The sequence below is a fragment of the Mixophyes fleayi genome, chromosome 1, assembly GCF_038048845.1.
Source record: "Mixophyes fleayi isolate aMixFle1 chromosome 1, aMixFle1.hap1, whole genome shotgun sequence".
Classification (NCBI taxonomy): domain Eukaryota; kingdom Metazoa; phylum Chordata; class Amphibia; order Anura; family Limnodynastidae; genus Mixophyes; species Mixophyes fleayi.
Window position 1 is genome coordinate 155076210 of NC_134402.1, and position 72089 is coordinate 155148298.

The 72089-nt window shown below is 40.6% G+C and overlaps 1 protein-coding gene across 5 annotated transcripts; it reads right to left on the reverse strand.

Moving 5' to 3' along the window:
• Positions 1-7497: 7497 nt before the first annotated feature.
• On the reverse strand, positions 7498-56649 carry USO1 (USO1 vesicle transport factor). Of its 5 annotated transcripts, none has more exons than XM_075202031.1 (26): positions 56359-56649; positions 50382-50468; positions 49534-49598; positions 48878-48951; positions 46746-46757; positions 41385-41485; positions 38614-38716; positions 38295-38350; positions 37388-37508; positions 36378-36556; positions 35581-35721; positions 33402-33490; positions 32677-32831; positions 29004-29209; positions 26797-26817; positions 22591-22701; positions 21020-21138; positions 19734-19915; positions 17524-17645; positions 16792-16930; positions 16156-16319; positions 14206-14277; positions 13555-13653; positions 13134-13238; positions 12087-12302; positions 7498-8419 (listed from the first exon to the last, which is right to left on the reverse strand). In XM_075202031.1, exons 1-26 carry the CDS (start codon positions 56425-56427, stop codon positions 8330-8332), a joined length of 2898 nt encoding a protein of 965 aa, XP_075058132.1. In that variant the 5' UTR covers positions 56428-56649; the 3' UTR covers positions 7498-8329. The 5 variants fall into 5 exon arrangements, with proteins under 5 accessions (XP_075058132.1, XP_075058141.1, XP_075058150.1 ...); XM_075202040.1 differs by having other exon boundaries at positions 13561-13653; positions 56359-56648; XM_075202049.1 differs by lacking the exon at positions 46746-46757 and having other exon boundaries at positions 56359-56648.
• Between the last annotated feature and the right edge of the window lie 15440 nt (positions 56650-72089).

Consider the following 72089-nt stretch of genomic DNA (forward strand, 5'->3'; position numbering starts at 1 on the left):
AGATTTTTGTAACATTATTTTATTTCATATATATATCTCCCTTATGATTATGGGTTTTATATCGTCTTGATATAGTAACTTTTGTACAGAGAATTTTGTGTGGGTGTCATGGTATTAAATATTAAAAGTAGTGGAAAGGCATGGAGTAGGCGTGCCTTATAAATAAATGTATAAAAGGGTGTGTAGGTTTTTAACAAGGCTATCTAGGTAAAGGACATGAAGATAGCGTACACAAATAAGGCGCCACCCCCCATCTTTAACACAAACTGTGCTAAACTTCAATGAAAATTGGACTTCATACTGTTCTCGCATTTATTTGCAGATAGCTAAAGATTGTAAGCAACCAGATCGTCCTTCATTTTGGCCTTTAAGAATTATGTTTGGCATAGTGGACACATGGAGAAAAGAGAATTTTTATACTTACAAAAAATCCATCTGGGGGACACTGCTGCCATGGGGTTGTATGAGGGAACATGGAGTAGGCACTCAAATAGTTAACATAACTTCCTGCCGGCAGGCCATATCTACTCTGCAATCCCCTGCAACTTCAGTGTGTAATACAAAAGATTGAAGGAACGGAACTCAAACACCCGAAGAATAATCGCAGAAGGGAGGGAACGCAGTGTCCCCCAGATGGAATCAGAGGAAGGAATTTATCGCAAGTATCTTTTCTCATTCATCCTATCTGGGGGACACTGCTACCATGAGGTTGTAGGAGGGAACATGGAGTAGGCAACATTCTCTTTATTTGCTAATCCACACATATTTGATCAGATATGGGCCCCGTTGTTCTTTACACAGAGAAGTTCCCAGGTAAGCACTTCTAGAATAGTCTCTGCCCTCTGAGGTATGAAAAGAAGCTCCTCCATCGTAACCACAGAATCTGCCTCCTGTCTCCCATGTCAAGCTGAACCAGATCCCCAAACATGACAGCTAAGGAGCATTTTCAACCTGTGCTCTGCAATTAATCTATGTTAAGAAATGCTTATATTGTACCCTTTTTGTATTGTAAAGATTTGTTTATGTATCATTTCTTATATAAAATTTTATTGAGCAAAAAAAAATGGGCTTCATTTACAAAGAATTTTTTTGCAGATGATAATCAGAAAAGTGCTTAAGTAGATATCTGTCATTTGCAAGAGGATATTTCACAAAGGTTTCAAGATCTCCAAATTCATGAGCCAATGTTTCAATATATCTGAAACTCTGACAAACCAACAGAAAATTACCTGGAACTTATCTAGTTTAAGTTTCTTCAAATAGATTTCCAGAGCTGTAATGTGTGGGTTGAGAAGTTTGCCACTATGAGGGATGATATTTTTAAGACAAACATTACGGCTAGTACTTTGGAGAGAACTTCCATCAAAATTTTCAGCAATAAAGAAAGTTCTCTCTGTTACCTGCCTTTGGGATAAGAGGATTTATGTACTTACGTTAAATACGTTTCTCTGATTCCGTCTGGGGGACACTGCTTACCATGTGTTGTGGAGGGAGCTTGGGGAGTTGGCACATAACTAGTTAACTTTTAGTGCTGCCGACAGACCCCTCCCCTCTACAATCCCCCTGCCTCTTCCTGTCAGTTAATTAAAAAGCCCAAGGAGAAAAAAGGGCAGTCAAACAAGAGCACACAGAAGAAAAGCAGAAGGGAGGGATCGCAGTGTCCCCCAGATGGAATCAGAGAAACGGATTTAACGTAAAGTACATAAATCCTCTTTTCTCTTTCATCCAGTCTGGGGGACACTGCTTACCATGGGGACGTTCTAAAGCAGCCCCCTAAGGGTGGGACTACTCTGAAAATCCCGCTCGCAAAGCATTACGAGCGAAATTTGCATCCACGGATGCAAATACATTAAACTGGTAAAATTTTGTAAAGGTGTAGACAGAGGACCAGGTCTCTCTGGCACCGGATGGGTAGCCTTATGTAAGCTTGCCTAATAGTAGCCGTAATCCATCTTGCAATGGACTGTTTTGAGGCTGGCAAGCCTCTCTTATTAGCATCATAAAGAACAGAGAATCAGTACGTCTAATCTGAGAAGTTCTTTTGACATAAATGCGGAGAGCCCTAACCACATCTAACTTTTCCATAGACTGTTGATCCGAATGGGAAGTAGATGAGAAGACCGGAACTACAATTTCTTGGTTCAGATGGAAAACCGAAACTACTTTAGGAACGAAGAAGGGAGGGTTCTTAACACCGCTCTGTCCTTGTGGAAAACCAGATATGGTTCCCGACAAGACAGAGCTCCTAATTCTGAAAACCTACGTGCAGATGCAATAGCCAAAAGAGGGAGGACCTTCCAGGTCAACCATTTCAAATCTGCTACAAGTAAAGGCTCAAAGGGAGGCCCTTTAAACATATCCAGCACCAGATTGAGATCCCACGGTGCTGTAGGTGGAACATAGGAAGGCTGAATATGCAAGACTCCCTGGAGGAAAGTCCTAATATCTGGCAAATCCGCTAATTTCAGTTGAAAAAAGACTGAAAGTGCCGATACCTGAACTTTTAGGGAACCTAAACGAAGCCCTGCTTCCAGGCCATCTAAAGAAAAGCCAATAAACGAGGGAGATGAAAAGAGGACGTGTGACATGTCCTATTTTCACACCATCTGATATAGGTTTTCCAAATCCGGTGATAGATGCGAGCTGAGACTGGCTTTCTGGCTCGCATCAGTGTTCACCACACTGGAGGAAACAACCTCTAGCCCTCCAGAGGCTGGCATCAACAGCCATGCCGTTAACTGATCTGAGGTAATTCTGGTAACGGAAGGGACCCTGCAGAAGGAGGTCGACTCGAGAGGGAAGACGGAACCCCGGTCCTTCTGCCATAGAGAGTATGTCCGCGTACCAGACTCGGCGCGGCCATTAGGGAGCTATCAGAATTACTGGCAGACCTCCTTGTTTTACTCGTCTAAGCACACGAGGAAGCATGGGGATCGGAGGAAACAGGTATCCCAACCTGAAGTCCCATGACATCGTCATTACGTCCACTGCCACCGCTAAGGGGTCCCTTGCCCTTGCGCGAAATGTGTGAACCTTTCTGTTGTGTCTGGAGGCCATGAGATCTATATCCGGAAGACCCCACCTCTGAGCCAGAGACTGGAACACTTCTGGATGGAGTGACCACTCTCCTGGCATCATCTGATTTAGACTTAAGTGGTCGGCCTCCCAATTTCTTATTCCTGGAATGAATACTGCCGATATTGCTGGAACATATAGTTCTGCCCAAATCAAGATTTGAGTTGCAATCTTCATTGCCGCTACACTCCTGGTTCCACCCTGTCTGTTGACATATGCCACAGCCATGGCATTGTCGGACTGACGGGGTGGTCCAGGAGGAGGGACTGGGCCCCCCGAAGGGCTAAAAGAATAGCCTTCAATTCCAGCACGTTTATTGAAGGGTCGACTCCTGAACCGACCAAAAGCCCTGGAGCCAGAGCGAAGGACCTGCCCACCGTCATGTGAACCCGAATCAGCCACCACTGGAGTGATTGTCTCGTCCTCGGGGATAGAGAGATCCTCTGGAGATCTAAGCGAAGGTGGGATCCTGACCATTTTGTCAACAGATCCCACTGGAAACAATGAGAATGGGCTCGACCAAAGGGGATGGTCTCGAAGGAGGCCACCATCTTTCCCAGCAGCCGCATGCACAAGTGCATTGAGGGGCTGGGGGAAGACAAGACCTGAGTTGTTATGCTCTGAATTGAAGCAACCTTCTCGACAGGCAGGAACACCTTTTGCTGGCTGGTGTCCATGATGAGGCCTAGGAAAACCATGCGTTGACACGGAACCATCTGGGATTTCTTTAAATTGATCAGCCATCCGTGGCCTCGAGGACCACCAAGGTGAGGGACAAGTGATGACGTAAGCAATCTACTGAGGAGGATTTGATGAGCAGATCGTCCAAATAAGGCACGACCTGAACTCCCTGAAGGGGAAGACATGCTGCCATAACTGACATGACCTTCGTCAAAAACCTCGGCGCTGTTGAGAGGCCGAAGGGGAGGGCCCGAAACTGATAGTGGAAGGATCCCACCGAGAATCTTAGAAGAGACTGATGGTGAATCCATATGGGAATATGGAGGTATGCGTCCTTTATGTCTATGGACGCCATAAACTGATCCTTCTCTAAGCCGTTTATCACTGACCTCAGGGATTTCATACGAAATTTGTCCACCTTTAAGTGCACATTGAGGCCCTTTAAATTTAGGATGGGGCGAAAGGAGCCGTCCGGCTTCTTGACCAGAAACAGGTTTGAATAAAACCCCTGCCCTTTCTGGTAATCTGGAACCCTGCAGATAACTTTTTGAAAAAGAAGAGAGGCGACCCAATCCTGTATAGCCTGCCTTCTTGATGGATCTCGGGGTAGCGGAGTTTGGAAGAAACGATGTGGAGCGGGGCCCAACAGGTCTATCCTGTACCCCTCTGATATAATACCCCGAATCTAAGAATCTTGGGAGGACGCTGCCCACTGTTCCTGAAACAAAGACAGACGTCCCCCCACTGGCGCCCCCTGCAGAACAGAGTGGTCGTCATGACGCAGGCTTCTCCTGGGACATGGAGGCCTGGCGCCTAGCTGCAAACAAGGATCTCCCCCTGGCAGAGGAGCCTCGAGAATTGGGCTGTCTGCCTCTAAAGGACTGTCCTTTAGGAAAGGAGGTCCCCCGAAAAAACTGACGAAAAAGAGCTGACCCGAGGGTTCCGGCTCCTGCTAGGGAATACTGGCAAGGAAGTGCTTTTGCCCCGGTTGCCTGAGAGATCAGGGTATCCAATTCCAGGCCGAACAAACCTGCCGCTGAAAAAGGAATGGTTTTCACTGACTTTTTTGATTCCGCATCTCCTTCCCATGATTTCAGCCATAACTTCTTCTTGCTGAGATAGATGCAGCCTGAATAGAAGAGGATACAACCGCTGTATACTGGGCCGCCTTATACAGGTACCCCGATGCCTCCTTCAAATGCAAAGCCAGGGGAAGTAAATCAGAGTCCTGTAATGCCTCTGCCAGCTGGTCTGCCCATGCTTCCATGGCTCTAGCAACCCAAGCTGACGCAAATGTGGGCCTAGAGGAAGAACCCGCAGCTGCAAATATAGATTTTAGCTGGGATTCCACTCTGCGGTGATTGACATCCTGTAAGGATGCAGAACCTGGGGCTGGGAGTAAAGCGTGCTTGGCCAATCGGGCTATAGGAATATCCACTTTTGGAATGCTCTCCCAGCGAACCACATCCTCTTCCTGCAATGGATACAGGAAAGAGAACCTTTGGGAACAGAGAACCTTTTCTCCGGCTGTTTCCAGGCTCCTTCTGGAATATCTCTAAGTTCTACAGAAGGGGAAAAACGGCTAGCCCTTCTCTTGGCTTTCTTAAAAAGATTTCTGTCTCTGGGAGTCAGATCTTCCGGTTCTGGGAGATCCAACGCTTGTCTTACTGTTAAAACCAAATCGTTAATAAATTGGCTTTTAGAGCTTTCTTCCTGTCCCAACGGTAGAACCTGGTCAGGATCAGAATTAATATCCCCCTCTTCCACTGAAAACTCCTCAGAGTCTGAAAGGACCATAAGGGTATTATCAGATCTAGGCCGCTTCCTTCTAGCAGGTGGAATATTTGGGGATTCGAGTAACTGGTTCAGTTTATCCAGACCCTTTATAAAAGCTGCGGACCATGGCGGCTCTGTGGGAACAGGGGCTTGGTCCGTCTGTAATGAGGAAGGTCCTGGTATAGACGTTCCACTGGAACCAGAGGAAGCAGGGAGGCCCAATGGTGTATTTGGATTATTAGACACCGAAGTTGCCCCACTAGACCACAATTGATTGGATTGAGAAACAATCTGTGCTAAGGAGGAAACCGACTGTGTCAGGGAGGCCACCCAGGCTGGTTCCTCCGATGGAGGGGCTGAGACCTGTTGGGTTTGCGCAGGGGGGACCCCTGCTTCACAAACAGAGCGCCAACGGGTCCTTCTGCCCACAAGTTAATTTTACATGACATTTAGAACACGTAAAAAAATATTGATTTAGGGCCCTTTCCCTTATCTGGCATTTCTGAATAAAGGAAGGCACACCAACACACAGACTTAAATTGAAAAATTTTAGCTGAGTAGAGAGAGAGAGATATAATATGTATAGCGGAAAGTGTAACTACAAGGAATCAATTAATCTAGATAAAAAGTTGTACTTGTAATATTTTAAACACAAAATAATATTTAAGCAGGTAGGAGAACTCCTACTAGCCCTCTTGTACACAGCAATACAGCATATGTGTTTAAATAAATCAGATACTTAGCCATAGGCCAAACAGGGGAGAAGTCCAACAGCAGTATCCTGGTGCCTGCTCCCTCAGATCTGTTCTCTGTTCCCGGGCTTCTCCTTGGCGCCAGAAGACTGGGACAGACCATCTCTCTCTCAGGAAGGAGGGGGAGCTCTATGTGTTAACTCCCCCCACTTCAGTAGTGCTGCTTCTGCAGCGATTAAAAAATAAAAATTAATTTTCTGTAGCAGAGTAATGGAGACCTCCAGCGGATAATACCTGATGCCCCCTCCTATGCATGAGGGGGGATCCAGGTATAGCCCCCTTCTTCCTAGGATCTCCTTCCCGAAATCCAAAATGGCCGCCGTCAACTGACATATCCGATAACCGGCACTCTATGCCTGCATTGGCAGCGCCGGTTATCGGGGAGGCTCAGGAGTGACATCGGTCCGTGAGACCGCTTGTCACTCTCAATTTTAGACACCCTTTCCTCCATCTCCTTTCCTGTCCCTGTCAGTGAGAACCGCTGGCTCTCATCTGACAGGGGAGCGTCTGCGCTGCGAGTGTGTCCTCTATATTAGAACACACTCCAGCCTGCTACTGGGAAAAAATGAAGTAAAAATTAAAAGAATAAAATAAAAGTAATAAAATTACACTAAGCACTAAAAACACTGCCCAACTCCATGGGCACCTGAAAAAAAACTGACAGGAAGAGGAAGAGGCAGGGGGATTGTAGAGGGGAGGGGTCTGTCGGCAGCACTAAACGTTAACTAGTTAGGTGCCAACTGCCCAAGCTCCCTCCACAACCCATGGTAAGCAGTGTCCCCCAGACTGGATGAAAGAGAAAAGTTATTACTGTGAGCAGGTTTTTTCGAGACTAAAAAACCGGATAGTCCTGCTCACAGGCGATTACCAGTACAAAATTCTCAATGATGTCTTCGTCTCCAGACTACAAATTATCAACCTAACCTGAGCGCCAAAAAATGGGAGGACAGGGAAGCCACTAACAATTTTAGCACCCATCGATAACTTTTGAAAAAGTTTGTATATGTGGTAATGGTGGTAGCACTCTGTATATTGTTTTACTTGTCTTGTTCAGTGTCTGGCACGTGAATAGTAAAACTTTGCCTAGCCCTGTTCTACACCAATAGAAATACACTCTTAAATACAACACACCTGTACAAAGGTCTTGTGAGAATTGCTCTTATGTACAAAACTCCATTTCAATAAAGCAAAAAACAAATACGCAAGGCAAAAGGTAAGTAAATGCATTATTTTATTTGTAAAACATGAAATTAATGTAATTCATATTTTTCACTCTTTAAAATGTCAATATGTACTTTAATTTCTATGGCCCGACTTAAGCCAATAAATTATATAACTCTTTGTCTCACTTTAACAGTACAGTAAACCAGTGGCAATGGCAAGTTCTGAGTTTGAAAACATTTTAAACGTTGTTGTGTTTTATGCAACCCTAACTCCACTTTAAAAGTACATATGGCGGAATAAAAGAAATAAGAATATAGCAGAACAATAATGCCTCCCTTTTGCAACAGGCGAGGAAAGTAGCGGATTTAGGCGTGAAGGCACTAAACTTACATGTCTGCTACACTCACATTTAAACACTCTAAAATAACAAGGCACAGTAGCTGTATTTTACCGTCCTTGTTCCATAAACTTTTCAGTCTCGGAATGGAAAGATAGAGTTATCTTTGATCTTTTTCAATGTTCCTGAATTCAACTTGAAGTGACTGTAGCAGCAGGTTTCAGCAGACTGAACTACATGCACCAGCACCACAAGCACTGAGGATTGTTTGACACCGCAAAGCAATGTTTTGCACTGGACAAGCAAAAAGGGAGCACCACCCAGAATAAGGTGCGTCAATAACACTGTCAGAGCCAAAGGACCAAATTTCCAAACCACATTCCTGTTGACTGTATAGAATAATTATGGCACCAACTCTAGAACCTAAATAACTCCCTTATATTTGCAGTCACATTGCCTACAGGCAGAATTTGGGAAATTACTAAATTACCGATTATTCTTTTCTGTAAAAAATTATAACAGGATAGCTTTTTGTACAATGTCTCTACATGTCATCATCATCTCTGCTGTCCTCCTCATCCAGATTATCTTCATCGGCTGTGTCTCCGGACTCCAAATCATCTTCATCTTCCACCTGATGAAAAGGGACATAGCACATTAGCCCTGCTTCCATTCTTTTCCTTTAAGGTTATTTTAACCACATCTAAATTAAGACAAAATTTTTAAAGGCTGCACATGATGCTAAAATATTTTAGATTCTAAAACTTGTTGACACTTTGCTACCAATGCACCAAAGGACTGCAGAAAACTAAACGTTTTAGTAAAGCAAATACCAGTACCATGTTCCAGAATTTACTCCAAAAACCTAGCATATGCTTTTTCCCCCATATGAAAGCTCTTGTGTGACCAACAGGATTTCCCATCAGCGCTACATTAAGTTTAAATGAGGGTGTGAGGATATGCGCAAGGATTCTCAGGAGGTGACCTAAGATTTCATTTGCAACAAACTGGATCCCCCTTAGGAGTCTTTTTTTATACAATTGTTTCTACAGGTGGGACCTTACTTAGGATCAGGGCCGGACTGGCCATCTGGCACTTCTGGCAAATGCCAGAAGGGCCGATGGCTAGATGGGCCGATCAGCTGTCCGCATCTTCTTCTTTTTTTTTCCAGCAGTCACAGCGCTCACTCCGCTGGTGACTATTTCGATGTGGAACCACCCCTGCACGGCAGCCCAATGGACCTGCAGCCAGGACCAGTCACTCCCCGGCGTTCTTGTTAGGAGTCATATGGTTTGACTCATAACATATGCACCCCTCCCTGGCTTGGTTGGTTGGCTGTAATCACATGGTCTGAGTGGGGGGAGTGGCCAGCTGCAGCGTGGACTTCGGGTGTATGTGTATTAGCAAGCAGACAGCAGAGCAGTCAGTTGCACCTCACACACACACCATGCTAACTGTGCCCTGTGCTGTGAGCAGGAAAATAAGGTGAGGTTAGTGTACAAATAATATTTCATGTGTCAGCTCTGTGCCTCTGTATTATAATCTGCCATGGAGCAGTGTAAGAACATTAGTGAGCCTAGAGAAATATTGGATGGATGTTAGTAAAGATTAAACATGCATTGTCTGACTATTGGTAAGCAAGTAAATGAGCACTGTGTATGTATATTATTTATTAATGATCATGCAATGTGGGTAAAACTTAGTGATCAGATAAAGTGATCTATTTTTATGATAATTACCATTTTTTAATATCACCGCTTATCGCAGTTTCACTGCTATTTATGAACTTTATCTCTGGAAGACCAGCAGTGAAAATTGTCATTTTTCCGAGCAGCAGTATGTTAATATTATGTGTGTGTGTGTGTGTGTGTGTGTGTGTGTGTGTGTGTGTGTGTGTGGCGCGCAGTATGTTAATATAGTGTGTGTGTGTATGTGGCCGCAGTATGTTAATATAGTGTGTGTGTGTGTGTGTGGCCGCAGTATGTTAATATAGTGTGTGTGTGTGTGGCCGCAGTATGTTAATATAGTGTGTGTGTGTGGCCGCAGTATGTTAATATAGTGTGTGTGTGGCCGCAGTATGTTAATATAGTGTGTGTGTGGCCGCAGTATGTTAATATAGTGTGTGTGTGTGGCCGCTGTATGTTGATATAGTGTGTGTGTGTGTTTGTGTGGCCGCAGTATGTTAATATAGTGTGTGTGTGGCCGCAGTTTGATAATATAGTGTGTGTGTGCGGCCGCTGCATGTTAATATAGTGTGTGTGTGCGGCCGCTGTATGTTAATATAGTGTGTAAGGGAAGGGAAGATCTAAAAAAAAAAAATAAAAAAAAAAAATGTGGGACGTAAGCTATTTAATGGTGGAGTGTAGGTGGGGGCTAATTATTTAAGGTGCCTTTAATTTAATTTAATGCTGGGGTGGTTTGGGGCTATTAATTGAACATGGGGCTGATTTTGGGGAGGAGGGCTATTTATTAAATGTGAATATGAATTATTTAATGCCGGTGATGGTTTTGGAAAATGGGTATATTTATTAAAGGTAAATGCTATTTAGTTTATTGCTGGGACTGTTTGGAGGGGGGGGGGGGGGGGGAATTGGTTTTGATTAAATGGGTATACTGTTAATTTAATGTTTGGGCTGGTTGGAGGGAAATAGGTCTTCTTATTAAATGTGATTATTATTATTGTTGAGAATTGAGGGAGGCATAATTACAAAACGTGGGTGCTATTGATTTAACACTGGGGCTGGTTGGAGTTTTCTAAATCTCATGTACCCATTTTTTTTCCAAAATAGGGCATCCAACATTTCAGGATCAAGACGAGCAGGAACTGAGCTAAAGACACCAGCAGTCACAGGTGGTGAAAGTGACCAAGACAGGTAGGAGAGAGCAGGACAATCTGCCAACTGTTCTGAATCTGGTTGGACAGTCCTGAATTTGGGTGACTGTCTTGCTTAGTCAGGATTTGGTCCGACTGCAAGGACAGTTGGGAAGTATGTCCCGCTTCACAACGTACTGCTCGTGAAGGCAGAGCTGTGTGCATCTAACAGTAGGGCACACAGTATTGCCTGTGTATTTGTCTAAAATTTGTCTAAAATGATAACCATGTTACATAATAGGGGCCCTGCTGTCTTTAAAACCCTGGGCTCCCCCGAGCGTTAATCCAGCTCTGGTTAGCAGGAGGGAGCTGATAGCTGCTCCCAGTCCCCTGACAGAACACAAACTGCAGAGCAGCTCTAAGTCTCACAACATTTTGTAATCTCGTGAGACTAGGAGCTTCCCTGCTCACTCTACAGGAAGTTCCCACCCTGATGGACGTCAGCAGCACCAGATGCATAGATAAGGACAGTGGGCTGGGGGTGTCATAATGTGTCTGGGAGAGTGTAATGTGGCTGGGAGGGTGTGATAAATGTAATGTTTTATTATAATGTATGTATCAATGCCCCATGTTGACCACACCCCCAGCACAATGTGGTCACACCCATTTTGGCAACGTCGCACAGCGGCGGCACACAGTTTCTTTGCTACTCGTCTAAGGAGGGGAGTCCCAAAAGTTCACTGTAACCAGGCCCCAAATTTCTCTTCCTGTCCTGTACATACCATTATCTGATACTGGTAAGCCCTATGCTGCAAATAGAGAGTCAAGCTGCGTATAATAGATTTGTATCTCACGGGACACTGTATAACAATGACCTTTGCAAAAAGTACTGTAATATTATTATCATTTGGATCTGAGGTGGGCCTGTGTGCTTTAAATGCCAGGGCTGATTTTTAGTCCCAGTCCGGCCCTGCTTAGGATTATCAGTTTTTAACCTACCTACTAAAGCCCTCATGTCAAGTATCACATCTGAAGAAGTGTCTTAACTAACACACTATGTTGACGAGTGTTGGAAATATGCACTGGTGTATCCTTCCAAAATAAAAATGGATTTATAATTTTAAATCTAATCTAAGTATAATCTAGGTAGCTTGGTCAACAGCAAAAAAACAAACAAACAAAAAAAAAAAAAGTTTCCTCTTTAAACCTATAATGTTTTTAAAAAAAGAATGAGCAGTGCCTAAAGTTTCTGTACTTATTGGTACCAGATGATAGATGAGGTCAGAATCAAGCACCGTGCATCGATTAAACTACAGAGTTAAAGACAAGGCTCTTCAGGATGGTCAGAAGTGTCTCTAAGCAGGGTACATCAATGCTGTCCATGTGGCACAGTTGTGACCAGTTCAGGTATATGATACGAGATATATATATATATATATATAATAAAAATAGTGATACACCTTCCATGTTTCTGATTTAAATGACTTACATGTTGTCCAAGTTCTTTCAGTTTATTCTTCAGGTTCAGGATTTTCTGGTCTTGATCGGCCAGGAGTATCAAAAGATCATCCTGTTCCTTCTTGGACTCGGCCACCTCCTGCACTAGTTTCAGCTTGTCATCTTGTAAAATAGCTGTTGTACTGCGAGCTGCATCTAGCTCCTGTTTTAAAGTGAACTTCTCCTCAGAGATTGCTTTTTGTTCTTCCTACAATAAAAACAAAAGGTGGTTACAAAATGTAGTATTCGTCCCGCTGCATCTGCAAAACAACACAACTTTTACTTGTATCCAGAGGGGGGGCAGAGCGCCTGGATGCAGAAGGGGGGGGGGGGGGGCAGCGGGGCAGAGGGGGGGGGGCAGCGCGCCTGGATGCAGCGCGCCTGGATGCAGAGGGGGCAGCGCGCCTGGATGCAGAGGGGGCAGCGCGCCTCAATTTTTTGACCCAACTACTTCTAAAACAGGACTGCTCAGTAATTATTTTGGAGGGGTGCCTTGAAAAAATTTGGAGACTCTAAGGGTACCGCGAACTGCAAAAGTTTGGGAACCACTGGCCTAGTTGTTAAGCACATTATGAGCAAGCAGCAGCTGGCTGTGTTGTTGCCATTTCTGTTTGACACAAAATCATGGGGAATGCAGCTGCAAATGGAAGTCATCTTGGAAAGTGAGGTAGGTGAGCTAAGCACCTCCACAGTATCTGGTATGGTACTTTCCATATGCGTGCCCATAGCTAATAGTTTGTTTAATAAGCGAGCAGTGCCCTGGAGATAGCAAGCTGTGTTTATTTTTTTACTCTCTTTTAAATAAAGAATTTATATACCGTTTCTCTCAGGCCATATACCCAAATACGTTGGACTGGGCTACGTGTTACAGTGTGTGTCAAATTTGTTTATATCCCAGTGGATGTCCTTTTTCAAAGGTATGGTTTGCAAAATAAGGTGTAAAGAGCTATTTCTGTGCTAAGATTATATACCGGTGTTAGTAAGCAATTTCATTTATACATTTTTGGTTTAAATAATGAAATTAGTAAAACAGACAGACCTTTAAAGAGTTGAGCTCCTGCAGCAAGCTTGCCACTTTCTCTTCATAGGCATTATCTTTGGAAGCAGCTTGTACTGTATGGTCACCTGATGCGGTCACTGGAGTCTGGGGACGGTGGAGAAAGAAAGTATTCAGAGCCCCTGGTATCACAATGAAGAGGACCAAGCAAAGACATATGGAACAAGACAATGACCAAAATCAACTTGTTTTTGTCACCATTATACAGGTACATCCAGAATACTAGCACAAGTGTCTTATCGGTGTAACCGACTCTGTGCACGCTTACAAATGTACGCCTTTCTGACATTCTCTCAGTTTTATCACAAGATGTCATTGTAGAATAACATGTATATTTATAGGTCAAGTGAGATACAATGTACAGAAATATTGTCACCATGACAGATGCATAAAGAAAACATACACTGACTTCTAATTTTTGAAGTAGCTCCATTCTTTCTGCTTGTAGTCGGTTGATCTCTGCAGACTGAACATGTAGCTGGGATCTTAGTGTTTCCATCTCCTATGATTAAATAAGGAAGCACAAAAAATGTAAGTGTTAAAGTGAAAAGGAACTTAAACAATTAAGTTATCATAAATTCACAGATGGGTCATGTTTGTTTTTACATTGTGTAAACTGCCTACTAAAATCAGTCTCCTATCCCTCATTTGCAATCTCCACCCATAGCCAAAGGAAGATGCTAATTAATTTAATATGATGGAACATTATTCTAAAATAAGGCAGGACCAGCACAATGCCAATCTCATCTTGATTTTTTACTCTGAATGTTGATATGAAATTTGTGATTCAATAAAAAAAAAATACAGCAGCTGGAGTATATGCTTTTAAGTACATTTAGCATTGAAATTTGCTTTTAAAAGAATTTGATGTATATTGTATAAACCAATAAACCATGGTATTGTATAAACCATGGCAATTCTTTTAAACATGCTAAGGCACAGGTCAGCAACATAGTGCCTTATTTTCAAATAAACGTATCACATCCTTTTACATTTGAATAAATATGGAATATATAGGTGGCATGGTAATGTACAGATGACAAAGGAACAATACCTTTTGCAGCTCCACAGCTTGTTCAGACACTCCAGTCACTTGTTCTGACTGACCAGCTGCTTGACTGCACTTCTGGGAAAACAAAAACACCAAAACCTTACTTTAATGTGCTATATGTCACGAGCCGCGGCGGTACTCACAGCCGCGGCGGCTCGCTTCTGGCTCCCCCTGGCGTCCCGGCCATCACCTTGACGACTGGGACGTCATTTCCTATTCCTGCCCGGCCGTCACCAGGGCAACGGCCGGACGCCTCTACTATAGCGCTGCGTACCGGCGGTAGGCGGGCGCATGACAGGCAGCCTGTGGGCTGATTAATTAGAGGTCTGATTTACAGGCATTAGCCTGCATCTGTGTATTTCAGGGACAAGATCTGATTGGCCCTGCTCTGTATGAGCAATTAGCATGCAGCAGTGTATCCTACTCCTGATTGGTCTGTATTTGTATTTAAGGCAATGAGGTCTGCTGCCTCATTGCCGGTTATAGTCTCTGTATCCAGTCTGCTGTACCTGCTCTCTGCCCTGTTCCTGTCTATTGGACTTGCTGTTTACCCATGTATGACCCTTGGCTTAGATTTGGACTTTGCTTGTGAATCTCGTGACCCTGACCTCTGGCTTGAATACCGACCTCCCTGTCGGCTCGTGACCCTTGACCTCAGTTTGTATACTGGTACTGTTGTCTGCTGCCGGCCCCTGACCTCTGCTTGGATTCCACTCCGCTTGTTTGGGTTCTCCCCAGCCAGTACACACTTCACGACCCTCTGTCAGTCTGCAGCCCAGTCTGTCCCCACCATCAGGGGCTCCAGTGAACACCTGACTGGCAGAGTAGATTCCGGGTTGTGTTGTGCCGGCTGGAGGGGTTCCGAACACTATATATGTATTTTACAGAAATGTTCATGTATTGTTTTGCTGTTACAAGTAGACAGGGTTTTCAAATTACATAGACTGCTCATAAGATGCCATCATAAACATTGTACCAGCGTCTTATGCCAGGTGCTCTGGTTGAAGCATTTTATAATTAAGAGACGGTATTGTCTACTTGAAATACTTTTAATTTAGCTACACAAGGCCAAATATATAGAGGCTTTCAGGCATAACTGTGACCCGTTAATGCGGTAGGAAAATGACCACACACACACAGACTGATAGTGGTCATCTTCCACCCAGATTTACAGGCATGATTCAGTGCATTTCAATATCATTATTATAGGGCATTGGGCTACTTTTTGGGCCACACATGGTGACCCGATTGCTTGGTATTCATGTCAATAACACTACATGGTCAGCATTTAAAAAGTGGTTGAAATATTCAAAACTTGAAAATATTATCTAAGTTGGTATATTATCATTGATTGACTGTTCTGATAAAACATATATATTTTTTTATTGCCAAACCCCACCCCCTACTCTTACTAACTTGTGCTGCTAGACACAACAGGATTTACCACTCATGCCAATCAAACCCACAGGATGCCTTAAAGTGAGTTGGGGTTACATTTTGTTGCTCACATGAAATGCAGTAAGGCGCCTACATGGTGTACCCATACCTTATGGCAGCTGTTGCATTCCTCTATCAAGCCAATTAACTAAGTTTGCAGTTATGAAAACCACTAAGGGGTAGATTTATGAAACCGTCTGAAAAAAGGAAAAGTGGAGGTGTTGTCCATAGCAACCAATCAGATTCTACTTATCTAGTACATTCTAGAAAGGGATAGCTAGAATCACTTTTCCTGTTTAGAAGGTTTGATATATTTAACCCAAATACTTCCAGGAAATCATGTTTTGAATCTCAGTGTCAGCTCTTGTGACTTTGGAAATGACTGACTATATAAATGACTAGGTCGCCCAAACATTAGGGCTGAGAAGCTATTTATGCTATATGCATTATTAAAAATGATAATAAAATCAGAAATAATATTCTTCATCATTGAAACCAGATTACTATGAATCTTACCAAGTTTTCTACCAATACATTCTTCTCTGAAAGCTCTCCTTGTAGCAATTCCTGTTGTTTTTTCAATTCTTCTATTTCCTCTTTTAACCGACTGACCTCTTCAGACTGGAACCCGTTTATTTGTGCATTGTTATTATGAGCGTTGTGATGCTGGCTATCTTTTCCTATTATAAAACAAGCAGAAGATGGTGAATGGATCTGTAATAAAACAAGGGCTATCAGAGTAAAGGATACTTGGTTAAGTGGTATTGTACGGCAATTTTTCCAGAAAATACTCAAAAAATATAAGGGGATTTTTTTCATTTACATTTAAATCCTTCACCACTTCAGGGAAAACAACAAAGTATGATAAACCAACTTAACTGACATTATGGGCTTCCAAGGATGTAACATGCGGCAAAATAATCCCCTTTCATCTTGGAATGGTTCTACATGAGTCAAGAGGATTGTGGCTGTCCTAGATCCTCCAGAAAACTATTCAGAGATATAAGTTCTGAGTAGTTCATATCCCACCCAACTAGGAAAGAGACAAACTGCCTGAGGACAGTCTACTATCATCCTATTATACATAAATTACCATAGTGCCACTGAAGGAATACAAATTAATAAAAAAAAAATGTATAAAAACCATCATACCTAGTTGTACCTTGAGAAGATTGTACTGATCCTTGTGTTGTTGAATTTGGGCCAGCTGCTGGGAGACAGTAGTCTGGAATTGTTCATTTTTAGATTGCAAAGAACAAACGGTTTGCTTCAGATCTTCCAGTTGTATGTCCTACAAAATAAAATGCAGGTTACATAATTTATGGATCTTCATCAATGTGTACAAAAACAGTGCTACTCTAGAAGATATTAGACGGGGTACACCACACAAATAAAAAAATGAGGAAACAAGTTCTTTTTGCACAAAACAAAGTGCTATATTTGATGTTTGGGCTGGAGAAACCAGGCATTCTCCAATAAACATCATCATTTATTTATATAGCGCCACTGATTCCGCAGTGCTGTACAGAGAACTCACTCACATCAGTCCCTGCCCCATTGGAGCTTACAATCTAAATTCCCTAACATACACACATACAGAGAGAGACTAGGGTCAATTTTGATAGCAGCCAATTAACCTACCAGTATGTTTTTGGAGTGTGGGAGGAAACCGGAGCACCCAGAGGAAACCCACGCAAACACAGGGAGAACATACAGACGCCACACAGATAAAGCCTCTCATAATGCATTCAATTCAGTGATATTTAATTTAAAACAACATTTTTACAAGTAATACTTTTAGCTACTTTTGCACATCATTTCTGCCAAAGTGCATTTTGTAGTTCATGTTTTTCCATATTGCAGCCTTCACGTTTCTCATTTTACCTGTTCCCGGATGACAGTTTTGTAGTGAGATATAATGTTATCATGTTGCTCCAGAGACTTTTTAACTTCCTCCTCTTTCTTGTCTTCTTCACTGGACTTGTAGATGGCTTTTATAATGACCACTGTACATACAAAAGAGGAAAACAGTTTATTTCCATTCTTAGCAAATGCACACAGATACATTTTATATATACACATCAGCAGCAAGAATCAAGAACATTTATACACAAGTAATTCCCTAAAGTGCATCATTAGACACACCCACTCTGCGTTGCAGTGCTTCTTTTTTTTTTTTTTTTAATATTAATCTTTATCAAGTGTGCCAGTAATTCTGAAGTCTGCTGAATCGGTGTATGTATGTGGTGTGTGTCTGTAGGGTACAAACTTAAACATGACATATTTCTGCACACTTTAATGCACAATAACTATGTATTTGCTGCATTTAAAATAGTAATAATAATAAAAAATTATCAGTGAATCTGGCATGTGTAAAAGTTTGAGCCATTTAAGTCATTTAGCAGAAACTGCAGCATCCATATTTTCTTGTAACCAGCTAGCAGTCTATTCTTGCTTTATGAATTTTCTACTCTTTTTTTGCAGAAATCTTGTAGCTCTGAAATTTTCTTTGGACTTCTTACATGTACTGAATGTTTGAGATTTCAAAACATATCTTGAATAATCTAAGTCTGGGGATTGGGACGGACTTCCAAAACCTAAATCTTTTAGTCCTTATGATTGATTGATGTGTTTTGCATTGTTGCCTTGCTGAAATAGCCAAACTTTTTTTTCTGCTTTAATTGTTCACAAACTCTGGGACATTGGCTTCTAGGAGTTGGCAATGTTTAGTTGAATCCATTGTTCTCTCCACCTAGACAGTAATTCCTGTGCTACACACAACTGCAAAGCATAACAGATACCACCCCATGTCTAACAGCTGGCAAGGTGGTGTTCTACTGTATTTCTACAAATGTATTTCTTGTGGATGTGGCCAAAAAGTTAAGTTTCTGTATTATTAGTCCACAGCACTTTGGACCCAAAAGTCTTTGGAATATCCAAGTATTATTTTGCATACTTCAGACTATACATTTCACGATGAGGCTTTGTATGATTTGTGAGCTGCATCTTACTGTCCAGACCTGCAGAGTTATGTGGCTTCTTACAAATAAACAATGATAATGAGCTTAACCTTGCAGGTCCTTTGCAGAGATATGTGGGTTCTACTTTATGTATCTGACCAGTTTATCAGCAGTTCTGTTCTATCAGAGATTTTTCTGGGTCTAAGGATTGTAAGATTGTGAGCAAGGCCATTTTATTTCTTTGCCAGTTTCGTTTTAGAATTGTGTTTCCAAAAACACTGGCGCTATATAAATAAATGTTAATCATAGTAGAAAAAACAGCCCTCGTTTTCTATTTCTGAAAATGGAAGTTCTAAAATGAGAGTGTTTAGATTTCTTACAGATTTCCCTTGCGTTCTAACAATCCTTTATTTTCTCAGTGCTCAGTTGGCAGTTTAGAGGAGCCCATGGCTCTGGAGAGTATAAACCTTAACCGCACGTCATACTAAGAATTTTATTTTTTCCCAATTAAAATATGGAGATATTTCATGTTTAAGTTTGTACCCTGCAGAGGTTGTGTCAACTTATTTTCACTTATTTAGTGCAATTCGACACGCTACCTACAGTACAATAGTGTAATGCATTACAGTACTTTCTTACAGCTTATAATGGTCCTTGTTTCCATGGTAGTCCAATTAAAGCAGCAATCTCTAAAATATGTATTTTTTTTTCTACACAAATCACTGACAGGCTTTAAGAAGAAACTTGGTAAATATCATTTTTAACTGGTTTGTTTCTTTAGGTTGCCATTTTATTTATGATACTGCAGGTTCTACAGTGCCATGTGACTACCATGGCAACAACAGTCACATGAAAGATGATGTAGTGAGCAAAGAGGCAGGGTTCTGTTGGCACTGTAAGCTGCTCCCCCGTCTGCCATCACATGACCTGCTGAGAGTCTGAATCTGTGTGTTCCTGACAAACATATTTCTCTGACCTCCAGAGAGATTTAAATCGGAGATTATGATTTGTTGGAGGGCAACTAAGAAAAATGAAAACAGATGCATGCTTAAAAGGTAGTTTAACTCGCTATTTAAATAAAACCTTCTATGTGGGATTGCTGCTATAAATAATAATCAGCATGTAGGTGCTTACCCTCTAGTTCCTTAACTAATTTGGTGAACTCATGATCAAACATCATGTGATCAGGACTGGAAAAACTCGGCTGAGGTTTCTGGGCAGCCTTTGAATAGAATTCATGCTTGGTGATGAAACCCAATTTTTCGGTAAAGTTTTCTTTTCCAATTCTCTTCTCTATCAACTGCTTCAACTTCTCTCTGAAGAGACAATCACAATTAATTGTAATAACAGAAAGCAACCACTGTAACACCATTTGAGAACTGTGTAGAACCTTCGATAACTTATTTTGCCAAACATTACAATTTTCTCATTAACATCCGATGTTACAATCTCTCTAAAGGAAAGACCAGCCTTTAAACAAAGCAGCTACTGATATATGTCAACACACACAGACAGTCAGGCTATTCTGATTGGCATCTCCCGCATTATAGCAGTTATAACATTCGGACTGTCAGAGTGACCGTGATGGTATAATGTATGCAATTTGAGCATATAGGTTCCTTACAGAGCTGCCAAGCAGGGTAAAATAGCAGTCAGAAAATGCTTAGTGCCAAGATATCTACAGAAGAAAAAAAAAGAGAAGGCAAGAGATCCTATTGGGAAAAGTTTGTAGAACACGCTTCAGTAGCAAATGAAAATAACCTTTTTAAAGAAGATATGCTTTTATACTCCTGTATAAGCTTAGTTTTACAATGTCCTGTTGAACGTGGGTGGGGAGCAGGTTAACGCTCTCCCAGCTAATTTTAAAATGTCTGAGGTTAGTCTCTAGGATTATTAATTAAACCAAGTGCAAGCTCCTCTGACCTCCTCCTGGTCAATGAAATGATGTGGTAGAACCCTGTCAGACCCCTCTGCCCACTTCCATTTCTTCCCTCCTTTGCTTTACCCTGGTTTGTTTTTATTTGATATCATTCTGGCTGCTAAACAAAAAAAGTTTGAAAAGAAAAAAAAAAAAATCAATAAAAAGGAAACAAAAAAATATAATACACAGATGTGGATTCAGAATTTATGTGAAGCAGTTATTGGAATTATTTAGCTTTCAAACCTGAACACACTTATAAACAGTAGTTTGCATTTTCAGAAAAAGCAAAAACATGCTCTCTCTACTGAAAGAAACAGACATAAAATTGTCTTATATATCTGGACCAGGTTCACCCCCAATACCATTATGAGCATGCTGTATGGAAATGTGCAAGAGGAGACTCTATGCAAATATGAATATGTATATATATATATATATACAGCACTGATCAGCATATGCATCATAAACTTCTTGTAGGAGAAAAGGAGAACAAACTTACTTGGTATTGTTTTCAAGTGAGTTATCATTGTAGTAAATACAAATCCCCAGCAGCAAGGCACACAAGCCCTGAACAAGCTGCTCCTCTTCTCCGAGGTTCTCCGATATCTGTGCTGTGAGCTGAAATGGTCACTAAGGAAGAAACTAAACAATCCTGTGACCAAACGCTAAAGTGAAGATATGATTTCCAAAATCTACATGGGGACAATTTGTATACACATTGAAATACATTAATAAATAAAGTTTGTTTAGTTGATGTTCCACTGGTTACTACCATATGATGACCTATATCTGATTAATGAGGAGCGAAACCTCTGCAGTGGGTAGCCTCAGCTGTCACAGAAGGCATCATAACTCAGGACCAAATAAGACCTCCTTCAACCTAAAAATGCAAGGTGATCAGTCAGGGGAGCGGTCAGTCTCCCAATTTAGTGCACATGTCAGAGCTACAAATCACCCTGCAGCCAGGTGGGTAGCACAAAAATGCAGGTGACCAGAACTTCCGTGGCAAGCTGCCCAATGGGGATAATGTAGAAGGGACTGATAAGTCCTGGGGGACGGACGGGAATAAATAGATAATATATAGGCATTGAAAATAAAGATCACATTGGAAGGGAGGCAGTTAGAGAATTGCAAAGGGTGTTTGTATTCTGTATGTATAAAGTAGAAAGGAATGAAAAACAAAATAAATTTTAGAACAGTAATGTCTTAAAATATGCAAATACAGTCAAACCCCTTTTACAGTCCGATTTCACACTCTCCTGGATTTAAAAATAAAAGACAAAAATCCCCTAATATTGTAATGAAATCCCTGATTATACACCATCTTGTTCTGCATTCTACACACAAAAGTTACCCGATAGTTTTTTGTAATGGTACATTGCGGTACAGTAACATTTTTTATTTTATGTTGTGCATCACACCAAGTGTTCATAAGACCACAGCAGTTTATGTTTTAGTAATACATAAGCTACAGAACAAAAAACATATAGTGGGGAATTCAACTAGTCGCAAAATGTCTCACTGACGTTCCAGAGACACTTTGTAACGGAGATTTTTGTAAAAACTGCTCATTTTTCGGAGCAAGGAAAAATGAGCAGAGATGTTTACCGTACTTGCCAGCGATGTGCGTGGCGCCATGTCAGCACACCACATCGCCGGCAATTAAATTCCCCCCAAAAAGTAAAATCCTGGAGAAGTTTGTTCACTTACATTTAATTTAGTTCTCAAAGTATCACTTCACTTTACAGATATTATTTTTCAGAGTAAGTCCGCATGCAGACATTTTAGATGTAGGTAACAACCTATTTAACAAAACAACACAATGTGGTCAATTGTAAAGTGCATTGCATGATTTACCTTACTGTGTTTGAAAGTGGATTTTAATACATTAGCCTAATCTTACCCAAATTTTTACTGGTTCCTGAAACAAAGTAAATGGGGGTTTGACTGTATTTATATTTTTGAATATGAAACCTGCTGTCACATAGAAGTAACATAACTGCATGGTTAATGGCTCTATATTTACACATGTACAGTCCTCTGGACACATACAATAAAAAAAAAGGATACAAAAGGCACATTTGCTGCATTATGAAGGAAATGTGTGACAGCAATGGGACAGCTGGATAACCAAGTACACAGCAACATTAACAGTCCGACTCTGGTTTGTACCTTACTACCCTGCAGAAAATGGAGACAAATCAATGAACACATTAGAATTGACCTCGATGATGACCATATGATAATCCCGCACACAACTACAACTGGGGAGCATTCATAAATTCTGCAGTACAGCCAGCATTTGTCCGAGATTTGAAGGACCCACTAAGAAGTGTAATTATAGGGGACCATACCCAAAAATAAACCATATATACCAATCAGCCCCAACTCTAAAACCTCTGAAAACTGAAGTGAATAACATTGATTACCTCGTCACAATGGCACATGTCAAGGTGTGGGATATATTGGGCAGCAAGTGAACAATCAGTTCTTGAAGTTGATGTGTTAGAAGCAAGAAAAATGGGCAAGAGTAAGGATCCGAGTGGCTTTGACTAGGGTCACCAAATTAGGATGGCTAGATCAGGTCATCTCTAAAACAGCAGGCTTTGTAAGGTATTCCTGGTATGCAGTGGTTGGAACCTTCAAAAGTGGTCCAAGGAAGGACAACCGGTTAACTAATGAAAGGGTCATGAGCCCCAAAGGCTCAGTGACGCGCGTGGGGAATCGAAGATTAGTCCCTCTAGTCCAATCTCACAAAAGTTAATGCTGGCCATGATAGAAAGGTGTCAGAACACAGTGCATCACAATTTGACAGGTCTGCATCTACACAGACACATATGCAGCAGAATGTCCATGCTGACCCCTGTTCACAGCAAAAAGCGCCTACAATGGACACATGAAAGCCAGAACTGGACCATGATGCAATGCATGAAGGTAACCTGGTCTGACAAATCACATTTTCTTATACATTATGTGGACGGCTGGGTGCGTATGTGTCGTTTACCTGGAGAAGAGATGGCCCCAGGTTGCACAATGGAAAGAAGGCAAGTCGGCAGAGGCAGTGTAAAGCTCTGGGCAATGTTCTGTTGGGAAACCTTGGGTACTGGCATTCATGTGGATGTTACTTTGGCATGTCCAAGCGACCTAAACATTATTGCAGACCAAGTACACCCCCTTAATGGAAACGGTAATCCCTGATGTCAGTGGTCACTTTCAGCAGGATAATGTGCACTGCCCCACTGCAAAAATTGTTTAGCAATGGTTTGAGGAACATGACAAAGAGTTTAAGGTGTTGACTTGGCCTCCAAATTCCCCAGATCTCAATCTGTGGGATGTGCTGGAAAAACAAGTCATAGCCATAGAGGCCCAACCTCACATCTTACAGAACTTAGAGGACCTGCTGCTAATATCGTGGTGCCAGATACCACAGGACACCTTCAGAGGTCTTGTGGAGTCTATGCCTCGATGGTTCAGTTGTTTAGATAGCACGAGGGGGACCTACAAATTATTAAGTAGGTGGTTTTAATGTTGTGATTGATTGGCATATAAAATGTATGTTGTGTACCGAATACCCTTTAACATCCAGTATTAACATGCCTGTGGAATGGTTATGAGATATGAGTGACTTTTGCCAATGTTTTTTCCTCAAAGATACAAGACGGGCTCAGTGATGCTTTGGGGAATGCTGTACTTTCTGAAACATGCTCAAGTTTACAAATAGTCTATCAGGAAAATGAAAAAGGTGCTTTGTGTAACATCAAAATGCAGTGAAGGATAATGATGCCCAAATGATATTGCCAAACACTGGTTAATAGAAATCACATTCATAAAACCAGTGTTAAATATTTGTTAATAAATATACAGACTGAAGTCCACATCTTCACAAGAAAATCAATAAAAGTATTAGTTTACACACGTTGATTGGATTTACACTTCATAAACATTTTATTTTATACACCATGTACAAAGGCCCGGAGTTATCTGTTTAAAGTGTATCTGCATGAATTAATGTTTTCTAATTCAGTAAAACATCACACATTAGAGGAATAGGATTATCAGGAGTTCTTGGGGTTTAAGGCTTTTTGAATAAGGTATTTTTCTGTAATTTGGAGCCGCGGGCCCCATATATAAAACTTTCCCTTACCATATACCCAGCCTTTCCCCTCCTCATTTAATTGTTTAGCAGTAGCCCTCATTGACTGTGTGAGAAACAGTAGAAGAAACACTGAGTGATTATATCTTGTGGTCAACATTAGTATTGAAAAGCAACAATTACTTACATTTTCAATGTGTATTTGACTGAGAACCTTATTATATTCAATCTTTACCTCCTGCTTGTCTGAGATGTCCCTATTTTAATAGCCATTCATATTACTGGAATATTTACAGCAGCAGGAGATGTGTGTATTGATCTTGTGGAAAGAAGTGATCTATCCATTTATGCGATTGTGAAAGTTAAGGCAGTTTAATGATCCAAAGGAGGATTATGAGGGAAGTCACAAAGTTACACACAGGAAAAAAAACAGTGTCCACCATATGCAGTATAGTGATGTGAGGCTCTTATCAAACAAATATAAATTATGTACGTGTCAAACCTTTTCCTTTGGGTTTTCAGAACTATCTGTATAAAAAAGTCCCATATATGTATAGTATTTGTAGCTTAGCCAATAGAGTAAGAAATGCATGCATTATTTTATCAGTCTCCTCCATTTATATCTATGCTTACATATACAATTGAGTTAGATTCTGCAGACTTGTTAATTGGTGCACTATGTACACTGCAGCAGGCTTGTGAAAAAGACACATTCAAATGTGAATAATGAACTGCATGGCTAGCTTTGTTCTCTACAAATACTATCAATACTAAAATTCCAATGAATGCATGCTATGCAGCCAAAACACATTAATGAATGTCACAGGGAAAATAGCCCTTAGAAAAATTTTAAATATCAAAGATACAGCCCTCTCACATTGCAGAAGCCACCAAAACTCTTATTCACTCATTTATAATCTCTTGCCTTGATTACTGTAACCTGACCTACCTGACTCTCTTAAGTCTATCATCAATGCTGCTGCCTGCCTTATTTTTCTCTCCTGCTGCTTTCTCTGCTGTCCCTCTATCCCTTTATGATAGCTGCTTCAATAGCTCCCCGTGGCCTACAGAGTTAAGTTTAAACAGCCCCCCCCCCCACCACCACTCCAACCTCATCGCTACCTACACTTCTTGCCGGCCCCTACGCTCTGCCAATGACCATTGACCACGGCCTACTTCATAGATTACCTCTTCCCAATCCCACCTCCAGGACTGCTCCTCAGTTGTGGAACGATCTCCCACGCCCTATCAAGTTAGCCTCTAATCTCAAAAAACTTCAAGCTTGCCCTCAAGACTAATTTCTTTATTCGAGCCCATCAGCCTTCCTTCTAACTCTCTTGTCTCGGTATTCATCCCCACTCCCCCAATCGATACCACGCTATTTGGGTCTCCCCGTTTCCTTTAGGATGTAAGCTCTCATGAGTAGGGTTCTTATAATTCTACTATTTCATCACCCACTGTATCTCTTGGCCTGCTTTCTTAAGCGCAAGACTGACTACCACTCTCACTCACTGTCCCATAAATAATTTGATCTGCATTAACGTTTTATCTGTATATTTGCTTATTCTGTATGTCTGGACTTTGTATATTATTCTTCATGTATCATGTGTAATAGATCACTGCTTTCTGTATATGTTAGGTACGGCGCTGTGGACCTTTTGTGGCGCCTTATAAATAAAAATTATAATAATAATGGGGGTCACACTTGGGGGGAGTTCATATTCAGATAAAGGTGGGATGATACGCAGGTAGGTGTGGGCACTGGAGGTGGGGTTACACTCAACCAAGGGTGGGCATCAAGATAGGAAAGGGGGCTTGAAAATTGATATAGCTGCTGCAGCAAAATATAAAGCAGAAGAAAAGGAAAACTAGAAAAGATTTCCATGCTTTAAAGATGCAATAGCACCACACACTGTGCTGGTGACTGAGAAACTTTGTGTCATGTGAACCTTATTCTATTTTGAAAAGACAAGACTCTAGAATTGTGGAGGTGTTGTGCAACAAGCACCAGTGATGAGCCCCAGCACCTAAAATGTACTGAGTATGGAAATACCACAGCAGCAGAGAGACATGATTAAGAATCAATTCAAAGCAGTTATGTTAAAAGTTAAGTAAAACCCACATCAAAAAAGCAAGGAAAGGAAGCCCTGAAGTGGCAGGAAGCAGTGCCAACATATACATACCCGTCTGTGGATCTTATCCCCCTGCAAATCATATGTCACAAATTTAATATTTATATACGGGTTATTTTGTTGAAAGTGTTTCAAGCAAGCCATGCACTGTGCATTAGGATCCCTAAAGGATCCATAAAGCTCTCCCACAATGTATCCTTCATTACTATGGGTGAAAATACTGCATTCACTAGTGTCAGCTGACCTTATTAATGACTGACACAAGGCAGTGGATAGACCAGCCATGTACTTGCCATAATAGTCATAAAAGAAAAGTCCATCTCTTTACTGTGAAAAAAGGACTGCAGTTTTATCTATTGGAAATTACTAAAAATAAATAAATAACTGTATGACTTAGTACTGTATCTTTGGTCAATAGCAAATGTTTTATTGCTTTAATGGCCCAAAATGTTAACATTGACCTGACTTCAAATGCAATTTTTACAGTCCCACATTTTTGTGTTATTTTTTCCCCCCTAAGCTCTTTGCCTTACATGTTAATTAAACCTTGGAAATCACAATAAAAACACACTCAGACTTCACAGATTAAGTGGTCAAAATAAAAGATGGATGCAATCAGATAGTGAGCCCTCCATAACATGAGCAGTCTATATCCAATCTGTCAATAAATGGTGGGTGCTCCTGCATGTGATTCATCTAGTGCATAACAGACTCAGCATGATAGTTAAGATAACTGATCAGAGCAGGAGTCAGAGAGGCAGAAGGGTTAACTTGCGAACAAAAAAATAAAGCTTAGAAACAGATTGATGCAACCTCCTCCTTACTGGCCTCCCCTGCTCCCGCCTTGCCCCCCTCCGCTCTATACTCAATGCGGCTGCGAGACTCATCTTCCTCTCACGCCGCTCCTCCTCTGCCTCCCCTCTCTGTCTTTCCTTACACTGGCTCCCCTTCCCCTACAGAATCCTTTTCAAACTCCTCACCACCACTTACAAGGCTCTCTCTCAGTCTACTGCCTCTTACATCTCTAACCTCCTCTCCATTCACACTCCCGCCCGCTCCCTGCGCTCAGCCAATGATCGCCGCCCTCTCCTCCACTCTGATCACCTCTTCCCACTCTAGAATCCAAGACTTCTCCCGTGCTGCCCCCCTTCACAGGAACGACCTCCCTCGCTCCATTTGTCTCTCACCCAATCTGTGCTCCTTCAAGCGGGCTCTTAAAACTCACCTGTTCCTTAAGGCCTACCAACCATCCACTTAACCTCTCACCTCTTCTGGCCCCCTTTCACTCTCCCCGTTGCTTCACTGGCTCCCTTATGTACCTGATTCTGTTCACCCTCCCTTAGGATGTAAGCTCGTATGAGCAGGGCCCATCTTCCCTCCTGTCTCCAGACCTGTTCTTCCACTCCGTCTCTACTGTATCTGCCTGCCTGGAGTTTCTGAAGTACTGGTACTTTGTGTTTATTGTTCTGTACTGTCTTACCCTGTATAGTCTACTGTTTGTACCATGTACGGCGCTGCGGAAACCTTGTGGCGCCTAACAAATAAACGATAATAATAATAATAATAATAATAATAATAATAATAATTGTCTATATGGCAAGAAGTTACCCTAGGTTCTCGTTTGGTGGTAGTTTCACCGTGATGTAGTGTAAATTTGAAGAGGAGGAAGAAATAACAGGACTCTTTACCTACACAAAGTGGGACACTGTAAGCTCTGTGTGTGCACAGAAACACCAGGAACACTGTGGGTGTACTTAAGTGACACGAACCTGACTGTTACACTGCCTACATTCATTAGGCTTAAATATGCATGCACACAAGCCTCAGTGTGCCAATACCATAAATCCAGAACAAGGAATATAATGTGAAAAACAAGATAACTTTCCATTCCCTAAATTAGTATTGTTATAAAAAAACTACATAGTAAATGCCTACTTTTATCCACAATATGCTTTCAAACCGTACTCTTAGATTAAAACCCTAAACAGTGGTTGTAATACCATTCACATTGAATCAACTCAAGTACTTATTAGAGACCTGTAAAATATTATTAAAAAAAAAAAAAGTCTAATTTTCTATTAACTATGTTTATTAATATTACATTGAAAAATATTATAATTAAAAAGCATGTTATTAAACTTAAAACTGCACTTAGATGTATACTATAGCAGACAAAATGGTAACATATGCAGAAATTGGCACAAAGCTTGGGTTCGGGTAGTTTCTAGGTTCTTTACAAGACATCATCCAGATCATACCTGTGACAGGATGTTGGTGCATTGCTGCAGCAGAGATACAGGCGGGTTGCCAATACTGGTTGCAAGTTGGACTCTGAGCAGTTGTTCTTTCTGGGTAGAATTCTCTAACAAAGCATGAGCCAGAGCTACTGCAGCACACCAGTTGGAGAGTGAATCTGGAGAAAAAAGACCTCCGCAAAGCAGCTGCCCGGCAGACAATGACGTAGCTAAGGAAAGAAGGGACAATAATTAATATGTTGTAACCCATCAGTTGCATATAACATACTTGCCAACTCTCCCGGATTGTCCGGGAGACTCCCGCATTTTGCAAGAGTCTCCCGGACGAGTGTGGCAATCTCCCTGATAGGAAGGGGGAAAAATTTAGTTTAAACGCCGCGATTCACCCGGAATCGCGGCGTTTAGCCCCGCCCCCACTGTAAAATGACGCGATTTGCGTCATTCCGTCAAAATGACGCGATTTCACAGCCCCGCCCCCTGCACGCCCACGTCCCAGCCGGCATCTCCCGGAAAAAGAAAAAAAAATGTTGGCAAGTATGGCATATAACCTTTAGCATCATATTGCTGAAACCTGAAACAACTAATATTAACTGGTTACAACATTTTCTAAATCTGTATGCCAAGCGATGTACAATTATGACTTACTATCCCTTACAACAATCTAGTATATTCCTGTGATCATGACAAAAACTAGTAAGGAACTATAAATAAACCAGTAAAAATAGCCTGGTCATTGCCTTTGTGCAGCGTTTTTGTAGAAACGAAAGTAATGTAACTTGTGGACATCCAGTTATGATAAGCATATGTAGGCTATTATTGTGAAAAAGTTGGGGAAGGCTTTCACCTACTTCTGTAATTGTTAATTACAAATATTTACTAAACTTTGGATAAGTATACTTGTAGATACAGATGATGCTTATTTAAATTATTCACAATTTTAAGCAAGCTATGTAGTCGCATGAACAACCATTCAAATAGCTTTAGAGTGCATAGGTAAAGCACAGTTAAGTATTATTTTCTTTAGAATTTTAGTCTGGTTAGAGATGAGAAGGTGTATGCTAGAAGCCATGACTGACTCAGAAACAGAGAACTATGTAACAGAACATAACATCAATCTTCTTTCGTTTTTATTAAATCGATTTTGCCCGGCAATACTCTGTGGTGACCCACATAAGTTTCAATTGAAGGTCGAACAGACTAACCTATAACTTTCAATCCATTTCACATTGAATAGGGCAATTTCCAACAGAATTTCCGACAAGGGCACATGAAGAGGGAAGCATGCATTCCTTCATTCACTGCTTACTGAAAGTCTCTTATGCTCTATTCTGACCGTTGCTCAAGTTTGCTTGATCTTATTTTCCCCCAAATCTCCCAATTTCTTACCAACAAATGCATTTATATTCACATGTTGCTTTATATTAAAGTGAGTATTTATTAATTAAAGCACGTTGGCTCAGTGATTAGCACTTCTCCCTCACAGCACTAGGGTCATGAGTTCAATTACTAAGAAAGGGCCTTATTTGGGTGCAATTTGTATGTTCTCTCCGTGTTTGTGTGGTTTTCTTCTGGGTGCTACTGTTTCCTCTCACACTCCAAAAACACACTAGTAGGTTAACTGGCTGCTGACAAAATTAACCCTAGTCTGTGAGTATGCATTAGGGAATTTAGACTGTAAGCTCCAATGGGGCAGGGACTTATGTGAAAGACAAATATTCTCTGTATATCGCTGCGGAATTGGTGGAGCTATATAAATAACTGGTGATGATGATGATGATGATGATGATGATGAAAGTGTGCATGTCACCACCCAGTAGAGATTCCCAGCCTCAAGTACACTTTATGCCTGGTCAGGGGCAACTAAAACAATCGGCAATGGGAGCTGCATTTCTAAAAGCCACTCAATCTGTATTATCCCTTTTTTATTGAATTGCAAGAGCACAGAAAAAACAAATAGCCATTTTACTTCTTTACATCTTTTTGGTAGGGAATTAGGTAATTGTGAAACTCACCATCAAAAATGATTCCAATACCAAGGACATAATAGACACCAAGGGCTAGATTTAATAAGCCGCGGGTTTGAAAAAGTGGGGATGCTGCCTATAGCAACCAATCAGATTCTAGCTTTCATTTTGTAGAAGGTACTAAATAAATGATAGCTTGAATCTGATTGGTTGCTATAGTCAACATCCCCACTTTTTCAAACCCGCAGCTTAGTAAATCTAGCCCCAAGGCTGATATAAATCAGACATCTACGGTGTTGAAATAATTTATGACACTTTGAGAGCAAATTACAGATGCTGGGAATCATAGTTCTGAACAAACACTTAAAGGTGTTGCCCACAATAAAGGCTCAAGGCACTGGAGGACTCAATCAATGCATAGTTTTCTTTAATAAAACTCCATAGAGCTTTATTGAATAACTATGGATGGAATATAAAACTCATATGTCTGCACTGAAAATAAGGCGGCTGCAGCACGATTGCAGATCCAGATCCAAAAGTAGATAACTTTAGGTGCAAATACCAGCATCCTCTCCACAGTTATGTTGATCATAAACATATTCTTTCCATGAAGAAGTGTAAAGAATTTAGTGTGCTGGTTGTCTTATTAGAGTGAATATCTGCGCCAGCAACTGAAAACAGACGATAAGGACAAAAGAGTATGTATCTGAAATCTCAGCAAGGTACATTTGTAAGGAAACCTGGACGAATGATCATCACTTCACGGAGGCTCATTTCACACCTACACACTAAGTGTATCTGAGCACTTGCACACAGTACACCATTTCATTTTTTGCTCTGCAATATGCTAATATATTCACAGGTTTGGTCAATTAAGTTACATGAATCAATTAATTTGCAGTTTGTTGCTATAGTATTGTAAAAATAGTACATTTATTAATGCATTCATTAGTAATTGATTATGTGCATTATGTCACGTTAGAGATATTAATTTACATACTAGAAATAATAAGTAATCCAGTAAAAATGCACGGCCATATGACTGATATTGTGAGATGTGAGCTTAAGCACATTAATCATGGTACTGGTTATCATGGAAATGCAGCCTAAGGGAAGCAATAAAGCTAGACCCTGCCTAACCAGAACTGGACTTCATCTGATCTCCGTCATCTAGGTGCAGATTTAATTTAGTGCGAGATGACGCAATGTGCCTTTGGAACAGTCCGGAGAGATACATTGCGTCTGAGCTTTTAATAAAATCTCTGCATATTTTCCCTCCTGTCCCATAAGCATGCGAGGGAAAATGATCAGAGATTTCTGCACCGTTTTAGCTGGTAAGGTGTCGAACACCGAGTCAATGTCTGGAGGTATCTTCCAACTAATTGAAACTGCCCCATAGCCGTGTACACCTCTCCATACCGGTGTACACTCCAGTCCAGAGCATTCCAGTAACAAATTGAAAAGGAAAGGGACACTTTTGCTTGTTTGTGTGAAAGAAATTTTGGCATGATAGGAAAAGAAAACAGTGGGGAATTCTCAAACACTAATATGCCTGCAGTGGTACAGTGTGCCTATAACTTACCATTTAAACTGCCTGCTATCTGCATGCCCGTGTAGATGTTATGCAAGTGCCAATTTTAACATGCACACACTGCCTTAATGTGAATTAGACTATGTCGTTCATGAAATCAATATAAAAAGAAAAGCATTACCATCGATAGTTGAGGGCAGAAGAGTTGCTACTATTTCACCTTGGCCCTTCTGATTCTTGTAAAGGAAGCATTGGAAGCAGTACAAAACTGCACATCTCAAAACAAAAGGCTGTCTTTCATTCACCATGGACATCAAAAGCACCACAATGGCAGGTCTTCACAGAAGAAAAACAAGAGAAAATAGGCACAGTTATTTTCAGGAATGTTACATAGGACAAAGAGAAAGTTTTTATATCACATACAATGGAACTGCTATTTATATAGACATCCAAATTTGTAGAAGGTAGGCTGGACTACTTTTATTTGTTTTCAGCAGTACAACCGGCCATAAAAACTCTACCAATTCCAGGCAGATGCAAGGGTTTTGTCATGGTGTAGTTTCAATTGGGACAAGTCCTTAGCTTTCTTGGTCAGTACATATGCCACTTCTCCTACGAAGTTGATAAGTGCCTAAACTTCTAGACCCACTACTATACCCCAATGTCTCGCAGTGTCCCCCAATGGTAGGAAAGAGAAAATAATCCTTCTTTGAAATTTTTAAGAAAACAATTGGATTTTGTGTACAGATGACAGGTCGACTAGAGCATTTTATTGTTATTTTAGCACACCTTAAAAAGGATAGAACAAAGGACTGGAACACTATTCAGCTGCAAAAGGATTACTTTATGTCAATGTATTTGTTTAAAAGAATTTACATTTACGAACCAAAATGTTTTCAAAATTACCTTGGTGGGTTTGATGGAGCATTTACAGATGCAAAGTAGTCCTGATTAACCTGGCTGCCTCTTATGACCTCAGAGACTGTGTTTATGGTCTAAAGAAAGGCAGAAGAATATTCATCAGGCTGTATGCGACATTCCCACCATTTTGCATTTAGAAGATATCACTCAATAGTTATAAAAAAAAACCTTTACAAATCATCAATCCAGCATACTAGTTTGGTGTCATACAAAATACCATAAACATGCAAGAAAAACATTTTATGAAACAAAACAGCTTGACTTAGATGCACACTTTTATCTGCACATAGGAAGAGGATAACCTGGGTCAGACAAGATACTGTTTTTCCTTCGCTGTCATACATCAAGTGACAGGAACTTGGCAACCAGTGACTAGTGCACAAGAAAAGGTTAAAAGAAAAACAATAAAAGTTGGATAGAGCCCAAGACCAGCATCCACAATTAAAACTGTGGATACCTTGAAAACAGGAAGTGTTGAGTAAATAAGAAGCTAGTTCTTTTATGGTTGATCCTCAAAGAGGCCACAATATCCCCTACTAGATACCTCTGAATAAAAACCTTCTCCCCTAGCCAGAACACTTTAAAATGGTGGTGAAGTGTGAGGAGGACCAATCACAAGCTGCAAGCCTGGAGACATTGCCGTTTAAATTATTATCTTCTCCCCTGCAGCTACATTTCAGGGCTGAAGGCTTTAGAAAACCACCCAAACTGTATCATAATAAAAATATTCTCCAGATCTGAAAGTTAGAGTTTGGTTGTTACTCCCCATCCTGCTCTGAGTTATCACAATCTCAGAGCCAAGATGGCACTCGCACTTCACAGTTAAATAATCAGACATTTGCTTCTATTGTTTGATGTGCAATAGATAAAAGTCAATTGCTGATTGGCTGATGGCCAATGCAAGGTGCCAGAGATACTATAAAGGATTCTATACATTTAGCGAAAGCTTAAGAAAATCAAATTCAATAGCTCAAAAACGTGAGACTAAGAATTCCTCCATATTTGTTGAAAATTGGATTTTTTTCTACTCACTGTTACATCCTATTCTCCGAGATTGTAAAGCGACAAACACTACATTATGGTCCATACCTAGGTCACTGGGGGGGACTGAATCCTCCTCTCCCCTATAAACCACATGCTACTCCTGCGGCTTTTTACAATCAGCTGAGCAGAGGGACAACAGCAACAAAAGGAGTAAAATAGAAGACAGACCAAGAATCCCTGCTTTGGTTTGTTTGTGACCTGCTACCTACAGCCACGCAATAAATAATTTAACAAAGTGCAAAAAAATAATAAAAAAAAAAGAAAATAATGACATCTTTTTCTCACTCAGCAGTTTGAGGACATTTTGGTATGTCCAAATGCAAATTCTGTGTGGGAGGGGAAGAAAGTTTCAGAGCTAAAGCCCAGGTGGAACACCTTCCTACCAAAGGCAGCTTCCACAGACCGTGCAACAGCCACATTATAGGACTAGGTGGTTGCTCTGCAGACCTGGTCTGCTGCTGCCCCATGACATTCCATGGGAAGGCTCAATTTCCTCGGTTGTGCAAAGCAGATTGTCTGAGTTCTAGCCAGTTAGATTGAAGCACAGCACACCGTATTAAGAGAGTGAAGTTCTACCTCTTTAGAATTCCGAGGATGTGGAAAAAATGAAAGACAACCAATTCCTGGTTGATGTGAAAGCCGAAAACAATTTTAGGCCGAAAATGCTGACACCATACAAATTGCCTTGTTTTCATGAAAGACATGGTACAGAGACCTGAGAGAAACAATCATTCCTCATTAAGTGAAGCAGAATCTTCAGACCCTACAACAGTCACAGAAAGAGAAAGGCTTCGATATCAACATAGGCTCAATCACAAGTTCTGCCAGGCCTTTTCACTCAAGCACCATGGCCTCAAGAAGTGGAAAGGGGTCCATGGAAAAGAAGATCTAGTTTCAGAAGTAGTCGCAATAGCTGGACAACGAAGAGATCAACTAGATTAATGTACCATAACCATGACTCTCTCAAATTGCTATAGACCTGGCAATCCATACAAGTATGCAGAGAAGAGTTGCACTAGAACACAAGATGTTCTGGTATAATAAAAATTGCCAGCACTTATAAGATAGACAAATTACACAGACTGCATAGACTGACACACATAAGTATGCATATACTTACTTCTGTTAGGATGTCTGCAGGGACACCTGTTGCCATTAAGATGATGCAGAGCTGCTGTAACAAACCGCACTGGTACATGAACTTCTGGCAGCTGCTAGTGGCACCAGGAGGATTCACTGGAGACACCAGCACCCTGACCAACTGCAAACATGACAATATCAATTACCAATCAAACATCTGAGCTCTTTGCATTCCCAATTAAGTGCAATATTTTCCAAAGTCCATTGCTTTATTTAAAACTGAAAAGTGACTCAAACCATACATATTACTTGCTCTCAGAAAACTGATATAATTTTATAAAATTAGATAACTATTATTATATATTATAATTATTAATTATTGGTCAAATTCACATACGTGGAGTTAAAAACAGTTCTAATATCATTTAATAAGGAAAAAAAAAAATCACTCCAAATTCATGAATTTCAAAGTAATTTTTAAAGGCCATATGTAAATTTGGGGATACAATAGTCATTTTTAAAACGAAATGTAAGGTATTTGGCCAAATATCATTAATATGGGAGTTTGCTGGAAATACACCAAAATATTCATTGTTTTCTTTTAGTATTTATTAATGCTTGTCCTCCATGTGCATGAATTCTAATCTATTTTAGATATTTTAACATATTTTTGCTGAGCAACACATGGATATTTTTTTCCTTCCCAGAGTTAGTGTGCAACTTAGTGTTGTACTTTATAGGTAGCTATAATGCATAATGAGCTACCTTAACACAAACGTGTAACTGTAGCCATTTTGGGGTTTTATAATATACATATATGTACAACTTGATTTATACCTGTAGCATTAAATGAAGATTTGTCACTTTCTGTGCAGACCACCCAGAATTGTCATCTCCCACCTCAAACCATGGCTTCATACGCTGGATGTAGGAGCCTTCTTTAAAGAAGTTTTGATTGGAATTATTGTACTTCAGTAAGTTCTGGAGTAACAACAGGCAATCTTCCACTACAATGCCTGCAACCACAAAAGATTTAACATTTAAAAGAAAGAAAGATAACCTGAAACAACCTTTTTCTGTAACAATATAATGGGGAAAGTGTGAACACTGATAGATCATATCAAACGCTGGTCTAATGTATGTGAATGACATATCCAACACATAGCAATCATTTGCACATACAATTTGTTTTGATGCAAAAGCAACACCAGTGCATAACCAGTCTAGTGAAGTATATATATATAAGTAACATATGTTAGTCAAGGGTCTGAGCAACTTTTGCCATCTTTTTCAAAATCAAAAATCACAGATATATAGATGAAGTGGGCAGTGAAAGAATGTTAAGTCAAACAAAGCACTCAAAAGTTAGTAGTACAGTATTTCGGCTCAGGTAATTTCTGCATGTCCATGTATAGGCAAGTGTGGAGTAGACAGGGCTAAATCCATAAACAACCCAACCAAGCACATAGACATTAACAACTGCCCATCAAACAGACGTAGGAAGTTTGTGGTGCCAAATGCACCTTCATATGAAACTATATCCAACTTGCTACAGGGTAGGCACAGCTGTGGTCTACCTGCATATAGCTCGCCACCTGCAGCCTTGTATATCACAGTTAGTCAACCATAAATGGAAACAAAATTTTAAAAACTCAAAAAGGAGTTAATTTTTGAGCTCTTGAAGTCATAAGAGCAATGGCAAATACTCCCATTAACATCACTTTAAAACAGACAAATAATATTTATGCACGGTAAAAAATATTCTTAGAACAAACAGCAACTTTTATTATAGCTATGTTGTGTGTCAAATGCCTTCTTCTAGGCAACTGAAGAGTGAACACACTTACCACCATCGCTGCTTCCTTCCTCTGAGATGATGTCAAGGAGTCTCTCAAAAGCATTTTCAAAGGCTACAATTTTCTGAATTGCAGCATTGCTTTTTGTTAATTGCTGTAACAATAAAAGACCCTGCAAAAGAACATAAATATCAATTCTGTACAATAGACATAATCTGCCATAAACAAGACCCAATATCTCTCTCCCTGTCCTGCAGAAGGAACCATGTGATCACATGAACACTGGAGGGAAGGGATGGGAGGATGTGAAAGTACTGCATCCTCAGTACACTGCCTTTGACACTGATATTAGGTTAAGACTCTCTATGGGGTGCTGGGCTGGTATTGACAAAAATAGAGCAGATAGGTTTAAGGCGAATATATTCAAGAGTTAATGAATATGACAACTCACTTAAGTGATTGTTTACATTCAGACAATAACATTTTCTGGCAGAATGCACAGATATTTACCATGATGTAGAATTTAAATGACAGTTTGAGAGGATCAGTCTGCACCCTGACTTGCATGTAATTGAATGTGCCAAGAACCAGCTCCTGAGAGAAGTTATGCAGAGTGTTCCACAGTAAAGACCATTGTATCAAAGCCACCTTATAGAATAATATTTTAATCACTAAAACATCACAACTGCCAGCTTCTGGTGCCCAGTTTGTGGTGGGATGGAAGACAAACATATAGCATTGATGCATCATCCTTTTGCTATCCTATCCCAGTCACTCGGCTCAGGATTTATAACCGGATCATCTCCAGAGAGTTGTAATCACAGCTTCATTCAAACAGTTTGCTTGGTATAAGAGGTAACATTCCTAGTTGTTGGCTTCACCTGACAGTTGGGGTCAGGGAGATAAACAGGTCTGAAGTTTCTATCCCCAAACGATAAAGAAATAGTTCTTAACTTACATCATTACGGATCACTTCTCTAGAGTCATCTAGCAAATCCATGAGTCTGGAAACACCTATAAAAAATGAAACGTACATTACATTATACATTTTCATATTAACTCTTTTAAAATCCTAATATAAAAAAATGGTGTGTGTCTGTGTTATAGATAAACAAAAAAATACACTAAACTCAAATGTTTTCATTGAAACATGCCATCAGCAAATTATTTATGTTAAATATCAGTCCAAAACTATATTTAACATAATGACTTTTCAATGGATCTTTATATATAATAGATCAAAGATACTAAAAAATATCACTCAGTCCAGCACTTACCCATTGGGCTGACCAAAATAATCTGCTGAACCTGAGTTCCCTGCTGTTTCAGAAGAGTGGTCAGTAGCTTCACCCCAGGCCAGCGTACATGGAAATCAAATTCCTGCAACAATAGTTTTTAAAAACATTTACAGGTGCATCATAAATATCATGTGTATGTTAACAAAAGACTGTATTACGAAGCTGTGCCTAGGAAACAGCAACAGTGATGGCCTCCAATGGACGTATTCATTTCTTTGCCATGCATAAGTTAAAAAAGTAAACTGCTTATGGGCAGTACACAGTAAAATAACAATATACACTTGTTCAAACACTGTAGTATTTAAGCATCCCATTGATTTAGTTCTCTAAACACCTCACAGGGTGGAAACTAGAACAGCGAGCTACACATTGAACTACAATTTGTTATCTTGCCCCTCTATACAAGGCACAGAATAGTCTACGCTGCAAATAGAGTGGCAGGCTGATGAATTGTAGTTCTAGTTCATGGCTCACTGCAACTTGCAAGGTGCATAGAGAACGCAGGCATCAGGATCCTGGCAGGCTCCAGCATTTAAACTAGCATTGGGGACAGCTGGAGGTGCATGCTGTTTTCATAAGTAGTACATATTTATCTATTATTATTCATTACAGTTTATATATAGAGCAGCCCTGTATTACATAGCACTGTACAGAGAATAATTCACATCAGTCCCTGCCTTACTGAAGCCTACAGTCTAAATTCTCTACCCTGCAAACACTAGGGTCCATTTTTGTCAGTAGAAATCCTTTGAAGCAACAATTGGGAACCCAGGGTAGGAACCTCCAGCTTTCTGCTGCCGAAGGGAAGAAGATTCAGGATAAAAACTGTATCATAGGTAACCTTTTATTCTAGCAGACTTCCTGCCAGTAATTCTAATGAATAACACTACAAGGAACATGTAACAGAAGGACATATGACAGCAAGTTTGGTAACAAGGTAGCATACAACAGTAGACAAGTGACTCAATAAACCAAAATGTAATTTAATTCAATGTGAATTGGCTTCTGGAAATATTCACAAAATGTATATACAAATGTTTAATGTCACGATACCGTTGAACATGTACTTTTTATCCCCATGTCCCCCTAGAGCAGTGTTTCTCAACTCCAGTCCTCAGGACCCCCTAGCAGTACATGTTTTCCATATCTCCTTGCTGGAGCACAGGTGTATTCATTACTGACTGACACAGTGTAGCAGGTGGTATAATTATTTCACTGGTCACCTGGCAATCCTGCGCTGTTAATGGGTCCTGAGGACTAGAATTGAGAAACTCTGCCCTAGAGTGTCTGCCCTAGCACATACTGTGTTTGAATATTAGCTTTAAGATTGGTAACATATTAGATTGTGTCATTATCTATTACACTGTAGGGGAGGTATCCATGCTATTCCTTGGGCTTCATATTTTTTACTTATGCCAAAAGAGCAAGTCTATAAATCAATAGTTATATTATCAGGTAGACCAGACTATTGTATAATAGAAACTATCTTTGTTTACCTAAACAACAGGAGATCTAGCTAGGGGTAGTGTCCCCTCCTTTGTTAAAATCTAGTCAGGCAATTGTTATGTTTAAAACAAAATGGAGTGAATAGTCACCATTACATTATGCTGTAACCATTTATATAGATGTGTATATTTGTCCCCGCTATTTACATTGCTAGTTAACCACACATTACAGGCTAAAAATGAGAAACTGTAATATCGTGCTTTTAGCTACACCTGTAGGCAAACAAGATAATGTTTAGTAGTGTAATCACAAGCCAGACATGGTGGCTTTCGGTGTCTGATTTAAGCACCTTAATTAGGAAATGTGTATTATATTCCTATGCCTTAATATCCTAAGACACAGGAGACAGTCAACACACCCCTACAGCCTGAGGCTATTCTGTGGGTATAAGAAAGAGCAGTGGAGAGTCAGGGGAGTTGATGGAGGAAAGATCAGGCTGGTGTCGGAGGTATGGTTCCTGCCAGCTGACTGAGGACGGAGATCGGGAGAAGGACTGCGAGGACCTTTGCTTCTCTTCCTTTGGATAAGTTACCCCAGGTCTTGTGGATCTGTGTGCTCAACAAAAGCGAGGCGACAGTACAGCCAGACCACTGCCCTGCTGGCAGTCACTGGGGCTTCGCACTCCCAGGAAAGCCTAAGCCTATAGCCAGATTTTCCAAGGTGCCCATAATAGGACCGGTATTGTATTATATGTTCTACTCTCGTGTCCATTGTGCATACCTGTAATTGTTACTCCTCTACATATGTTGGTTTTGTGCCTGTTGTTGCTGTTCCATTAATAAAAGCTACCATTGGGTAAGTTGGATATCTGCCTGGGTGTAAGTATTTACAGGGGAACACAGTAGCCTCACAAATACCCTAACAATACATTATATGTCAAATTGTAAGTATTGTATATCTGAGTGCAAGACATTTTTCTTGCCAACTTTCTATTCAAAGCCATTAGGTCTAGTGTTCACAATAGTCCTTCAATACAGTCGAATGTAAGTTTTAAGTAAAATGTCTTTTGTTCCAATAATCTTCTATCATTTTCCACTTATATACATGAAGGCTCTTATATGCACTTTTATAAATGGCAACTTGCAATTTAGATTTAGTTTTCCTTCAACTCCTATAATCGTATGAGAACTGTGACAAACATAAACCAGATTTTTATATTGGATCAACTTATTTAAGGTTTTTGTGGCAATTAAACAGCTTGAGTGGAACACAAGTTCATTACTTGTAGACAGAGAAAGACTAACCTCTAAAATGGACAGCAAGAGTGTGATATTGTCTTGTTGTTTAATGAACATTTCTGTAAACTGGATTCCCAGGTCATCAGTTTGTACTTGCTGGTTATCTTCTGCAATATGAATTAGAAAACATTGGTGTACATAGGTATGTTTGTCATAGGAAAATACAGCTGTGCATACAAAATCTGACAATACACTAGGGGGTAAATGCATTAATCTGCGATTCCGGCAAATCACCGATATTCGGCGGCTTTGCCGGGTAGAATTGAAACAACCATTAAACACATTGCGTTTTAAATTTGCCCGGCAAAGTTGCGGAATATCAACGATTTTCTAGAATCGCAGATTAATTCATTTACCTCCTGATGTAATTTTGGAAGTCATTTCTAAGTGTTAAAGTGTTACCTCTAACTTGAAATATGTGAGCATTCAAATTAGATTATGGCCATCATTTAGGACAAACCATTTCAGAAGCAAAAGGAGCAATATTTTTTTGCATGCAGGGAAATTACTGTCTGCTTTTACAGGTAATACTGGGCAGCTTTATTTTTACACTGCTCCCCCACCCCACATAATAAAACTGCAGCCATAACCTGTTTCTTGCAGAACCATTTCTCTACACATAATGATGGTAATATTACTCCCTAAACCACTGAAGAGTTTACATTTCCAATACCATAGCTAACTTATTATAAATAGAGGATGTTGCAGTGGGAATCACTTTTTACACTGAATGCCAAATGCTGCCAACATTAACTAATAAAAACAATTTTTTTTAGGGAAAATGACAGATCAAGGAAGAAAAGTAGATTTTTAAAAAATATTTAAGTGCTGACGAGGGATGGTCGGTATTTTGAAAACGAGTAGCTAAGGTATCCATTAATGCGAGTATTAGAGAAACAGCTTATAAAGTATACTCAAGATGATACATGGTCCCAACCAAGCTCCACCGCATTTTCCAAACTATATCAGACATGTGCTGGCGAAGCTGTGGTGGGCAAGGTACTCACCTGCACATTTGGTGGGAGCGTCCAAATATTCAATCACTTTGGGATATTGCACTGACCCATCTCAATTAACTTACAGTTGTTCACTTTCCCAGAGACCCCGCAGTATTTTTACTCAAAAAACCTGTTCCCTCCATACGTAAGTCAACAGACTTAAAATTAGTCAAGCCTGCAAATTATTAATAGCCTGAGCATGGAAAAAAACCTCTCCCCCCCCACACCCACACCCACCAAACCCAAAATAAATAAATAGGTTATGGCACATTTCATCCATGGACTATATCACAGTCCTCCTTAATGACTCACTCCCTAAAATTTTGTGAGACATGGACCCCAATGTACAGCCTACATGGCTCCCCAGTCCCATGTAATAGGTAACTGAGAAATCATGCCCCCCCCCCCCCCCCCAACATTTTCTCCTTTCCCTCTCCTCTAAAAAACTTTTTCCCAACCCTTTTTCTTACTTCCCTCATAACATCATAAAAAAACCACTGCTACGCTTCACTCATTTTACAAGTTATATTACGGAACTAATATTTCTGTAACACTGTTTTTCTTTTTTCTGTACGTTCGTTGAATATACTCTGCAATGCTGTTTTTTCTTTACAACGTCTAAATTATGTCTGATCCACTCCAGATATGAGACCACTATTCCCAAGCTGTGCCACAGAATTGACAAATTGACACAGATGAGACTCAAGCCTTAGGTAGAAGATAAGCGGGTTGTGGAACAGAGACAAATACTATGACTTTCTGATTGCAGGGTTTAGCTTGTCTGGGGTTAATAACACAGTTAAAGAAGCCAAGTAAATTGGGGACACTAAGATGTTTAAACAAATATAAAAAAGGGAAAATTAAAGAATAAAATGGCTAGCAGAATGGGGAGTTCCTCCACTGAAATCACAGGTGACACCAAGATAATGCCCGGTAAATATTGTATTTACCAGGCATCAAACCACACCACCCTTTATAAAGTGGACTTCTCACCTCAACATAAAATTACGATAGTGTCTTTAGAACATCAAGCAGAGATTTATAAGTGTGTGAACATAGAAGGGAACTTTGGAAATGACCTCTTCTGTCCTTGCTCGAAAATTAATAGTTACAAAAACCATCTTCAGTTTTCCAAAGCGGAAAAATATCGATTTGCTGATTTTCATTAGCAATTTCGTCTGTCTCCGATTGGTGTGGTATTCAGGCAATCGTCAGGTTTGACACACCAAGTGAATAAGTCTGCTACAAATCGCTGAGTAAATATGTTCTGTGTGCTAGGTTATCTGTCAGATACCACAAATTTCAATAGAAATGCTTTGCTAGTAGTGTTTTATATGTATGATCAACAGTGATCGAAAGGGTGATGATAGAGAAAAATTGCTGTTGTGACATACTTCAATAAAGTATAATGGGTGCTTATTACTAACATAATCACTGTTGAAAAACATGTGCGAATTTACCACCATTTACTACTTTTTAAAATATTTAACCTTAATGGCGTTAAAGTATACGACTATAAATAATACCCCATTCATACTGCACCAAAAACCCGGGTTTTTGCAGAGGCAGGCTGAAAAACCCGGGTCTTGGTGCAGTATGAATAGTCCAACCACAAAATCCCGGGTCTAAAATCCCGGGACTTAGACCCGGGATTTTGCGATGGGTAATTCCCGTGTTGGACCCCGCTCGCCTGCAGTATGAATGGTGCAACCCGTGTAATTCCCGGGTCTCACCATTCATACTGTAAAAAAAAAAAATTGTGAGGTAAAAAAAAAAAGATTTTAATTAATAAAAAACACATAAGAAATGTTTACTTAACTTATTTTCAGCCAGCGGTGTCTCCGGTGCGTTGCCGGCTGTCAGGGGGACCTCTGGGTACTAAAATGACGTCATTTCTAATGGACTAGAACACTTTTTTTTTTTCTAAAACCCGGGTCGGGCAGGTGCAGTATGAACCCGCCCGACCCGGGAATCTTGTTATCTATACTGCCCTGTGCCCCGGCAATATCCCGGGTTAACAACCCGGGATATTGCCGGGCGGCAGTATGAAAGTGGTATAATATATATCAAACAGAATATACAATAGTGAAACAAAAAACAAAAAGGTAACAAAAAGCCACTTTGCTCTCCCACTGGGACCTGGGAATCCCTATGAAAGAACAGTAAGAAATAAAATGGAAAGTACAATCTATAGTGACAATTGTGGGAATAAAAGAATAGAACACGAACAGATTAATTGCCTAAAACCACACTAAGAAAGAGTAATTGCTACTGAAAAAACTGTACCTTCTATAAAAGTTTACTTGGCAATAACACATGAAAAATAATAAATTAAAAGCAGTGACAATAAGATACAAATCGATCTTGTACCAAAAATACATTTACCAAATGTTGCCAAGATGAATAGTATTACTGAGAAATACTCATTCCCCTCTGTATTTATGATACAGGAACGATTTGTATCTTATTGTCACTGCTTTACATTTATTTATCAATTATTATTGACAAAATCTTTTATAGAAGGTACAGCTTTTACAATGGTAATTACTCTCTTAGAGATAGCGTGCTTTTAGCCAATTAATTACTATTCGTGTTATTTGTACCACTTTTGTTCTAAATCTTTTTCTAGATGTATTACAAGGAAAACCACAGCGAGACAGGGAGAAAACAATTCTGTTTTATTCGATAAGTGAATAGGCTAAAACAGTGGTTCCCAAACTGTCAGAGGTGCCGCAGCGATCTCACAGGGGTGCCGCAGCGATCTCACAGGGGTGCCGCAGCGATCTCACAGGGGTGCCGCAGCGATCTCACAGGGGTGCCGCAGCGATCTCACAGGGGTGCCGCGACCAGGTAAGCAAGGAGGGGGACTACTTGGTAATTATTTTGACTTAGGGGTGCCTTGAAAAAATTATAAAGGCCCTAAGGGTGCCTCAAACTGAAAAGTTTGGGATCCACTGGGCTAAAGGGTAATTTCTCATGTACTAATGAAATATCAAATAGTGACAGGTGTACTTTAATTTAGATATATACCAAACCAAACATGAGCGAATAAACATAAATATATGGAGGACTTCATTTGATCACATAATTCAGAGTATGCAAGGGGACGGCATCCAGAGATTACAGTCACTGGCCATGACATTTAGACTTGCTAAATGTGAAAAAGATACATAGGAATAATAACATACATAAGAATGCAAATAAAAAGTAATAAACTGGCTGATATGAAAGTAATCTGAGACACATACCCTTCGTGTAAATGACACAAAATGAAAATATGAGGAGAAATTTTAAATTGCAAAATGAAAGAAAGCAGCAAAATGTGTTTCTAAATGCCAGAAAGATAATATTACAAATAAAAACCCAAAAGCTTAAAAGCAAGCCTGGAAATGTTAAAGATTCCACCAAAGACAAAAATCGATCAGAATAATCCTGTTTTAAGTGGCCGAGGTTAGTGGTAAAAGGGACAATATAGCTAAATTTGAAAATATATTTTGCAAACTGTATTCCCTGACTAACCCATGTGTTCCTCATTCAAAAATCATTACTGCTATTATTTAATAACCAAAGATTTGGAAGATTATTCCTCACCATGGGCTCGATATAGAGCTGAATGTAAAATTCTACACGCAAAAATGTATTACAACACTTAAGTTCCTGCGGCTGTAGTTGCACAAATCTCAACATAAATGCATCTTTAATTACTGCATGTAGATACGACGGGAACAAAAATTCAGCCATCGTCATTTCGCAAACCAGGCCTCTTGGACATGCAAAAATACTCCTTCTAAAAGGCGTATCTTAAAGATACAGTTACATAATAAACAAAACAAAATCGGACACATCCCTAAGGGGCAGGGTTGATTTGAGTCTTTAAACTATTACTGTATTGAACTTTAAAGTGATGCCCCTGACAGACCTCTTCAAGGACCAGAAGCCGGAAGTGCAAAATATGAGCAGCTCAAAATATGGATGCAAGTTGTGCGAATACGCAACGCAAGACGATTTTGTGCAGTTTGCATTTTTCCATGTTGTACAAATGGACTTTCATTCAATTCTAAATATAGCCCCAAATGTGCGCAATTAATCTAATCACACAAAAAAAAAAAATGTTCATTAAAACTTTTCTTCACAATTAACCCCAACAGACTCCGTCCTTAGTTACAGCTTTTGACCGTACATAACAAAATCTGTTTTTGATAAAGAACAACTACAGCAAGAGGTTGATTTTACTTTCATAAGTTCAATATGGTCCTACATGGAACCAGAAGAATAACACTTGACAAAGGTAGACCAGCAACAGGGCGAGTAGAGAAAATAAGGGATAGGGGATAAAACACCATGCATGCACACAGATGCTAAAGTTTACCTTCAGATTCGGCTGCAAAGGAAAACATGAAAGAAAGAAAAGATGATAAGTTCACAACACAAGAAGCCAACTGAAGAGTAGAATGAACACTTTAACCCATCCTAGGATGATTATTTCATGCCATGTTAATGAAGCAACAATTTCACTGTTCAAGGCAGGCACACAGCATTGAAACACTGCTGGCAATCTCTGCACATCATGGGTGCTGGGTTAAAATAATACTACAGTAAACTAATTGTACATGATTCATTATGCCTGACTGCAAAGCAGATAAAAAACAACTTTTACCTTGCTAGTCATTGTTGTTTCCATTTGATATTAAAAAGCATGCAACACAAACAGCACTAATTTCCACATGAAAACACAAAAATGGATGAAAAGAACAATGAGCACATTTGCAACAACTCAGTGGCTGACACGAAGCTACAGTGAAAGGACAATGATATGTGCATGCAAGTGAGGCCTTTTGACCAACAGAAGCAGCCTGTCTGCCTGCTAGCAGCAGTATTGATCTAGGTGGCAGTTCACCTGAATCCCTGGGAAGGAGGCTCCAAGAATGGAATCGACCAACTGCATGTATAATTTGGTACAGGAATGGATGGGAAACATAAGGGAGCAAATATCAGGGTAACCGGGAGTAAATTTCTAGGTTTTAAAGTCATGCAAAAAGAAAAAGGTCAGTGTGCGCAGATAGTCATATCAAGTTTCTCTTGCCTCATTTGTGTTGACCACATTTGGAAAACTGGAGAGCCGATTGGCAAGTATTTGTGCTCAAGCAACACAAGCGGTACAAAACACATTGATAGAACTCTGCTGACGAGTCCTCCAGTGCCGGCAGCCGCGGCACGGGTCAGCTCCCTGTAAGTGGATAACGCCTTTGGTATAGCTAGAACAGCCTGTGTTTCATTTTTACATTGTGTGTTTCATATATGATTGAATCTGTCTGCACAAATGTAACCTGAGGCATCTGCTGGGGTGCAGCTCGAAATGGAAGCAAATGAGCTCCTGTAATAATTCCAAAGTAAGGGGTGCACATTCTAGGCTCTCAAAAAGCCACAAACTTTAATAGCAAGACCTAAATACCCAAGTGCATAAGCCACCTTCATACCAGAGTGCTAGAATCACTGTATCAGGTGAGACATACATCAACAATTGCACCAAAAACCAGATACATGAAGTGCATTCCAACATGGAACGCAAAACCGGAAATGGGCAATATCATTCAAAATAATGACTAAAAATGTAAATATTACATTATTATATTATTATAATAGTACTCATAGAACATATGGACACGAACAATATGGCTATTAAGTCTCAACCAGCATTATACATCTAATTCGGACTCCATGCGTTCTGGAAGTGCAGTATTTTTCCAAAGGGGACAAAGGAAACAAAAATGGCTGAGAGGCTGCATCTAACGTCCTTCATCAGACTGTATAATGTGCTTACAAAACAATAAATATATAGGTAAGGGTTCATTCACATACTGGCATTTGCCCTGTGTACATTGAATGCAGTTAAAAGACATATTTATCACATGAATAAATCCAGCAATGGAATCAATGAATCATCTACAAGACTCATCTTTAGTTATTGGGAGTGTACTACAGTGAAACAGTGGAGGGGGCTTTTCCCAGACTTCCTGTCAGTAAAATATTAAAAGGACACATACAGCCAGGCACCATTCGCAAAATATGGCTTATAAAAAATAGATTGTGCTCAGCAACAATGCAAATGTAAAAACAAGCATTTTCAGTTCTGTAAAAGGTATGGCAACTTTTACATATATATTTCTGAATGTTATTATCGCTTGTATAAGGAAACACAAATTAAAGGTTTAGAGTTCCTTTACTGACAATAAGATTCCTGTGACAGCTAGTGCAAAATATCAATTAATTAATATTTCTATATGGGAAATTAGAGAATCTTGAATGAAATTATTTTTTTAACTTCTGGCTTTAAGACAGACAGGCGCCTTCTATTATCTGAATAATGCAAGAAAGTGACTTTACAGGGATGATGGTGATAAGCATTTCTCAAACTTTATATGATAACGGCAAGTGGTGAGGGATTCAGATGGAAGACAACAGTTGAACACATGTATGACGGCACACACAGACGTGGCTTACCTGTCTCCTCTGAGTCATTAGAGATTATATTGTACAGTGTGTCCAAAGCATAACCAATGATTTCAGAGTCAGCACTGAAAGGAGAAGCTCAATTAGCTCAGATACTGTTTACCATCAGGTTTAAGTCAATATGTGTTTGAAACTATATGAATACATTCAAACATAATAATAGTCCAGCTGTATAATGAGTTTCTATTAGGATCATTAAGCACAAGAAAATAAAAATTATTCTGATTTTGACCGCTTTGTAAATATCAAAAGAATAATATTATTTCACTATTCCCATGTGCTTTTTATCTAAGATAAGTTCACAATTGCAACTTAATAGTTGAGTTGTTGACTCAATGGAAACTTTATCTTCTACTGCACAGCAGCAGCTTACATGCATGCATTTGCTAAATGTATGCTCTAGTATTACCAAATGACCTGGCTACACTTTAGTGATAGTAGATATGTCATATTGTGCCATATTGCAGACCTGTACCCCAGTTACTGCTGTGTACATGAACAGAAGAGGAACATAAATTACAAGTAAATGAGGTTACATGCTAGTGTGAGCTAAAAACAACAGAAGAAGCACAATTGTAGTTTGTTTTTAAACCTGGACTGCGAAGATCTATTGACAAAAAAAAAGAAAAAGAACTTGCATATCTTACCGATCAGTTTGTAAGACATTCAAAAGATGGTCCATGGCCTGAGTGCCCACCTCAAGGCGATATTTCTGTTTACAGCAAAGGAAAACTAATAAGCTTATTCATTCTTTCTTTTGAACGCTTATTATACCATTACAAGCAAGCACAAACATTTACAATTTGCTCCACTTTTTCCTAAAGTAAACCAATTCCAATTCAAATCTATTCTTGCTTGCGTTAGCACAGTTTCAAAAAATAACTACATGCACATTTATACATTTTGCATCACTCAACCGTGGGGGTATAGGGAGGGGGAATAAAGGACGTGTATAGAGCATGTCCTTTATTTCTCTATGTACTCTCTGCACAGATGGAGAATACTTCAATATTTGATCTAGGTGAAAAAAGCCTTTAAAAAGAACAGGTTGTCTCTGTGACACTCTTGTTATGCACCGACTATGCAAAGCTGTTGCAGACAACTGTCCTTGACCACCCCCAAGTTCACCTGAGAATAGGACATATAAAGAGACGCACCAAGTATGCCAATTGCATAGCAAGAAGTAATCTGTCCCTCCCCTGCCAGCCCGCTATTAAATGCCAGCAGAGGCTTCAGTCAGCATGGTAGCTGGGCTGGTTAACAAGTCAACCAGCAAGCTAAATAGCTTGATTAGCATGCTAACTGCCCGGGCCACGTAGGTTCTCCCTGGTGAACAGTATTGGGAGGAGGTTACTACTGGCCATTCAATCAGTATTTAATAGAAGAGATTCTGTTAGAAAAATCCTGTCTTTAAAAAAAAAAAAAGAAAAAAAAAAAGGAGCCAAAATACAGCTAAACCCGTCCATACTTAATTTTTTTTAAACAGCATACACACCTTTGACAAGGATTTGAGGGCCCGGACAGCATCTCTACGGTCATCGAGCAAGGTAGATGAGGCAACTCTGTCACACAGCTTCTGGATCTGAGGGGAGAGCAATGAAGTACTAATTAAAAGTGAAGATCAGAACACACAAACAGACCTGGCTAACAACTACACAAAGGTCTTCAAATGCTATGAAGAAAACTTGCTTAATGTGTGAAACGGAGCACTGAGGAACATTTGTAAGTCAACACAGTGAATGATTTCTTAAAATACAGATACACAGACATTTTTATTTTCTACACCTACACATGATTCCATCACACAGAAATATAGAATTTGACGACATATAAGAACCAACTGGCCCATCTAGTCTGTCCTTTTATTGACCTATGGTATCCTCCAACTCTTGTTTTTAAGGATTTGCTTGTGTCTTTCCCAAGCAGGTTTAAATTGCTCTACTGTATTAGCCTCATCATATTCAATATTTAATCAAATTAAGAACACTTAGCCTCTACCACATCTGATGGGAGTCATTTTTTTCTCAAATTTCTCTGAAACTACTTCCTTCCAGTTTGGACATCAATGTGTCACATATTTTCAAAATAAAGGCATAGTCTGTAAGGAAAGCAGACAATTTATGGGCTTTTCCTACAAAGGTACATGTTTCAGGGATATCCATAAGTCAATCACTGCAGTGCTGTGTGTGATTACCAATTTGGCACACCTCAAAGTATTTAGTCAAAGGATAAACAGTAGCTGAACAGCCAGCAATGTAAACAAAGTCAGCTTACTGGTATTGCTCTTAAATGACAAACAGATTTAAGTTCTTACCAAAGTAGAAAGAAAGCATTTGAGTGCTCATTTGTGTGCTATAAATATACACATTAATAAATGTATATATATTTGACAGTACCCTAGTACTTTTGCTGCAGACACTATGCCAGCATATGTCCCACTCCGCATTACCGCCTTGATCTTCTATAGAAAAAAAAAGGTGGACATTTTCTTTAGGTAGTATCTATTTCAACTCTCATCCTGAGATATCAGTATAGGAGTTCCAAGAAGGAAATGTCATCATCACTAGCACTCATAACATGCATCTGAATTATGTTGAAAAATACAGGGTGGTGACACTAATCGTTTTAAATTAAAAAAGGGTTGTTGACAAGGTGAAGTCTTATAAAGTAATGTTGCTCAATTTTGTTAAAGGAGAGGCGTAACATAAGGGACAGAAAAAGTATAAATCACACCATGGCAAGCCATTTCTTAGATTAAATTAACATTTACAAAAAACTATTCATATTTAATGTACCCAGCCAGCATGCCACAAGATTGGTGACTTATCAACTGTGCTTGAACTAACAGGAAATTACCACATTAAAAAAATAAAGATCAAACATGTATGTGACTGGGATGCATAGAGCAAAGCTATAAAATAGTTTAAAAATGTCAAATGGTGCATGACACCGGTGATGGCTATTTAGTAGGCTAGATATGTTGAACCAGAAAGTGTAATTATTCCGCTTGGAAACATGCAGAACAATCCTGCAGTAAAAACATTCACATTTTATAACAACTTGCCTCTTTGTTATCCGTTATACACCCTCTGAACTGTTGTAATACAGAAGACTTGTTTCTGAAGTATAAAGAAATTGTATGCACAATGACCTATCATTATTAGCATTTATTTAAGTAGTACTTTACAATTGGGAATAAACACAGTAATAACACAGGACTGTTTTATCAGACAGACAAAGCGGTGATAGGGCCTGCTCACAAGTCTACAATCTAAATACAAGATAATAAATAACACTAACAAGCCACATATCTTCCCAAATTGTGAGCCAAATGTACTTTAAACTTGTGAATTCTATGAAAGTCTCTGATCCCTTTAACAGCTGCAAGCAGCAGATTGATTAAGGGATCCATGACTATGTTGGCAAATGTCTGGCCATAGCATACGTGCTTCCATTTCTAAAGCGCATGACACTGGAGCAATTAGCTTGCAAAAGAAAGTCTAGCAAGTATCTTTGATCTTGTAGAATTTTAACAACTGGTTTTGCTTCTTGAGACTGTCAACTATCTGTGGTTGCATTAAGACTATGTTCAGTCTGATCTAAAAATATATTAAAACATTAAACAATTAAAAGATCAAACATGTGCAGAAGAATGTTACACGGTTATTTAAAAAAAAAAAAAAAAATTCTTGTACCCTACCTTCGTCATTTCGCCTTTCTTTGCTCCCTCATGTGTCCAACTGTCTCTCTGCCATCTCCTCATGGATGTCCTATAGCTCAACATGTCTAAAACGGAGCTCATAACCTTTCCCCCTTCTTCCGCCCTCAATATAAACTCCTCATCATCACTTAAAAAGTCCTCAACCACTCCTCGCCCCCACACCTCATCTCACTTCCTTCTCACTCTGCCAATGACAGGCATCTCAACTCCTCACTAATAGCCACATCACACTCCAACCTCCAAAAGATCTCTCCTATCAGTCTTCCATCTTTCTCACCCTCGCTGGCCTGGCCTCCCTAAACCCACACTCTCACTCAGTGTCGTCGCCCCACCTCCCCCCTTCTCTCAGCCTCAACCCTTCCCATTAAATTGTAGGTTCTCATGAGCAGGGCCCTCCCCCTCATCTTCTCTGGCTTTCAACTGAGCATCCTTATATCTTTCCTCCTGCACATTATTTATCATGCTTTTTATAAATCTTATACTGTATTATTTTTCTTGAAACTCCAGTAATTTGTCTGTTGGTCCTCTACATACTCTTAAGTCCCCATTAAACAGCACTACAGATTTTTGTGGGGCCTTATAAATAAACAATAATATTAGCCTCCTTTAACACTAGTAAAAGAATGTAAACCAGTATTAGTTCCATCATCATCACCATTTATTTATATAGCACATTGGAGTGTGGGAGGAAACCGGAGGAAACCCAGGCAAACACAGGGAGAACATACAAACTCCACACAGATAAGGCCTTGGTTGAGAATTGAACTCATGACCCCATTGCTATAAGGCAGAAGTGCTAACCACTAGGCCACCGTGCTGCCCATTCCATTGTCCACGGCCACTTGCACCAGTGATCAGGAGGGCCAGCACTGTATTTTGGATGATGCCTGCTCTTTTTACTTGAAGTGTCTTCATCATCTATTTATATAGGGCCATTAAGTCCACAGTGCTGTACAGAGTTCTCACTCACATCAGTCCCTGTCCCATTGGAGCTTATAGAGAGAGAGAGGGAGACACTAGGGTCAATTTGATAGCAGCTAGTTAACCTACTAGTATGTTTTTTAAGTGTGGGAGGAAACTGGAGTACCCGGAGGAAACCCGCGCAAACACAGGGAGAACATACAAACTCCACACAGATAAAGCAATGGTCGGGAATCAAACTCATGACCAAAGCGCTGTGAGGCAGAAGTGTGAACACAAAGCCGCTGTGCGCCCTACACGGTGTTGTAGGCATTTCCTGATGTCAACCTTAACTTGAATCAAAGGTCATGATATCACTACATAAACTGTAGTGTTTTGAAGTATGAAAGAAAGTAATGAAATGAGAGCAATGAAAAACACACTTTTTTTTACTGTATATAATTATGCAAATATTTAATCCATGAATATCCTTTTTTAGAAAAGCCCAACATAATGTAGTCAATACAAGGCTGTTTATGAAAAGTATTGCACTTGTGTAATTTTCCTACTGCAGTTTTTAAAATGAGAGCCAACATATAAAATATATGCAAACATCCGATGCAACCCCACATCTTTCTTTTTGCATTATTTTAATAAAAGTCTCCAATGATATCTTTTCTAAAGACCTCAATACCAAATATTGTCTACCAACATCAGTAAACCACACAGAATAAATTCTTAACACTAGATCAGCATCAAAGTCTAATCAACGTGTTTGCTTTGGTGAATGAGTTTATATTTCCAGCCTTTGTGACTCTTACAACAATGAACAATCCTACTTATCATAGCAATAATGTATGTGCACAGCAACTATAATGACAGTAAACATAGACACATTTGAATGATTGTTTGGCAAACATGTTGCTGGTGAATGAACAAAGTTAAATGTATTATGCCCACCCCCCCCCCCAAGGATGTTTCTACAGAATATTTTACAAGTATTTATATCTGTGCTGACTCAGATTGCAATATATGCAACGTGCAGAATTTAATCTGAAACTAAATAATGTGTAAATGTAAAAAGCACATTCAATTACTGACCCAGAGACTTTTTACACCTGAGTGAAATGTATTTTCTGTTTTTAATGGATGATACATTAGACAAAGCCATTAGATCAAATCAAAATGAATCACTACCCAAGATGGTGGGTAAAAATATAGGCTATAAGTTGCACTGGAGTAAATTCATTAAATAAAATAAATTGAAAAAATTAATTTCGGAAGAGAGAAATAGGAGTATTTTATGGGGTTTTTGTGGCAGCTGTTGGGACAAAACTACAAAAAGAGGGGACAGGCTGTTGCATTGTTGGTTATATGAGCTGTATAATTGCCCTAATTCAAGTGCTGTCATTAACTATGACTGATGTATTTTGGTAATGTGCATATCCCCACTCCTAAATAGTTTTTCTACGTGTGTATAGCTATCAGCATTTTAAGAAAAGTATCCATGGCTACTTTAAGATATAATGTGCTTGTTTATGTTAAATTTTAAAAAAAAAATCTTATTCTGCATTATTATATTTTTGACAGTTGATGCAATGAATTACATTTGACCAGAGTCTGTGTGTAGAGTCGCAGTAAACCATTTCCATTCTTAAGTTACAACTGTTTGGGATATTTAGATTTTAAAGCATGATGAAAGATATGAAAAAATGTTTAAATAAACTGGCTGATCTTTGTCAGATTTGGCCATATATGTACATAGATATATATGGCCAAACATGAAATACTCAGGGCAAAATTGTCCAATCACAATGATGTAGCCAAATGCCAGGACTATTGACCATAAAATGCCCAGTATATGAAAACAAAAAGCCAGCCAATTAGATCTTAAATGCTTGACTTGACCGCTCAGACTGTAGCAAAGCTCGTTATAAAATATACTGACATTTTTAAAGCAATCATGGAATTTTTAACAATGTAGACAGAGAGCAAAGAATACTTTTGTGTTTCAAGTCCTTTCATTCTATAATATAGGGAACAAATAATATCAGACATCATCAGTCTAAATATGTAATTTATTAATTAAGAATAAAAAATATATCTAAAATATTTCCAATAATAATAAAATACAGAACCCAGAACTAATCATAGGAAGCTAAATTAGCAACTATTATACATAGGCCCTCAAAAATTATTTTGTAAGTTTTATTTTTTGTGAAGTGTTCAACAAGGTAATTTAGAAGAGCAACCATTTATGTCATGCAACAATTTATCATTATGGCACGGCCCTTAGTATATGTCTGTCCATGTAAAATTGTTTAGGTAGGGGTATAACTATTGCCTCTAATGTCATATGCAACTTTCTATTTGGCACATTTCTTCACGCAATTGAAAGAAACAAGTGCATCTGTAAGATGAAAGAAATGTCTCAACAACTTGTGACAGACACGAATTTGTAACACACCCTGCAACTGTGGTACCTAAACCCTGTCTAATAAATATAAATGAGACAATTGCATAATAATAATAGGTGACTCCAAGATTACTAATTTGCAGGATTATATCTAGTTTACGTTCCAATAAAAAAAAAAAAACACTTGCCAAATTCCATAAAAATCAGTAAAGTGTCACCATTTATCATCATTATATCGCATGGTGCTAGCGTAGCAGGATGTGAGGATCTATAAGAAATGACAGTCCATACATATAATACTCATCATTTCGTACACACGATCACTTCCCTTGCACACATAGAGCCTGACTCTAATGAACATATATTGTTATGGATGTAATTGTAAATTCGCATATCTGTGTGTATAATAAGGAACTACAGTCTGTTGTCACTTACAGTGTCGGCTCCAGATGGCTGCACCCCAGAGCTCTGCTGACCTCCCATCACTCCCCTAAGGAAATTCATGGTGGAGGCTGCTGTGGGACGTGGACGTGCCGGAGGAATGGATAGCCGGAAGCACAGATCCCCAGCACCGGACAGACAGGGTGCAGGCCCCGGTGCAGTACAGACGCGGCAGGGTGAAGGGTGAAGGGAGGGCGGGGAGAAGAAGCAGTGTACACAGAGCAGAGGTGTGATGACGTGGGCCTAGGGCAATGGGAACCCGGAAGCGGCACGGCGGAGCGGCGCATGGGCAGAGTACGTGGCGGTGACGTGTACGGGTCGCTGTTGGGATCACATGACCTTACAGAGACCTCACCAGCGCCCCTACTGGTGACGGAGCTATTATTATTTCTAGCTGCTGCAAGCTGTAGAGTCAGGACATGTTTGTGCTGCCTGTTGTCCGTACTTTGCCTACCTTTAATCATGTATGGTTGTTAATTGTTCCTATTTTCCAGGTACAAACGCAGGTTTTAAATAGTTGTCCTTGTGATTTTTTTCTGATTGGAAACGTCACTATTTTTATATTAATGACACAATAAAATTCATCTTTTAAGCAGGCATTTTGTATTCTCTAGTTAATATTGATTGAATCGAAGTATTTAAACTGCTAAAAAAAGTGTTTTAGATTGACATTCAGTAAACATGACATGATGGGTATAGCTGAGGTAGTTTAGCAGCAATACTCAGTGCAAGTGTTATTGGCCTATTTAACAATTGGGTAGCTGAGTAGTGTAGTACTGTAATTTATAAATACATGCATAAATTAAAAATGCAATTAAATAACTTTTACAATTTATTTAAATTAAAATCACGCTACCACAGAAAATATTTTACAAATTTTTCCCGGGGCACCTCTGTTCATCTTACAGTCCCAGGGTGCAGGACAATAACAAGCTAGAGTGGTGTAGCTTGTAATTGGTACTCCTCCACTGCCACTGAGGGGGATTTACCTTGCAAGATAGCCAGCTTTCACCTGATCCCGCCTTAAACCGACAGCACTAGCTCTATAGCAGTAGAAGAAACCTACGCTAACTAGAATACCAACTGGATTGGGATGGGGATTATCAGAGGTACATTACTGAAATGAGGACAGGTATTCTCCACCCAAGGGCCTGTACCTCGCTTTACTCTTAGCAGACTCTACTACTCATACTGTGTTGTAGGCTACGATACAAGGTGAACAACAGTACAATACAAACAATGGCAACAATAAACAACTGTAACTGCAATAGAAAGAACAAAATCACAAAAAAGGGCAAGTAGAAAGGTCTGAACCAGGTTAGTGTGGAACCTATGAGGACTGAGGCCTAACTGTAAGCCACATACTGAAATCCAGCCCAGCACCAGTGAAGACTATGGCTGTGGACTAAGGAAGGCCTGGGGTTCTAAACTGAGGATTGGGGCAGAGTCAGGCCTAGTGTCCCTAATGTAGCCTGGATTTGCACTTGGGTGAAACCTAGTGCCTGTGGACTGCTCTGGGGGACCTGCGGGGAGATTGTGTCCTGGCTTGCTGGCTGTGGGGGTGCTGGGGCAATAAGCCTAAGCTTTAAGGAGCGGTGGTGGTCCAGTGGAGTCAGAATAGGACCCGGGCTGGCCCTGGTGGGACAGAGGGTAAAGCCTGAAGCCTGTAAGACTTGTTATGCCCATTCCTGCAAAATCTAAAGGTCATGAAAAGTCAGATGTAAGTCCGACTCAAAAGTGATAAAAGCACTATTTCTTACGGAGAGGTATCTAACTGCTGCGTCTCTCTACAATTAGGCACAACTGGGGAGGGAATGGGCGGCCAGACGCAGGCATAGTACAGTAAGGGCATACTACGATCTATGCTTACTATGCCGAAGGGCACATAGCCGAAAAAAACAAACTGCACTAGTGTTGGCAGCCTAGTCTGGTGCTGGCAAAATCCTGGGAACAAAAAGTTTGGGGTCTCCTCAAATTTACCAGTACCAGCACTAGGCTATGCCAGCCACACCCTATAGCGGGGAAACTCAGAGAGTGGTTCCCTCCATTAGGTTTATCCAGCTTTGTGCTGATTAGCACTAGAGAAGTGCAGGTGGCTTAATAAGTTAATAGAATTAATTAAACATTTTGTCTGTGGGGCACTACAGCTCCCAGCATGCCCAGACAGCCATTGGCTGTTTGTTCATGCTGGCGCTTGTAGCACTACAGATGCCAACATAACCGTGGATGCCAGGACATACTGGCACACGGTGAACCACAATTTGAAGTGCACCAGAGAAAATTATAACTAGTACACATTGTTTTTTAAAGTAAATTTATTTTAAATAAAAACACTCCTCTTTTACCCTTTTAACACTTAGACAAAAGAAAAACCATATATAAAAACGTAGTACTAGCTTGCTAAGAGATCCTGTCACAAATGAGCTCTCAGCGGTTAAGCAGTCATGTTTATAACCAGGGGTATCCTGAGCATGCTGGGACCCGTAGTGTACCACAGACAAGATGGTTATTTAAATCAATTTTTTGACTTATTAACCCACACCCACTGCTCCAGGGGTCTGGGAAAAGCCCTAGTACTAATCAGCACAGGGCTAGTTAAACCTAGGATAGGCAGCCTGCTCCTCCTAAGGAATCCAGCTGCTCACCGACCAGTCTAGGGCTGGTTTGGGGCTATGATTGTATCTAAAAAATATGTAAGCATAAATTGCCTCCAACACTACATAAGGCCATCAGTACCTAACCTCATTCTTCCGCCCCTTGTTATAGTAGTGATCCACAGAGACATGCTCAACCAGTGCTCAATTAGGTTTAAACTATAACAAGGACGTTTTGTATTTGAATGGGTTAAAGTATCCTTCATTACTTTTTAACCAGTCAATCCCTCTGTTGTGGGAAAAGAATTACCCTTTAATTCTTCATTCTTTACCACAGTGAGCATTTTGCGTTAAGCTGGTGTACTTTCTGCATCTGCCAGCTCCTTATGTCTCACACAAGTCACCTTGCCTGTATGTTATACAATTGCAGAAGCTAGGCTAGAACTACGCTGGAACAATGAGGCTTTAGTTGCCGGGGCTGGAAAGGACTTTCTGGAAAGGACTTTTGGAGCATATCAAGAACATGTTGGCATTGACTAAGGTTGTCAATGATCTGATCACTGCTAAAACTAAACGCCATTACTCTCTCCTAATTCTCCTGGATATCTCGGCTGCATTTGACACTGTTGACCACTCTCTTCTCATACAAATGCTGCAATCCCTAGGTCTTCAAGACACTGTTTTATCCTGGTTCTCATCCTACCTTTCTAATCGCTCTTTCACTGTTAATTTCTCTGGGGCCACCTCTACTCCTCCTTTATCAGTTGGAGTACCACAAGGCTCAGTGCTAGGTCCCCTGCTGTCCTTCTATCTATACCGCTTCTCTTGGAAATCTAATAAATTCATTTGGATTTCAGTATCATCTCTGCGGATGATACCCAAATTTATCTATCTTCGCCTGATATCTCGACATCTGTGTTGTCCCGTGTAACTGACTGTCTTTCTGCCATTTCATCTTGGATGTCCTCTCGCCAACTCAAACTTAATCTTTCTAAAACAGAGTTAATAATATTCTCACCCACCAACAAGAGCATACCTGACATTTCTATCTCTGTTGATAACCTGACCATAAATCCCACCCCACAAGCTCGCTGCCTAGGTGTAATCCTTGACTCACACCTATCCTTTGTTCCCCACATTGACTCTATATCTAAATTATGTTACATACATCTAAAAAACATTTCCAGATTTCTCACATATCTCACGCAAGACACTGCAAAAACCTTAATTCATGCACTTATCCTCTCCGCATTGACTACTGCAATTCCCTTCTTACTGGTCTTCCCCAAAACAGACTCAAACCCCTACAATCTATTTTGCACGCTGCGGCAAGATTGATAATTCCTTGCAAATCGTTATTCCTCTGTTGAATCACTCTGTATGTCTCTACACTGGTTGCCTGTTTTCTACCGAATCCAATATAAAATACTTTTACTAACCTACAACGCCATCAACAAAGCTGCACCAACATACATCTCCTCTCTTGTCTCAAAATATCTCCCAACTTGGCAACTCCGTTCTGCACAAGATCTGCGTCTCTCATACACCCTCATTACATCCCCCCATTCCCGGTTACAGGACTTTTTTCGGGCTGCACCCACTCTATGGAATTCTCTCCCTCGCACAATAAGACTCTCCTCTGGTCTACAAGCTTTCAAACGTTCTCTGAAAACTCACCTCTTCAGACAAGCTTATAATATTCCTCAACCACCCTCTTAACCTCACCACATTACCCTATTACCACCCGTTACACAATTTCACACAAGACAACTACCCCCTGACCAACATTGTTGTGTGACAGGATCATTTAGCTTATGAGTCACTTTTACCTTTGCAGTCTGGCTGAGCCGAAATGCAAAATATAGACTTAACCTCATGTGTCAATCTCCCATTGTCCCATAAATTGTAAGCTTGCAAGCAGGGCCTTCTCACTTCTTTGTCTGTTTGTTTATTAGTTTACTATGTTTGTCCCCAATTCTAAAGCACTACGGAATATGTTGGCGCTATATAAATAAATGATTATGATGATAATGATTGTAGGATGATGATCTGATTACCTTGTACAAAAAGACAAATCTATGTTTCAGAATATACAACCTAGAAAGGGATCACTTTAGGAAACCGGCACAAGTTTATTTAGCACCCAGTTTCCAACTACCATTCCTTCCACAAAATGGGTCATTCCCATCTCTAGGAAGAGAATAATACCCGTAGACAACATTGGTCTTATATTTATATGGTGGACCATCATTTGGTCAAGCAATGTGCTCAGAAGCCAATTTGAACTCTTGCTTGGAGTCATAAAGGTCAGCCTAGGATAAGTTTACTCCATTCCAAAAAATAAAAACTTATAACATTTTACTGTAAGGTGAATATATTTTTTGATAAAACAACATTATCTACTTGTGAATTGCTGGATTATGAGGCAACCGGACAATTTTTGGAATATAGTTTCATTCAAATACAAGGAAGCCCCACAGTACTCTTTAAAGAAACATGGATCTTAGTGCTATTGTTGATAGTCTAATTTCTGTTGGTTATATTCAGTTTCAAGTCATATTAGTCTTCAAGTGGGTGTTTTACATGAGGAGACCACTTGGCCCATCTAGTCTGCCCATTGTTTAACCTATGATAACCTCAAACTCTAGTTGATCCTCCGTTCTTTGTAATGATGTCCTTATGTCTATCCCGTGCATGTTTAAATTGCTCTACTGTATTAGCCTCTACCACCTCTGCTGAGTAGCTATTCCACTTATCCACTACCCTTTCTGTGAAGTAATTTTTCCTCTGAACCTACATCCTTCCAGTTTCTTTGCATGTCTGTTAGGAACTCCAGCAGCCAATACCACAAAACCCGGAGTCTGCTCGGAAGGTCTGGTTTTCACTGTTGCCCCTAGTGGTGGGGACAGACTTGGCTGCAGACAAACGGAGGGTCGTGAGATGGGTACTGGCTGCGGAGAACCCAGGAATGGGGAGTAATGGCAGACAGCGAATCCGGTAAACTAGCTAAGGTCAGGGGTCACTTGCAGAGAAGAATAGTCAAAAACACGCCAAAGGGTCAGGGTCACGAACAGGTCAGCAGAATCCGATGTACAGGCCAAAAGATCAGGGACACAACACAGGCAAGAAGGCAAAATCCAGTAAGCAGGCAAATAGTCAAAACAGCAATCCAGCAGAAACAGTGAGCAGGTCAGCACTAGTGAACTACACAGACGCTATAACCGGCAGGGAGGCTAAGCCCTCCCTACCTTAAGTACTTCATGTGGCCAATCAGAGCCCAGCTCTGATACAATCACCGCCCATCAGCTACTCCTAAATAATTGCTAATTAGCCCGCAGGCTAGCTAGGGGGGTTTTGCGCATGCGCCCGGCTTCTTCTCATTGCCGGGACGCAGCGCTGAGCAGAAGCATCCGACCATTGCCTTGGCAACGGTCAGGTCTGGCCCGGAAGTGACGTCCCGGTCATCAAGGTAACGGCCGGGACGCAGGGATGAACAGGAAGTGAGCCGCGGCAGTACTTACAGCCGCCGCGGCTGGTGACAATGTCCTTGTGTTCTAATTCTTCCTTTTAAGAATGTTTCCCTCCTATACCTTGTTAAAATCCTTCATATATTTGAAAGTTTCTATCATGTCCCTCCGTTTCCTTCTCTGCTCCAAACTATACATTTTTGTATACATAACATTTCTGGGTAAGATTTGTGCAGTAGGCCTGGCACCATTTTAGTTGCCTTCTTTTTACAGTCTCTAATGTATTTATATCCTTCTAGAGATATGGCCTCCAGAACTGAACACAGTATTCTAGATGAGGTTGTAAGAATGGCTTCTACAGTGGCATTATTATTATTTCTTTATTTCTAAAGCTGATTCCTCTCCCTATGCAACCAAGCATCTGACTTGCCTTTATCGTTGCTTTGTTATCACCTGAAATAGTGACTCCTAGATCTCTTTCCTCATCCATAGTTTCCATTATAGTGCTGTTAATATTATATTTAGCCATTGGGTTTTTGAGACCCAAATGCATGATTTTGCATTTTGTGCCAATAAACTGAAGTTGCCACTCTCTTGACCATTCCTTTAGTCCAGCTAGGTCATCAATCGTTTGTTTTACCCCTCTTGGTGTGTCTACCCTGTTGCATATCTTTGTGTTATCTGTAAAAACGCATACTTTTTACAGATGACACAATCATGTAGTTTCTAAATACAATGCTGAGACTCTGCCACCCCGTCATTTCTACAATTGTGCCCTCGACCACTTGACTGGTACCTCTCACCTATGGGTAAAGTTTGTCCATACCCGAAACCATGGCAATGTCTGAATATATTAAAGAAAGCCTGGACAGAGGTTTCATCCGCAAATCCTCCTCTCTTGTTGGTGAAGGCCTCTTTGATGAGAGGAAGGACCACATTTTCAATCATGAACTGACTACTGCTTTTGGTGTTTGCAAAACTTGATTTATGTGAACCTACTAATTTAATCTCGATAAAAAAAGACAATGAGTGCGAAAACAGCCTTCAAATCTTGGGATCTGCATTTTGCATACCTAATGATCCTTTATTGCATCTGTAATTTAATTTTATCTTTAGATTGTCCTATTCAAAACATGTCAAGACAGTAGTACAACACTGTGAGGAAACCAAGGTTCAGTTTAATAGAGTTTTATAGCCCTGTTCCAGCTACTCCACTACCATTGGACTTTGAAATAAAGTGGTGCCTCTAAGCTCAGGACTTTTGGCCGCTACAGCGCTCATATTATCCAGCGGTTCAATGTGGTTTAATACTGTGCATGTGTTTTAAAGTTGCAACACGAATGTAGCTATATATTGTGAATGTACAATATGCCAATGTTGTGATATTTCGAAGGTTATTATTAACACAGTTATGGACTCGACAATATGTATTTAATATTTGGCTAATATAAGTCATATATTGTAGTTTAAATGGTAAAATGTGCCTTTTGCAATCTGTAAGTAGATATAGTCTAAACGCATTGACTTTCTATGATGAAAGCACTATTGTATTAAGATTTATCCTGTGCAGATTTTTGTTAATTATTCTGTAAATTAGACAAGTTATTCCTAAATCTGGCCAGGTGGAGTGTTTAATCAGGGATAAAAGAGAACAATATGTCTGTGTTAAACAACTTACATATTCAGATGCTAACAACCTCTTCATGGTTAGCCTACAAGGTCATGGATTCCTAGGCACCTTCTCCATAGGGGGCCAACACTCAGGGTTAAGTCTTATCATTTTCCCACCTGTGACAAGATGTCTATCGCCACTAACCACTCCACCTCTAGCTCACCACTGTAGGTATATTGAAGGAGCTATACCTGAGTTTTTAACTGTTTAGAGGAGTAGTAGATTAGTGACTAGGAACTGCGCTTCCATCACATGGGTATGCTGTGCCTGCAAAGAATGGCATCTGTCTGGAGATGGTATTAAATGGCAATACACAAAGGTGATTGACCTGTGTGTATTGCCATCTACGGAATGAATTGTGTTTTGGTTGCAACAGTCTGGGTGATTTCAAAGAACCCACTAGGATGTGCGGTCCTCAAAAACACCTACAAAACAATGGTCTGCAGGCTAAATTAGAAATGTCATATTTTGAAAATAATATTTTTACCTTGGTAACTCATAAGGATCCTGATAAGGTTTCAACTATCCTGAATTGACATCAGAGTGTAGATTTAAAGTTTTCTCAGTTTTGCCAATTATTATTCCCAATACATCCCAAACCTTCTGTGATTGTTCCCATTACTGCTTTCACTGATAAGGAGCAAAGTCCAACCAGAACCCCCCTAAAGTCACTTTCTGCATACCTCTTAAATACATTTTTTGGCTCTGGTACTACAGCTCCTTGATCCCTCTCAATTCTTATTTTTCAGTTGGAGTAGGAGCACTATTATTTCAGCATTACAAAGCTGAAAAAATTCTACCTGCAGTTAAAAATGATGCCACCTGGCTGTCAAAATCCTATTAGAAGAGTGGAGGCATATTCTGGAAAAACAATATTTTCTGTCACTGTACAGAACACAATTATCTGTTTCCTCCAAACAGCACATTTTTTTTATTCAACAATCGTGCAGGACATTCTTCCTTTTTCAATTCATTTTTCTGCTAACGTTTCTTGTTTCCAAAAGCACAGCACATGCACTTGTCCATTCTCATTTATTCTTCCTGTGATTCAGTAATGACTAAATCACAGGAAGAACTATCCCATATTGTTGGTCTGTCTCGGGCCACGTCTTTCTGCCTATCTCCTCTTTAACGATTTCCCCAATTTTCCATGTTTTGGTGACATCATCCTTAGATACAAGAACAGATGCTTTATTTGTAGAATAAAGTATTTTTTAATGTTTAAAGCATTTTTAATGCAGTTCAATTTGTAATATTTTATTGATTTATAAAAAAAGAAGAGTAAAGTACTTAATTTATAAATAAGAAGCCAGCTACTTGTTAATTATATGGGCACCAATGTAGGTCACAGGCCTCATGGTGTTTTTTCCACTTGAATCTGTGTTTTCAAATCTACCAAGGCCTGGCTCAAGTCAGTGAATAAGTTATCAATTCAGCCAGACAGTTCACGTGTTTGTGTATTTTTACATAATTTATTTTCGAGAGTTTGCAGCTGGAAGGCTATTTTTATTCCCAGAAATTAAAATAAGAATATCTTTATAATAATCCTATAATATATACAAATACTATGCATACGCTTACCTAAATGAAAGATACTATAATTTCCTCTCTCTCTCTTTTCTATGACTTCTCTCTCTCCTGACTTCTCTTCTGTCTCTGCTGTCTCCTCTGGCTGAGCTGCCCAGGAAAAAAGTCCATTATGTAATGCAAAGAGGTGAAGTTTGAGACCATGAGGAACCTAGTGGTTTTGGTCTCAGGCTTCCTTGGGTCTAAGTTTAGTGAGAATTATGAGTGACCATACCTACAGGAGCCTGCTAATGTTAAAAAGCTCTCCCAAACTGCTGAAGTTGAATGACACGGCCAATTTAGTGCTGTATGTCCTACACAAATGTGGGCCTTGCAGCCAGCCAGCACATGTTTTATGTTTGGACAACTTGCCTTTGCAGAAATGTACTTTGCAAATGTTTATCCATTCAAAAAAAGCCTTCATTTCAAAACCACCCTGGTGGTATAGTGTGGATCGGAGCACGTGCAGCAGTTTTATACCACCTTCTGGTTCCTGTTCACAAGAACTGGAACTCTGTTCTGCCAGAGTGACCCCCATCCCTGGTACTCCAGTGGAGGGGCCACTGAACAAAGCAGCAATGGCTAGCTATCGCACTTCAGCCCCAGCCAGAAGCCACAGAGCTGAGACACTTCTGATAGCATCTTCTGGATTCAAATTAATCCAGGAAATGCACTGCCTTCTGGGAGACAAAGCGCCACACTAGAGCCCGGAGGGTTTGAATGGGTGCTAGATGCTGGAGCAGGGCTCCTGGCAGGTACTTTGGGTGGGAGATTTAAAGTTAAATTACCCAGTCCAGACATAGTTGTGCCAGCGTGGAGATGGGGCTTCTAGATACATTTTTATATTTCTCTGGAGTACCAGCAGTGAACAACACCATTACCAATCTGTGCACTAAATGGTCCAAAGTCTACCAAAGCTGCTTTCTGTCAAAAAGAGCCAAAAAACACTTCCAACCTATCCCTCAACTATGAGCAGGAGACAAAGATTGGTTTTCTACCAGGAATATTAAATTAAAAGTACTGTGGCATGGGCACCCTTCTGGCGATTCATGCACAAACGACTTCTTGCTTTGTTCTTTGCCTTGATTGTCAGGATGGCAAAATAACTTATAACACAAAGTTCCACACACTTTCTTGTGACCCTAATGTTAAGTTAACAGAGTCCAGCTCCCTAGACACATAATGAAAAACTCAGGTTTAAACACATTACACTCCTTCCACAGCCCTAGCTTGATGGACAGGTGACACTCCCGTCTTGTCTTTATAAAAGAGTTCTCATCAGGTGCTCTGCTTGATTAGCCTCCCTGCAGACACACCCTGTCAGCTGCTGTTAGCTGCTTGTATGTTCACATGCTTATTACTTTAAGGCTTACATAACCAAGTGATTTCACAATGCTTATATAATCAAGGCTTTTCTAGAAATATTCTTCACATATTTTCTTAGGGAGTTGTCTTTGGGCCTGCTGCACATGCTCAAGCTTTCTTATCAGTAGCAAACCAATAGAAAGTCCAAATATCATGTTGATACAGTATATGCAAATTATTTTAAGGTCCTGGTCTATAAAAGCAAGGTAATTGTGACATAATCTGACCTCAGCTTGGATCGCTTGAGGGACGCCAAGCACCTGTATGGTTTCCAGTTCATTTGTCCTAGCTTTCGAGATAATGTGCCGTCACTAGCACGGAGAAAGGCAGGGTCTTAGGATAATCTGTGATTAAACATATTTCTACTCGGACAATCTATTTCAGCAACTAAGTAATGCAGACTCCTCGAGGAGTGCACATTTCTGTAAAAATGCATCTGCATTTTTGTGCAAAATCCCAGGTCTATGTTCTACTGTAAACCTGAAAGGTTGCAGTGACAAGAATAAGCGGGTTACCTAGGCATTTACATCCCGGTTATTCTGCATCCACTGCAATGGTACCTCATCTGTTATTATTGAGAATTATCTGCCTAGAAGAATAGCGCTGTGACCCATTTTACGATGAGGCATCCATCCCTACGGTTGCATATTTTTGTTCCCTCAGGAGTAACTTCCGACTCAGATACAGGACCAGATTCTCTATTTCATTCACATAAGCCAACACCTGAGGCATTGGTTTAGAGGAAGAGAGTCAGCAGTTTGTAGTACTGGAGAGGAACAGAGCTAAGCGAAGATTAGACTGAGCAGCCTGTGAGAGTTACACAAAGCTAACCGATCTGGATCTTTTTTCTTTAACATGTCTGTAAGTTGAGAAGTTCTAGTGGCGAAATGGCTTAACTGTGATTTCTTTCCCGTTCTTGGACAGTTTTTGGCTGCTTCCACCTTGTCTAGTTAGGGTTGTACTTGTCCTCGCCCGACAATGTAACACAGATATTTGGCTTCTCGCATAGCTCACTTTTCTGGATTAGCTGACAATCACCCGAACCTTAATGAAGCTAAAACTGTTACGGCTATCAGTACTATCATAAACTTGTAGTACAAGATGGAGAGGTCTTAACCTACAGCAGCCGCCTTTCCCGTAGAGCTTGTCGTGCTCACAGGTCTTATACTCAGAGTAGTACAAGTTTATGAAACGTACCGTAGCGCTAAGTAGCGGGAGATCGAAGAAGAGTAGTCAGGAAACAGGCCAAGGTCTTAGGTCCGAAGCAGGTACAATGGTCAGAAACAGGCAAGATGTCAGGGCTGGCAGCAAACAAGGAGAGTCCAGAAACGTAGCAGAGGTCAGGGCAACAGGCAAAGAATCAAGTCCAAAAAACAGAGCCAAGGGTCAAACATGGGTAATCTAATAATAGTAGATGCAGAGCACAGGAGCCGGACAGGAAGCAGAAGCTGCAAACTATAACCGACAGGGAGACTAAGCCCTCCCTGCCTTTTAAACACAGATGGACCAATAACAACTGGGCAAGAACAGGCGCACTAATCAGCCCATAGGCTGTTAACTGAGTTCCCTAATGCGCGCACGGGCACCCAGCTGTCATTTTAGAAGGGCTGCGATGATGGGAGAAAGAGGCGTCCCGGCTGGATGTGTATGCGGAAGTGACATCCCGGCCGTCATGGTGACGGCCGGGACGCCCAAGGCACCCAGAAGCGAGCTGCGGAGGACAGCAGAGGAGCCGCGGCTCGTGACAGTACTTCCCCTTTGAGGAAAGGTCGAGGTACCCTGACAGCCAGGTTTTCCCAGGAAATTTCTTAAAGAACTGTCCAATGAGCCTGTCAGCATGGACACGCCTCTCCGGAACCCAAGATCGTTCTTCCGGGCCAGAGCCCTTCCAATGTACAAGGAACTGAATCTGCCCTTGAATTCTCTGGTAGTTGAGGATTTTTTCCACAATAAATTCACGGTCTCCATGAACAGAGACTGGCCTAGGTTTATGTGACCTTTGTCATTCGAACTTACTTGAGGTGACAACAGGTTTTAAGAGAGAGCAGTGGAAGGTGTTGGGAATTTTAAGAGGTGAAGGCAATTGAAGTCTGAATTCCACACGGTTAATTTTTTTAATGATTGTGAATGGTCCAATGAATCTGGGTCCCTACATGGCTGTCTGAGTCTAATATTTCGGGTGGATAGCCACACTTTATCACCAACTTTTAAAAGGCAAACTCCACGATGGCGGTCTGAAAGAGACTTGGATCTGAAAGATGCCTGATGTAATGCGGAGTGAACTTTCCTCCAAATATTTCTTATCCATGAGGCCGTAGAGGGCATCCTAGGACGAGCATAATCCAGCAAAGAGTAGAGAGATTTTGCCCTGGGATGGAATCCGTAATTACAAAAAAATGGAGAAATACAGGTTGAGGAGTGACAAGAATTGTTATAAGCTAATTCAGCCCACGGGAGTAGAGTAGACCAGTTATCGTGGAATTTAGACATGTATAACCGCAGAAACTGCTCCAAGGACTTATTAGTGTTACGTTCCGGATGCACTCGGTCTAGATTGGCAAGGACCTAGCAAGGCTCAGAGTCTAACAGCCCCTAGTTTTCGCCAAAAACCACCGCAAGGTGGGATGGATTTAGCTGCTAGGGAACTGCAGGTCACGGTCCTTGGTTTGGCCCCTAGACGCGAGCGAGATAGGTGAAACTGCCAATACAAGGAGTAGAAGTAGATACCTTTGAGCGGGTTGTGGTATTCACTGGTGAGCAGGTAAGGACAAGCAGAACGGAGCAGGCGGAGTGCTGGATGCGGACCGGAGGTACGCAAGGTAGATGACAGGTGGGCGGTCGTGTAGTCAAGCTGGTTGGTACACAGTTCAGATGTCCGTGGTTCAATGGAGGAAGCAGGAGAGCATTTGGTTAAACAAGCCAAGTCGGTACACGATTCAGATGTCTGCGGTGCAGTGGAGTAAGCAGTAGAATGGTTGGTTAAACAAGCCAAGTCGGTACACGGTTCAGATGTCTGCGGAGCACTGGAGTGAGCAGTAGAATAGTTGGTTAAACACACCAAGTCGGTACACGGTTCTGATGCGGATACCTCACAGAGAAATAATGCAAGACTCGAAGCAGAATGCCACAGCAGACAGCTACAGAGAGCTCCAGGAACACAAGAGTAGTCAGGAGGATAACCTGTTGATCTGACAAAGCAGTGGTTCCCAAACTTTCTCAGCTCGAGGCAACCTTAGGGTCACCATAATTTTTCCAAGGCACCCCTAAGCAAAAATAATTACCGGGTAGTGCCGTTTTTTAAGTAGTTGGGTCAAAATGACGTAAGATGTATTTAGACCCCTTCACCATCACATTGTGCCCCTTTATTATATTACTGCGCCTCTTCACCATATCACTCTGTATCCCCTTTGCCATCTCACACTGTGTCCCCCTCTTCATCAGCTCACACCCTGTGTCCCCCTTTTCGCCATCTCACACTCTGTGTCCCTCTTCATCAGCTCACACTCTGTGTCCCTCTTCATCAGCTCACACTCTGTGTCCCTCTTCATCAGCTCACACTCTGTGTCCCTCTTCATCAGCTCACACTCTGTGTCCCTCTTCATCAGCTCACACTCTGTCCCCCCCCTTCAGCATCTCTCTCTGTCCCCCTCCTTCAGTGTCTCTCTGCCCTCCTCCTTCAGTGTCTCTGTCCCCCTCCTTCAGTGTCTCTCTGTCCCCCTCCTCCAGCGTCTCTCTGTCCCCCTCCTTCAGCGTCTCTCTGTCCCCCTCCTTCAGCGTCTCTCTGTCCCCCTCCTTCAGCGTCTCTCTGTCCCCCTCCTTCAGTGTCTCTCTGTCCTCCTCCTTCAGTGTCTCTCTCTGCGTCTCTCTGTCCCCCTCCTTCAGTGTCTCTCTGTCCCCCTCCTTCAGTGTCTCTCTCTGCGTCTCTCTGTCCTCCTCCTTCAGTATCTCTCTCTGCCCCCCTTCCCCCCTTCAGCACCTCTCTCTGTCCCCCTTCACTCTCTGTTCCTGTACTTACCTTCTTCATGTTCCGCCGTCTTCTGTCCTGATGGTCTCTCTGCCGCTCCTCACTGACACTGTCAGATGTGATGACGTCACACCCGGCAGTCAGTGAGAACAGCGAGGAGGATCCGGATGGGTTTTTTTGGAGGGCGATCGCGGCACCCCTCTGACAGCGCCGCGGCACCCCAGGGAGCCGCGGCGCACACTTTGGGAACCGCTGTGACAAAGGTATGATGTCAGATCCTCCCTTTATTTCGGATTCCCCACCACAGGGTCACATGATGTTCCTAATCGCAACCCAGACTAGCAGCTGACAGGTGCTGGAAAGAATACAGGGTGAGTGCTACATAGCGACTGACAGGTGCTGGAGAGAATACAGGTGAGCGCTCTTACAATTAGTTCTTTCTTTTTGTCCATTGGATTGACGGTGATAAGCAGAAGATAAACTAATCTTTACCCCAAGTAGGCAGCAGAAAGACCTCCAAAATAGAGCGACAAACTGGGAGCCACAATGTCCTCAGGGATACCATGCATACGGAATGAATAATGAGGCTAGGGTCAGAGCATCAGGTAATTTGGGCAACGGAATAAAGTGGGCCATCTTGCTAAAATGATCCACAACCACCCAGATGGTATTGTGACCAGAAGACCATGGAAGATCCACAATAAAGTCCATGGTGTAACTGGAATAGGTAAAGGAACCAACTGACCTGATGGGCGAGTTCTAGAGGATTTGCTTTTGGCACACTTCTGACAGGAGAGAACATAGCTTCTAACATCAGAAGACAAAGTGGGCCACCAAACCAAACATGATAACACTTTGATGGTTTTAAATATTCCTGGATGCCCTGCGAGTTTGTTCCCATGACATTCAGCAAGTACAAATCTTCTAAGACGAACGGGAACAAATAACCTGCCCACGGGAGTTTGAGCAGGAGCAATCCTTTGAAACTGGTGAAGCGTAGCTCCAAGGTCTTGAGTCAAGCCTACATGAATGGAGGAAGAAATTATGATGGGCCGTGGGTCTGGAGGCAGAGCATGGCAAGCCAGGAAACTTTGAGA

Bases quoted from the DNA above. Each gene is read 5' to 3' on its own strand.
- USO1 (XM_075202031.1), bottom strand. From the start codon at position 56,427: ATGAATTTCCTTAGGGGAGTGATGGGAGGTCAGCAGAGCTCTGGGGTG. The intron at 22,702-26,796 runs GTATGTATATGT...CATTTTCTGCAG, and splicing joins GGGATAAGATCCACAGACGG to GGTAGTAAGGTACAAACCAG. The intron at 13,239-13,554 runs GTATGTTTTCTT...CACCGTCCCCAG, and splicing joins TTCAAAAATTAGAAGTCAGT to ACTCCAGTGACCGCATCAGG.